The sequence below is a fragment of the Arachis hypogaea genome, chromosome 6 (assembly GCF_003086295.3).
Source record: "Arachis hypogaea cultivar Tifrunner chromosome 6, arahy.Tifrunner.gnm2.J5K5, whole genome shotgun sequence".
Lineage (NCBI taxonomy): Eukaryota > Viridiplantae > Streptophyta > Magnoliopsida > Fabales > Fabaceae > Arachis > Arachis hypogaea.
The window spans coordinates 94,427,126-94,499,214 of record NC_092041.1 but is presented as its reverse complement, the minus strand read 5'-3'; the positions used below and the strand labels follow the sequence as shown (position 1 = coordinate 94,499,214).

Sequence of the window (72,089 nt, the reverse complement as noted above, 5' to 3'; positions counted from 1 at the left end):
TGACCATCAGTTTTGCATCTGCTAGTAATGTGTAGTGTTTAGGCTATTTATTGTATGATGTTATCTTTGAGTTCAACGTTAGTTTCCGTTGTATGGTTTATTTTATCGTTATTGTTGATTGTGTTGTTTAATTTAAAGTCATCATGCCTTGTGTTTATACAATGTTAATAGTATTGTACCAGTGATGATTCTTGTTAATTTTGGTTTATTTGGGCATTTCGATTCACTGCTTATGGACTCGTATTTTACTAAGGATGCATCGTATAATGTGCAGTAAAGAACATCAAGAAAAATCTGTCGTAATAGACAACATAACATAACAAAGAACTGAAATATATAACTACTCGGCATACATAACTAAAAATGAAATACGCAACATGGAATACATAAAAGATAGAATACACAACATGGAATGCACATCTCCATGGATTCCATAATTAAACATGAAATACACAACATGATACTAAATACTCGCTGCTCAAACCTTAGAAGAGGTGCGATCCAGTGAAGCAGCATCGAGGACGCCTGACCCGCCTGACTCTCTGTGCCAAAGAGACCTCATCTTTATCACCATCACCGTCTCCGTCACTAGGGCACCTCATCTAGTGTGCCAGCCTGCGATATGCATAGACCGGACTGTGATGTAATAGGTCCTGCGAATGCCGAGAGGGGTGTCCCACCCAACGCGAATTTGTCATCCATAGGTCCAGAAGGAGGCTCATTTAGGTCCATATCAACCCGAGTCTGGGATCCAATTACCAGAGATCTGCGTCTAGCCAGCTCATCCTCCTGCATGATCATGTTGATCTCGTCAAAGAAAGTGTGACCCACCGAAACCATAAATACTCACATCCCCGGGATGGAGTAAATCTATACTAAGCCTCCAATGCACAACACGAGTCCTTTATCGTTCAACATCAGCTGATAACCTGACCATCTGAAAACCACAACATTTAATTAATTATAAAGTAAACTGATGAATTATTGAAAAGAGGATGCATAACTAAAGGGAGAGTACCTTGATGCCAACGGCCAATGGAAGACATCAAATCCATCTGGACGGAAACCACGGAACCTCTAGAAGATCCATGACTCGAGGAGCTGCAGTGGACCGACTAACTTGACGACATTTCTGTTCGCCACACGGCACCTGTATAGCCATGATAATGCAGCAGACCCCCAGCTATACTGACCTATGTCCCCTTGCCTAGCAACATAAGGTAACTCGTGGGCGAAATTGTGATCATCAATGGTGCCATCAACATGGTACGCACAATTGTAATCTCAACTCTTTATCACAACATCACACAACTAACCAGCAAGTGTACTGGGTCGTCCAAGTAATAAACCTTACGCGAGTAAGGGTCGATCCCACAGAGATTGTTGGTATAAAGCAAGCTATGGTCACCTTGTAAATCTTAGTCAGGCAAATTCAAATGGTTATGAATGATTTATGAATAAAGCATAAAATAAAGATAGAGATACTTATGCAATTCATTGGTGAGAATTTCAGATAAGCGTATGGAGATGCTTTGTCCCTTCCGTCTCTCTGCTTTCCTACTGTCTTCATCCAATCCTTCTTACTCCTTTCCATGGCAAGCTGTATGTAGGGTTTCACCGTTGTTAGTGGCTACCTCCCATCCTCTCAGTGAAAATGTTCAACGCACCCTGTCACGGCACGGCTATTCATCTGTCGGTTCTCAATCAGGTTGGAATAGAATCCAGTGATTCTTTTGCGTCTGTCACTAACGCCCAGCCTTCAGGAGTTTGAAGCTCGTCACAGTCATTCAATCATTGAATCCTACTTAGAATACCACAGACAAGGTTTAGACCTTCCGGATTCTCTTGAATGCAGTCATCAATTCTAGCTTATACCACGAAGATTCCGGTTAAAGAATCCAAGAGATATCCACCCAATCTAAGATAGAACGGAGGTGATTGACAGTCACACGTTCATAGGTGAGAATGATGATGAGTGTCACGGATCATCACATTCATCAAGTTGAAGAACAAGTGATATCTTAGAACAAGAACAAGCTGAATTGAATAGAAGAATAATAGTAATTGCATTAATACTCGAGGTACAGCAGAGCTCCACACCTTAATCTATGGTGTGTAGAAACTCCACCGTTGAAAATACATAAGAACAAGGTCTAGGCATGGCCGTGAGGCCAGCCTCATGAACGTGATGAAAAGATTCAAAGATCTCAAGATGAAAATACAATAGTAAAAGGTCCTACTTATAGAGAACTAGTAGCCTAGGGTTTACAGAGATGAGTAAATGACATAAAGATCCACTTCCGCGCCCACTTGGTGTGTGCTTGGGCTGAGAATTGAAGCATTTTCATGTAGAGACTCTTCTTGGAGTTAAACGCCAGCTTTTGTGCCAGTTTGGGCGTTTAACTCCCATTCTTGTGCCAGTTCCGGCGTTTAACGCCGGGCAGTTTTGAGCTGATTTGGAACGCCGGTTTGGGCCATCAAATCTCGAGCAAAGTATGGACTATTATATATTTCTGGAAATCCCAGAATGTCTACTTTCCAACGCCATTCAGAGCGCGCCAATTGGGCTTATGTAGCTCCAGAAAATCCACTTCGAGTGCAGAGAGGTCAGAATCCAACAGCATCTGCAGTCCTTTTTAGTCTCTGAATCAGATTTTTGCTCAGGTCCCTCAATTTTAGCCAGAAAATACCTAAAATCACAGAAAAACACACAAACTCATAGTAAAGTCCAGGAAAGTGAATTTTAACTAAAAACTAATAAAAATATACTAAAAACTAACTAAAACATACTAAAAACATACTAAAAACAATGCCAAAAAGCGTATAAATTATCCGCTCATCACAACACCAAACTTAAATTGTTGCTTGTCCTCAAGCAACTGAAAATAAAATAAGATAAAAAGAAGAGAATATGCAATGAATTCCAAAAATATCTATGAAGATCAGTATTAATTAGATGAGCGGGGCTTTTAGCTTTTTGCCTCTGAACAGTTTTGGCATCTCACTCTATCCTTTGAAATTTAGAATGATTGGCTTCTTTAGGAACTCAGAATCCAGATAGTGTCATTAATTCTCCTAGTTAAGTATGATGATTCTTGAACACAGCTACTTATTGAGTCTTCGCCGTGGCCCAAAGCACTTTGTCTTCCAGTATTACCACCGGATACATACATGCCACACACACATAATTGGGTGAACCTTTTCAGATTGTGACTCAGCTTTGCTAGAGTCCCCAATTAGAGGTGTCCAGGGTTCTTAAGCACACTCTTTTTGCCTTGGATCACAACTTTATTTCTTTCTTTTTCTCTCTTTTTTTTCGTTTTCTTTTCTCCCTTTTTTCGTTTTTCTCTTTCCTTTTCTTTTGTGTATTCACTGCTTTTTCTTGCTTCAAGAATCATTTTTATGATTTTTCAGATCCTCAGTAACATTTCTCCTTTTTCATCATTCTTTCAAGAGCCAACATTCATGAACCACAAATTCAAAAGACATATGCACTGTTTAAGCATACATTCAGAAAACAAAAGTATTGCCACCACATCAAAATAATTAATCTGTTATAAAATTAAAATTCATGCAATTCTTCTCTTTTTCAATTAAGAACATTTTTTCATTCAAGAAAGGTGATGGATTCATAGGACATTCATAACTTTAAGGCATAGACATTAAGACACTAATGATCAAAAGACACAAACATAGATAAATATAAGCATGATTTTTCGAAAAACAGGAAATAAAGAACAAGGAAATTAAAGAACGGGTCCACCTTAGTGATGGCGGCTTGTTCTTTCTCTTGAAGATCTTATGGAGTGCTTGAGCTCCTCAATGTCTCTTCCTTGTCTTTGTTGCTCCTCCCTCATGATTCTTTGATCTTCTCTAATTTCATGGAGGATGATGGAGTGTTCTTGGTGCTCCACCCTTAGTTGTCCCATGTTGGAACTCAATTCTCCTAGGGAGGTGTTTAGTTGCTCCCAATAGTTTTGTGGAGGAAAGTGCATCCCTTGAGGCATCTCAGGGATTTGATGATGAGAGGGGTCTCTTGTTTGCTCCATCCTCTTCTTAGTAATGGGCTTGTCCTCATCAATGGGGATGTCTCCCTCTATGTCAACTCCAACTGAATAACAGAGGTGACAAATGAGATGAGGAAAGGCTAACCTTGCCAAGGTAGAGGACTTGTCCGCCACCTTATAAAGTTCTTGGGATATAACCTCATGAACTTCTATTTCTTCTCCAATCATGATGCTATGAATCATGATAGCCCGGTCTATAGTAACTTCGGACCGGTTGCTAGTGGGAATGATTGAGCGTTGGATAAACTCCAACCATCCCCTAGCCACAGGCTTGAGGTCATGCCTTCTCAATTGAACCGGCTTTCCTCTTGAATCTCTCTTCCATTGGGCACCCTCTTCACAAATGACTGTGAGGACTTGGTCCAACCTTTGATCAAAGTTGACCCTTCTAGTGTAAGGGTGTTCATCTCCTTGCATCATGGGCAAGTTGAATGGCAACCTTACATTTTCCGGACTAAAATCCAAGTATTTCTCCCGAGCCATAGTAAGCCAATTCTTTGGGTCCGGGTTCACACTTTGATCATGGTTCTTGGTGATCCATGCATTGGCATAGAACTCTTGAACCATTAAGATTCCGACTTGTTGAATGGGGTTGGTAAGAACTTCCCAACCTCTTCTTCGGATCTTATGTCGGATCTCCGGATATTCACTCTTTTTGAGTTTGAAAGGGACCTCGGGGATCACCTTCTTTAAGGCCACAACTTCATAGAAGTGGTCTTGATGCACCCTTGAGATGAATCTCTCCATCTCCCATGACTTGGAGGTGAAAGCTTTTGCCTTCTCTTTCCTCTTTCTAGAGATTTCTCCGGCCTTGGATGCCATAAATGGTTATGGAAAAACAAAAAGCAATGCTTTTACCACACCAAACTTAAAAGGTTTGCTCGTCCTCGAGCAAAAGAGAAATGAAGAGAGTAGAAGAAGAAGAAATGAAAGAGAAGGAAATGGCTTTGTGGTTAGGCCAAAGGGGGAGAAGTAGTATTTTAGGTTGTGTGAAAATGAATGAGTGAAGATGGGTTTATATAGGGGTGGGGAAAGGGTTAGGGTTCGGTTATGGGAGGGTGGGTTTGGGAGGGAAAGTGGTTTAAATTTGAATGGTGAGGTAGGTGGGGTTTTATGAAGGATGGATGTGAGTGGTGAAGAGAAAGATGAGATTTGATAGGTGAAGGGTTTTTTAGGAAGAGGTGTTGAGGTGATTAGTGAATGGGTGAAGAAGAGAGAGAGTGGTGGGGTAAATGGGGATCCTGTGGGGTCCACAGATCCTGAGGTGTCAAGGAAAAGTCATCCCTGCACCAAGTGGCGAGCAAAATTGCTCCCCCATGCCAATTCTGGCGTTAAACGCCGGGCTGGTGCCCATTTCTGGCGTTTAACGCCAACTTCTTGCCCTTTCCTGGTGTTTAACGCCAGTCTGGTGCCCCTTTCTGGCGTTAAACGCCCAGAATGGTGCCAGACTGGGCGTTAAACGCCCATCTGCTAGCCTTACTGGCGTTTAAACGCCAACAAGTTCTCCTCCAGGGTGTGCTATTTTTCTTTCTGTTTTTCTTTCTGTTTTTGCTTTTTCAATTGATTTTGTGACTTCTCATGATCATCAACCTACAGAAAACATAGAATAACAAAAGAGAATAGATAAATATAATAAGATTGGGTTGCCTCCCAACAAGCGCTTCTTTAATGTCATTAGCTTGACAGTGGGCTCTCATAGAGCCTCACAGATACTCAGAGCAATGTTGGAACCTCCCAACACCAAACTTAGAGTTTGAATGTGGGGGTTCAACACCAAACTTAGAAGTTGGTTGTGGCCTCCCAACACCAAACTTAGAGTTTGACTGTGAGGGCTCTGTTTGACTCTATTTTGAGAGAAGCTCATCATGCTTCCTCTCCATGGTGACAAAGGGATATCCTTGAGCCTTAAACACAAAGGATTTTTCATTCACTTGAATGATCAATTCTCTTCTGTCCACATCAATCACAGCCTTTGCTGTGGCTAGGAAGGGTCTGCCAAGGATGATGGATTCATCCATGCACTTCCCAGTCTCTAGGACTATGAAATCAGCAGGGATGTAATGGTCTTCAACTTTTACCAGAACATCCTCTACAAGTCCATAAGCTTGTTTTCTTGAATTGTCTGCCATCTCTAGTGATATTTTTGCAGCTTGCACCTCAAAGATCCCTAGCTTCTCCATTACAGAGAGAGGCATGAGGTTTACACTTGACCCTAGGTCACACAAGGCCTTGTTGAAGGTCATGGTGCCTATGGCACAAGGTATTGAGAACTTCCCAGGATCTTGTTTCTTTTGAGGTAATTTCTGCCTAGACAAGTCATCCAATTCTTTGGTGAGCAAAGGGGGTTCATCCTCCCAAGTCTCATTACCAAATAACTTGTCATTTAGCTTCATGATTGCTCCAAGGTATTTAGCAACTTGCTCTTCAGTGACATCCTCATCCTCTTCAGAGGAAGAATACTCATCAGAGCTCATGAATGGCAGAAGTAAATTCAATGGAATCTCTATGGTCTCAGTGGGAGCCTCAGATTCCCATGGTTCTTCATTAGGGAACTCATTGGATGCCAGTGGACGTCCATTGAGGTCTTCCTCAGTGGCGTTCACTGCCTCTCCCTCCTCTCCAAATTTGGCCATGTTGATGGCCTTGCACTCTCCTTTTGGATTTTCTTCTGTATTGCTTGGAAGAACACTAGGAGGGAGTTCAGTAATTTTCTTGCTCAGCTGACCCACTTGTGCCTCCAAGTTTCTAATGGAGGACCTTGTTTCAGTCATGAAACTTTGAGTGGTTTTGATTAGATCAGAGACCATGGTTGCTAAGTCAGAGTTACTCTGCTTAGAATTCTCTGTCTGTTGCTGAGAAGATGATGGAAAAGGCTTGCCATTGCTAAACCTGTTTCTTCCACCATTATTATTGTTGAAACCTTGTTGAGGTCTCTGTTGATCTTTCCATGAAAGATTTGGATGATTTCTCCATGAAGGATTATAGGTGTTTCCATAGGGTTCTCCCATGTAATTCACCTCTTCCATTGAAGGGTTCTCAGGATCATAAGCTTCTTCTTCAGATGAAGCTTCCTTAGTACTGCTTGGTGCATTTTGCATTCCAAACAGACTTTGAGAAATCATATTGACTTGCTGGGTCAATATTTTGTTCTGAGCCAATATGGCATTCAGAGTATCAATCTCAAGAACTCCTTTCCTCTGATTTGTCCCATTGTTCACAGGATTCCTTTCAGAAGTGTACATGAATTGGTTATTTGCAACCATTTCAATTAGTTCTTGAGCTTCTGTAGGCGTCTTCTTCAGATGAAGAGATCCTCCAGCAGAGCTATCCAAAGACATCTTGGACAGTTCGGACAGACCATCATAGAAAATACCTATGATGCTCCATTCAGAAAGCATATCAGGGAGACACTTTCTGATTAATTGTTTGTATCTTTCCCAAGCTTCATAGAGGGATTCTCCTTCCTTCTGTCTGAAGGTTTGGACTTCCACTCTAAGCTTACTCAATTTTTGAGGTGGAAAGAACTTTGCCAAGAAGGCATTGACTAGCTTTTCCCAAGAGTTCAGGCTTTCTTTAGGTTGTGAGTCCAACCATATTCTAGCTCTGTCTCTTACAGCAAAAGGGAATAGCATAAGTCGGTAGACCTCAGGGTCAACCCCATTAGTCTTGACAGTGTCACAGATTTGCAAGAATTCAGCTAAAAACTGATGAGGATTTTCCAATGGTAGTCCATGGAACTTGCAATTCTGTTGCATTAGAGAAACTAATTGAGGCTTAAGCTCAAAGTTGTTTGCTCCAATGGCAGGGATAGAGATGCTTCTCCCATAGAAGTCGGGAGTAGGTACAGTAAAGTCACCCAACACCTTCCTTGCATTGTTGGCATTGTTGTTGTTTTCGGCTGCCATGGGTTCTTCTTCCTTGAAGATTTCTGTTAGGTCCTCTACAGAGAGTTGTGCCTTAGCTTCTCTTAGCTTTCGCTTCAAGGTCCTTTCAGGTTCAGGATCAGCCTCAACAAGAATGCTTTTGTCTTTGCTCCTGCTCATATGAAAGAGAAGAGAACAAGAAAATATGGAATCCTCTATGTCACAGTATAGAGATTCCTTGAGGTGTCAGAGGAAAAGAAAAATAGAAGGAAGAAGTATAGAATTCGAACTTATCAAGAAAGATGGAGTTCGAATTGTGCATTAAGGAATAGTGTTAGTCCATACATAGAAGGATGTGAGAAGAGAGGAAGAAATTTTCAAAAATTAAGTAAAAGATTTTAAAAAACATTTTGAAAAAAATAGTAATTGATTTTCGAAAACCAAGAGTGGAAAAGAAATCAAGTGATTTTTGAAAAAGATTTTGAAATTAGAAATCAAAAAGATTTGATTGAAAACTATTTTGAAAAAGATATGATTAAGAAGGTATGATGTGAAAAGCAATTTAAAAAGATTTGATTTTGAAAATTAATGACTTGGCTAACAAGAAAAGATATTATTCAAACATTAAACCTTTCTCAACAGAAACGGCAACATACTTGAAATGTTGAATCAAATCATTAACTGATAGCAAGTATTTTTGAAAATGGAAAGAAATTGATTTTGAAAAAGATTTGATTGAAAATATATGATTTGAAAAAGATTTGATTTTGAAAAGATTTTGAAAACTTGAAAAAAATTTGATTTGAAAACAAAATCTTCCCTCTTGTGCCATCCTGGCGTTAAATGCCCAGAATGGTGCACATTCTGGCGTTTAACGCCCAAAGCACTACCCTTTTGGGCGTTAAACGCCCAGCCAGGCACCCTGGCTGGCGTTTAAACGCCAGTTTGCCCTTCTTCACTGGGCGTTTTGAACGCCCAGCTTTTTCTGTATAATTCCTCTGTTGTATGTTCTGAATCTTCAATTCTCTGTATTATTGACTTGAAAAGACACAAATTAAAAATTTTTTGGATTTTTAATAATGCAACTAAAATCAAATAAATAATGCATGCAGACACCAAACTTAGCAGTTTGTATACTACTGACACTAACAAAATGAGAATGCATATGAGACACATAAACACTCAAGTCAAGAGAATTTAAAGATCAGAGTGAGAAAATCATCAAGAATAACTTGAAGATCCTTAAGACACATGGATGAATGCAAGAAGAACAGAAACATGCAATTGACACCAAACTTAACATGAGACTAGTGTCTCAATAAGAAACATAAAATATTTTTGGTTTTTATGATTTTGTAATTTTTTTTGGATTTTTCGAAAATTAAGTGAAGAGGAAAAATAAAAATATCAAAATTCTTAATGAGAATTCCAGGAATCATGCAATTTAGTCTAAAGCTTCAGTCTAAAGAAATTAGACATGGCTAGTCAAGCTTCAGTAGGACATTGCATTCAAGAGCTAAATTGATGAGAATCAATCAGCTTTGGTGATGATAAGAACATCACCTTGAAACACTAGAATTCATTCTTAAGAACTCTGAAGAAAAATACCTAATCTAAGCAACAAGATGAACCGTCAGTTGTCCAAACTCAAACAATCCCCGGCAACGGCGCCAAAAACTTGGTGCTGTTGCCGGATCAGAAATTTGGCACTGATGTTACCGGACCAAAAGCTTGCCGAAAACTCGAACAATCCCCGGTAACGGCGCCAAAAACTTGGTGGGCAAAATTGTGATCATCAATGGCGCCATCAACATGGTACCCACAATTGTAATCTCAACTCTTTATCACAACTTCGCACAACTAACCAGCAAGTGTACTGGGTCGTCCAAGTAATAAACCTTACGAGAGTAAGGGTCGATCTCACAGAGATTGTTGGTATGAAGCAAGCTATGGTCACCTTGTAAATCTTAGTCAGGCAAATTCAAATGGTTATGAATGATTTATGAATAAAGCATAAAATAAAGATAGAGATACTTATGCAATTCATTGGTGAGAATTTCAGATAAGCGTATGGAGATGCTTTGTCCCTTCCGTCTCTCTGCTTTCCTACTGTCTTCATCCAATCCTTCTTACTCCTTTCCATGGCAAGCTGTATGTAGGGTTTCACTGTTGTCAGTGGCTACCTCCCATCCTCTCAGTGAAAATATTCAATGCACCCTGTCACGTCACGGCTATTCATCTGTCGGTTCTCAATCAGGTTGGAATAGAATTCAGTGATTCTTTTGCGTTTGTCACTAACGCCCAGCCTTCAGGAGTTTGAAGCTCGTCACAGTCATTCAATCATTGAATCCTATTCAGAATACCACAGAAAAGGTTTAGACCTTCCGGATTCTCTTGAATGCAGTCATCAATTCTAGCTTATACCACGAAGATTCTGGTTAAAGAATCCAAGAGATATCCACCCAATCTAAGGTAGAACGGAGGTGATTGACAGTCACACGTTCATAGGTGAGAATGATGATGAGTGTCACGGATCATCACATTCATCAAGTTGAAGAACAAGTGATATCTTAGAACAAGAACAAGCTGAATTGAATAGAAGAATAATAGTAATTGCATTAATACTCGAGGTACAACAGAGCTCCACACCTTAATCTATGGTGTGTAGAAACTCCACCATTGAAAATACATAAGAACAAGGTCTAGGCATAGCCGTGAGGCCAGCCTCATGAACATGATCAAAAGATTCAAAGATCTCAAGATGAAAATACAATAGTAAAAGGTCCTACTTATAGAGAACTAGTAGCCTAGGATTTACAGAGATGAGTAAATGACATAAAGATCCACTTCCGGGCCCACTTGGTGTGTGCTTGGGCTGAGCGTTGAAGCATTTTCGTGTAGAGACTCTTCTTGGAGTTAAACGCCAGCCTTTGTGCCAGTTTGGGCGTTTAACTCCCATTCTTGTGCCAGTTCCGGCGTTTAACGCCGGGCAGTTTTGAGCTGATTTGGAATGCCGGTTTGGGCCATTAAATCTCGGGCAAAGTATAGATTATTATATATTGCTAGAAAGCCCAGGATGTCTACTTTCCAACGCCATTGAGAGCGCGCCAATTGGGCTTCTGTAGCTCCAGAAAATCCACTTCGAGTGTAGGGAGGTCAGAATCCAACAGCATCTGCAGTCCTTTTTAGTCTCTGAATCAGATTTTTGCTCAGGTCCCTCAATTTCAGCCAGAAAATACCTGAAATCACAGAAAAACACAAAAATTCATAGTAAAGTCCAAAAAAGTGAATTTTAACTAAAAACTAATAAAAATATACTAAAAACTAACTAAAACATACTAAAAACATACTAAAAACAATGCCAAAAAGCGTATAAATTATCCGCTCATCAGTAACCAACGGATGTGAAGCTGCATCGACAGAAGTATCATGATATATGCACAGGCATAACTACTAACTGTCTCATCGTCTTCCCCCTGCGGAAGCTCACTAAACGTCTCCCGAAACCATGTACACTTTACTGTGAACTTGTTGATGCAGTTCACAGGAGGCAATACACCTAACAACTCCTCAAACCATACCCACGCTTGGCAGCCACCCTCGATATGTCGCGCAAAGTCTATCAGGCATCTGCTGACATACTGACCATCGATCGAGAGCACGCTGGTACGCTATATCCTGGAGCGTGATCGTGCACTCCCCAAACAGCATGTGAAAAGTATGCGTCTCAGGCCGCCATCTCTCTACGAATGTGCTCACCAATGGCTCGTCCAATCAAAACTAAGTCTCGTTCAGTCTTGCAAGATGGTACAAACTGGCCATCTGCAAGTACGGAACGATCCTATCATCCAATTGCATACCGTGTTGCTGTCTCATACTGGTGATGCATTGATGGGGGTGGACAAAGATAGAAAATTTCTTATCACAATCATCACAAAACAGTGTTCAATGCATAAATTTCTGAAAACAATAAACATTGCATGTTCTAACTTTAAAAACTTGTTTACAATAATGTCCTACAAATTCTTCATAGGTACCAACACAAAATACTAAATAATTCATGACCTAATTCCAAAAACATAAAAAATATTATCAATGCATATAGTCCCACATGTTTACACAGAAAATACAAAATGCTAACGCAAAAATTGCTTAAGTGCATCACAAGTCCAAAAAATTTTTATATTTATTGTTCCAAAAAGCTCAAAATTTATAGTTAATCCTAATCATAAACCAAGTCTCGTTGAATATAGGACTAATAACTTCAAAAATATAACATATCCTACAATCCTAAGTAACCTTCTTAGGTACTATTTCAAGTTATCAAAGTCTAACTACCTAATAGCTTACTACTTCTAACATGCACTTATATTAAAAAAAATATGAATAACCCCTAATTAACGACTCTAAGCAACTACTACACGAACTATGCTAACATTACTAGAATGACTAATTTATGTTAAAAAAATTTCTTCACTAACCTCGAAGTGAACTGCGCCAGCGATATGCGCGACTCCATCTAGGCGATATAGACGATTCGGATCATCCTCCATGTGTACAGATTCGATGATTTCCAGGTTGTTTTCCAAGATTTTCAAATCTGGGTGGTGGGGTTGGATGTGGGATTTGTATGTTTTGTAGTTCAAATGAAATGAATTCAATTTATATATATAGCCACATTCACCATAAATCAAAGTCATTGAATTCGAAATAGTACAGACCATTGTTGCATTTAAATAGAATATATCAGTTTCGATTTACCATGGGCTTCTTTGCGTGACTAAATCGAATTTTATGCATTCAATTTACTATGATATGTAAATCGAAGCTATTTCGTTCGATTTACTAGGACATCCAGCATGCATGTAATTCAAATTGTATGGATTCGATTTACTACGTGTTTTCATAAATCGAATTTAATCAATTCGATTTATATAGAAATGCGAATTGGGACTTTGACGTAGCCTTTTATGATTTGGAGGATCCACGTAATTTTGGCAACCATTTGGATTATTAACGTGAATTGCCCCAATAATTATTTAAAACAATGATAAAATGATCATTTTAGTAAAAATCTAAGGTCAAAATAATAAAAATAAAACTAAAAATAGAAAATTAAGGGTAAAATGATCATTTACAAAAGCATATAAGGCTAAAAGAATGAAATCGAAGAAAAAAGAATTTAAAAGTCTCAAGAGAAAAGGAAAAAAGTATAAAAAAAAAAGGGTAAGACGATAATTATCAAAAAGACTAAGGACAAAAAAATAGTCCCTTAGAAAACAAAGAGAACTCCATTAACCTTATCTGCCCAAAGAATAATATGACGAATCCCCAAGATGTTTATGATCGTCTAACAGAGTGAAGAATTATTCCACCTGTCCAGTGCTGGATGTTATGGGGACGCGCACTTTATGATGATACTGTTCCTCAACTTGAGATGTATATAGTGGCTTCAAACTTTGCGATGATTGCTAGTGTCCTGATTGACATGGTTTCGACCATGATGAGCATATACCTGACTAACTTAGTTGAGGGACCATATCTGGTCTTAGTCCTAGGTAATGTCAGGTGCAGGTAGTCAACCGATGCATGAGTTTATGGCCTATACTAGGGCTAGACATGCATAATGCTTGTTTATTGCATATCCTTATGATTGTGATTGTATGTGATTGTGCTTCTGTTATTTTCTCTATTTTTTTATTACTCTGTATCTGTCTGTCTGATCCTAAAAAAATCCGATTATTATGATGCTTTGCTACGAGTAGCACATTTATATGGAAAGCACCTTGAACCCACCTGTACATACTACACGATTGACCTTTTGCATATCCTCTGCTTAGTCTAGGCTTTAACTCCGACATGCCATACGGGTTTCTTTTATCAGAGCTACATCCTGGCAGTGGCCAGTTTCCATTCCCACCTCAGTCCCTGAATAAGGTGGACCTGGAGCCTAAAATACCTCCACCCTTTGAGCCGGAGTTTTCTACTTGGGTCGATCCCGAGCCAGAACTTGAGATACCTCTAGACCCACAACCAGATCCTCAGCCTCTAGATCCCTTGGTCATGTAGTTTGGACCCTTGGGAGAAGTCCTAGCACCTGTCATGGCTAGCGGATCATCTTCACGTTCATTATTCGTATATTATCTATTTTCTATTTATATTTCGCCTTATTGATTTATATCTGCTTTATATTCTGTGTTTAATTATTACAACGATGATGCGATTTACGATGAATGTTATGCGCGATAGCCTTAATATTACTTATATAATACAGTGTCTAGAGTCTTAGGATTTGAACGAATATTAACTGTCTGGCTGTTAGCAATGGTCATGACGTGCTAAGAATTGTGTCATTACATTGAAAGACTTGAAATATGATTCTCCAAGTAAGTAAGACTTAATATACACTATATTTAGAGAGGATACTAAAATAGTTACATTAAACACTCAAAGCAAAACACTTAAAATTGGGATTGCTTCAAGTTCTTAAAGAAGAAGTCTCTAAGTAGTAATCATATATTGTGAAGTGTAAACCGGATACTTAGTTGTTGTAGTGATTTATCAAATATCCTTAAAGTTTAGTGATATAATGAAATAGCTATCACTTTGGTGGAAAGGATTGAACATAGGCAAAAAAGTTATGTTAAACCAAAATATATCGCCATTTGATTTCTCTCAACTTTGCTATCTCTTTTATGATTCGTTATTATTTAATCAACCAAGTGGTGTAAAATGTATAGCTCCTTGAAACTTGTAAGTGCTTGGAAATTGATTCAAGTCCTTAGAAAAAGTAAATATGAATCCATTTTGTTTATTTACTTCAATTCCTTTAACTCCCACGAAAAATTTTATCAAAATTTTTCGATACTTAATTCACCCCTTTTTAAGTATCGAGTGCTTAGTGATTAACATTCACCTCTGTTTATTGCATTAATGGAAAATACATTTTTTTATGATTGGATAATTTTGTCGCATTTTAAAATATTTTAGAATAATTTTGTTGCATCAAATTTGGAGGTTATTTTTGTCAACGATTTGATAATTTATGCACAATTTTGTTAGTTTATTCCTTTTTATTTTATTTTATTTCCATTATAAAAAAGGGTAAGAGTAAACCGCAAAAAATGTTTTTAAATTATTATATAGTAATAAATGTACTTTCTAAATTTGTTAATGACAAAATATTCTGAAATAATTAAAATATCACAAAAATATCCAATTGTTAAATATATCTTATAAAAAAAATTAGAGATCAAAATTTAACATAATTTTTTACGAGCATGATTTAAAAAATATTTTTTTATTTAAAATTTGGTAATTTTATTCTAAGTAATTTTACTCTAAGTAAATTTTTGTAATTTTTTTAATGATCTAAAATATTTTTAGAATTTAAAAAATCTAGAGATTGAATTTTAGGTTTTTTTCATGCACTTTTTAAATAGTTATTAAAATATTTTCACAAAATTTTAAATTAAATACGTAAGTGATTTATCAATTAAAAGTAATTTATTACTTAAAAAATATATTTTTTAACACATTTTAAAAATTTTGAGAATATATATATTTTTTTGAAAACAAACAGCTCAACATAATAGCAGTGGAGCACCACAAAGACACAAACAAAAAAAGAACTTAACAAGAACCACAACAACACGAATACGGTCCCCATGTCATCTCCGACATAGCCATCAATAACTCAAGGGATCCCCCACCGTTCCACTCGTTAACACTATTCGAAGACATGTTGATAATTTCTTCAACTCCTCTACTTGTGTCCTGGAAGATCCTCCTATTTCTTTCCAACCATAAGTTCCAGACTATCACACAGAAGCACCTCAACCGGTGATTACGCTCCTCCACCCTCCTCGGTTCTTCTGTCCAACTAAGAAAATGCTCTTTCATCGATCCCGGGTAAGCCCATCGTCGGCCAAAGGCTGAAATCCAAGCACTTCACACCTGCCAAGCAAATACACGTCCTAGAAACAAGTGATGCACATGTTCCACATCATTATTACAAAAAACATAAATAATATCTTCCTGACTGATGATTCCAAACCGGCTCAGCCTGTCCTTTGTATTCACTCTTTCTATCAGAACAAACCAGACAAACAACTCCACTCTAGGTGGAACCAGCCCTTTCCAAATAGTCCTGGAGAAGCTGTAGCTAGTTACCTCCTCTGGGATCAGTTTCTCCTGCCTCACCTGCACAAATGAGTTAGTTGTAAAAACACCTCGCCTATCATATTTCCACACCACTCTGTCCTCTCTGTTATGTACTAATCTCACAGGTCTCAAAGCCTCATGCAAATCACTCAGAAGTTCCAACTCCTATTGGAAGAACTCGCACCTCCATTAGAAGTTCCAAATCCACTCAAACCCATCCCAAAAACCGCATTCCCCTATAACAGATCCACATTGGTTTGAAATAGAAAAAAGTCTCGGGAAGCGATCCTTCAGAGATCCACCGAGCAACCATACATCCTCCAAAAATCAAGTCCGACACCCATCACCAACCTCCATGGACAGGCCTGCAACCATCTTATCCTTTAAATGTTGATTCATGATTTGTAACTGGAAACTATCCTTCCATGGTCCTTCTCTAGTAGGCAGCTCTTGAGTTGACAGTAACTCATTGGGATTCAGATTTTACAAGAACATACCACCTTTTTTCATAGTGGGCACTCTTCCTTTGCAAATCGACACCACCACTTAAACAACAGCGCTGTGTTACGAACTATAGCATCCCCGACTCCCAGCCTACCTAGTTTCTTCGGCGCCTGCACCACTTCCCACCTTACTAATGCCATACCAGTCCTACCCTCTTCTGTACTCCACAGGAATCTCCTCTGCAGCGAGATCAATTTCTCAGCAACAACTTTCGGCATCTTGAACAAGTTCAAATAGTATACTGGCAAACTGTTCAGCACTGATCTGATAAGCACCAACTTCCCAGCTTTGTTTAGCACCTTAGCTTTCCGCAAGTTGAGTTTCTCCTCCACCTTGTCTATTATAGGCTTCCATGTCTTCACCAACCTCGGATTAGCTCCTAAAGAGATTCCAAGGTATTTAACTGGAAGGGTATCCCCCTTATAATCCAGCAAGTTACACATACGCTCTACCCACTGCTCCTCACAGTTAATTAGAATCAAGCTAGACTTATCAAAATTTATACTCAGGCCTGATGGTGCACAAAATTGCAATCACACTTTTGCAATTCCGCACAACTAACCAGCAAGTGCACTGGGTCGTCTAAGTAATACCTTACGTGAGTAAGGGTCGATCCCACAGAGATTGTTGGCTTGAAGCAAGCTATGGTTATCTTGTAACTCTTAGTCAGGATATCAATAATTCTCAGGTTTAATTGTGAAAAGTAAAAGAACATGAAATAAATACTTGTTTTGCAGTAATGGAGAACAGGTTGAGGTTTTGGAGATGTTCTATCTTCTGAATCTCTGCTTTCCTACTGTCTTCTTCTTTATGCACACAAGGCTCCTTCCATGGCAAGCTGTATGTAGGGTTTCATCATTGTCAATGGCTACCTCCCATCCTCTCAGTGAAAATGTTCAACGCGCTCTGTCATAGCACGGCTAATCATCTGTCGGTTCTCAATCAGGTTGGAATAGAATCTAGTGATTCTTTTGCGTCTGTCACTAACGCCCAGCCCTAAGGAGTTTGAAGCTCGTCACCGTCATTCAATCCTTGAATCCTACTCAGAATACCACAGACAAGGTTTAGACCTTCCGGATTCTCTTGAATGCCGCCATCAATTCTAGCTTATACCACGAAGATTCTAATTAAGGAATCCAAGAGATATTCACTCAATCTAAAGTAGAACGGAGGTGGTTGTCAGGCACATGTTCATAGGTGAGAATGATGATGAGTGTCACGGATCATCACATTCATCAAGTTGAAGAACAAGTGATATCTTAGAATAGAAGCAAGCGTGATTGAATGAAAAACAGAAGTAATTGCATTAATCCATCAAGACACAGCAGAGCTCCTCACCCCCAACCATGGGGTTTAGAGACTCATGTCGTAGAAGATACAATAAGAAACGTGTAATGTGTCATGAGGTAAAGATACAATGTCAAAATATCCTATTTATAGTGAACTAGTAACCTAGGATATACAAAATTGAGTAAATGACGTAAAAATCCACTTCCGGGGTCCACTTGGTGTGTGCTTGGACTGAGCATTGAAGCTTTCATGTGTAGAGACTTTTTCTGGAGTTAAACGCCAGCTTTTGTGCCAGTTTGAGCGTTTAACTCCAATTTTTGTGCCAGTTCCGGCGTTAAACGCCGGGAATTCTGAAGCTGATTTGCAATGCCGATTTGGGCCATCAAATCTCGGGTAAAGTATGAACTATTATACATTGCTGGAAAGTCCAGGATTTCTACTTTCCAACACAATTGAGAGCGCGCTAATTGGACTTCTGTAGCTCCAGAAAATCCACTTCGAGTGCAGGGAGGTCAGAATCCAACAGCATCTGCAGTCCTTTTTCAGCCTCTGAATCAGATTTTTGCTCAGGTCCCTCAATTTCAGCCAGAAATTACCTGAAATCACAGAAAAACATACAAACTCATAGTAAAGCCCAGAAAAGTGAATTTTAAATAAAAACTAATAAAAACATACTAAAAACTAACAAAAATGTACTAAAAACATACTAAAAACAGTGCCAAAAAGCGTATAAATTATCCGCTCATCACAACACCAAACTTAAATTGTTGCTTGTCCCCAAGCAACTAAAAATCAAATAGGATAAAAAGAAGAGAATATACTATAGACTCCAAAATATAAATGAAACTTAGCTCCAATTAGATGAGCGGGACTAGTAGCTTTTTGCCTCTGAACAGTTTTGGCATCTCACTTTATCCTTTGAAGTTTAGAATGATTGGCATCTATAGGAACTCAGAATTTAGATAGTGTTATTGATTCTCCTAGTTAAGTATGATGATTCTTGAACACAGTTACTTTATGAGTCTTGGCTGTAGCCCAAAGCACTCTGTCTTCCAGTATTACCACCGGATACATACATGCCACAGACACATAACTGGGTAAACCTTTTCAGATTGTGACTCAGCTTTGCTAGAGTCCCCAATTAGAGGTGTCCAGGGTTCTTAAGCACACTCTTTTTGCCTTGGATCACTTTTTATTTTTACCCTTGCCTTTTTGTTTAAAGGGCTATTGGCTTTTTCTGCTTGCTCTCTCTCTCTCTCTCTCTCTCTCTCTCTCTTTCTCTCTCTCTCTCTCTCTCTCTCTCTCTCTTTTTAATTTCCTTTTTCACATATACTGCTTTTTCTTGCTTCAAAAATTAATCTGATGATTTTTCAGATCCTCAATAACATTTCTCCTTTACCATCATTCTTTCAAGAGCAAACAAGTTTAACATTCTTTAATCAACAAATTCAAAAGACATATGCACTGTTCAAGCATTCATTCAGAAAACAAAAAGTATTGTCACCACATCAAACTAATTCAACTAGTTTCAGAGATGAATTTGAAATCCTGTACTTCTTGTTCTTTTGTGATTAAAGCATTTTTCATTTAAGAAAGGTGATGGATTCATAGGACATTCATAGCTTTAAGGCATAGACACTAAGATACTAATGATCATGTAGTGAAGACATAAACATAGATAGAACATCAAGCATAGAAATCGAAAAACAGGATAATAAGAACAAGGAAATTAAGGAGCGGGTCCACCTTAGTGATGACAGCTAGTTCTCCTTCTTGAAGATCCTATGGAGTGCTTGAGCTCCTCAATGTCTCTTCCTTACCCTTGTTGCTCCTCTCTGATTTCATGGAGGATAATGGTTGCTTTTGTTGAGGTCCATGAGTGGGCTCTTTTGTTTGCTCCATCCTCTTTCTTAGTGATGGGCTTTTGAGATAAATCTATCCATCTCTCATGACTCGGAGTTGGAAGCAACTGCCTTCCCTTTCCTCTTCCTAGAGGTTTCTCCAGCCTTAGATGCCATAAATGGTTATGGAAAAATAAAAAGCAACGCTTTTACCACACCAAACTTAGAAGGTTTGCTCGTCCTCGAGCAAAAGAAGAAAGAAGGGATAGAAGAAGAGGAAATAGAGGAGATGGAGGGGGGCTTTGTGTTTCGGCCAAGGGGGAGAAGTAGTGTTTATGTTGTGTGAAAATGAGGGGGTGAAGATGGGTTTATATAGGGGTGGAGAGGTATTGAGGTGATTGGTGAGTGGGTGAAGAAGAGAGAGAGTGGTGGGGTAAGTGGGGATCCTGTGGGGTCCACAGATCCTGAGGTGTCAAGGATAGCTAATCCCTGCACCAAATGGCGTGCAAAACGCCCTTTTTCTGCCAATCCTGGCGTTAAACGCCAGGCTGCTGCCCATTTCTGGCGTTTAACACCAGCTTCTTACCCATTCCTGGCGTTAAATGCCAGTCTGGTGCCCCTTTCTGGCGTTAAACGCCCAGAATGGTGCCAGACTGGGCATTAAACGCCCATTTGCTACCCTTACTGGCGTTTAAACGCCAGCAGGTTTTTCCTCCAGGGTGTGCTATTTTTCTTTCTGTTTTCATTCTGTTTTTGCTTTTTCAATTGATTTTGTGACTTCACATGATCATCAACCTACAGAAAACATAAAATAACAATGGAAAATAGATAAATATAACATTGGGTTGCCTCCCAACAAGCGCTTCTTTAATGTCAGTAGCTTGACAGTGGGCTCTCTTGGAGCCTCACGGATACTCAGAGCAATGTTGGAACCTCCCAACACCAAACTTAGAGTTTGACTGTGGGGGTTCAATACCAAACTTAGAATTTGGTTGTGGCCTCCCAACACCAAACTTATAGATTGACTGTGGGGGCTCTGTTTGACTCTGTTTTGAGAGAAGCTTTTCATGCTTCTTCCCTTTCCTGTCTGCAAACCATGGTACTTCCTGAATGGCGAAGAGTTGCTCATCCGGAAAGGTTTCAGAGATCTCAGTAGGAGGGAAGGATGCTCCTGCTACTGGTTCTATCCGGGACAGGTGATCAGCTACTTGATTTTCTGTCCCTTTTCTGTCTCTTATTTCTATATCAAACTCTTGCAGAAGCAACACCCATCTTATGAGCTTGGGTTTTGAGTCCTGCTTTGTGAGTAGATATTTAAGAGCAGCATGGTCAGTGTACACAATCACTTTTGATCCTACTAAATAAGATCTGAACTTGTCAATGGCATAAACCACTGCAAGTAACTCCTTTTCTGTGGTTGTGTATTTCTTCTGTGCATCATTTAGAATATGGCTGCCATAATAAATGGTGTGCAAAAGCTTATCATGCCTTTGTTCCAATACTGCACCAATGGCATGGTCACTGGCATCACACATTAGTTCAAATGATAATGTCCAGTCTGGTGCAGAGATGACTGGTACTGTGACCAACTTAGCTTTCAAAGTCTCAAACGCCTGCAGACACTCCTTATCAAAGATAACTGGCATGTCAGTAGCTAGTAGATTACTCAGAGGTTTTGCAATTTTTGAAAAATCCTTTATAAACCTTATGTAGAATCCTGCATGCCCCAGAAAGCTTCTGATTGCCTTAACATTGGCAGGTGGTGGTAATTTTTCAATTACTTCAACTTTAGCTTGATCCACCTCTATTCCCTTGTTTGAAATTTTATGCCCAAGGACAATCCCTTCAGTCACCATAAAGTGACATTTTTCCTAGTTTAGAACTAGGTTGGTCTCTTAGCATCTTTTCAGAACAAGTGCTAGATGGTGAAGGCAGGAGCTGAATGAGTCTCCAAATACTGAAAAGTCATCCATGAAGACTTCTAGAAATTTCTCTACCATATCTGAGAAAATAGAGAGCATGCACCTCTGAAAGGTTGCAGGTGCATTACACCGACCAAAAGGCATCCTTCTGTAGGCAAACACTCCAGAAGGACATGTGAATGCTGTTTTCTCTTGGTCCTGAGGATCTACTGCAATTTGGTTGTAACCTGAATAGCCATCCAAAAAGCAGTAGTATTCATGACCTGCTAGTCTCTCTAGCATCTGGTCTATAAATGGTAAAGGAAAATGATCTTTTCTGGTGGCTGTATTGAGCCTTCTGTAGTCAATAAACATACGCCACCCTGTAACTGTTCTTGTAGGAACCAGTTCATTCTTTTCAATATGAACCACTGTCATGCTCCCTTTTTGGGGACAACATGGACAGGGCTCACCCAGGGGCTATCAGAAATAGGATAAATAATCCCAGTCTCTAGTAACTTAGTGACCTATTTCTGCACCACCTCCTTCATGGCTGGATTTAGCCGCCTCTGTGGTTGAACCACTGGCTTAGCATCATCCTCCAATAGGATCTTGTGCATGCATCTTGCTGGGCTAATGCCCTTAAGATCACTTATGGACCACCCAAGAGCTGTCTTGTGTGTCCTTAGCACTTGAATTAGTGCTTCCTCTTCCTGTGGATTTAAAGCAGAGCTTATGATCACTGGAAAAGTGTCACCTTCTCCCAGAAATGCATATTTCAGGGATGGTGGTAGTGGCTTGAGCTCGGGTTTAGGAGGCTTATCCTCTTCCTGAGGAATTTTCATAATTTCTTTTATTTTCTTTAGTTCCTTCAGATCAGGCTGAACATATTTAAAGATGTCCTCTAGCTCTGATTCGAGACTTTCAGTCATATTGACCTCCTCTACCAAAGAGTCAATAATATCAGTGCTCATGCAGTCATTTGATGTGTCTGGATGCTGCATAACTTTGACAACATTCAACTTGAACTCATCCTCAATGACTCTCAGGGTTAATTCCCCTTTTTGGATGTCAAGGAGGGTTCGTCCAGTTGCTAGGAAAGGTCTTCCTAGAATGAGAGTTGCACTCTTGTGCTCCTCCATTTCCAGCACTACAAAGTCAGTGGAAAAGGCAAATGGCCCAACTTTGACAATCATGTCCTCAATTATGCCTGATGGATATTTAATGGAGCCATCAGCAAGTTGGAGGCATAGTCGGGTTGGTTTGACTTCTTCAGTCAAGCCAAGCTTTCTGATAGTGGATGCAGGTATTAGGTTGATACTTGCCCCAAGATCACATAGAGCTTTCTTGGTACAAGTACCCTCTAATGTGCATGGTATCATAAAGCTTCCAGGATCTTTAAGCTTCTCTGGTAAGCTCTTTAAAATGACTGCATTGCATTCTTCAGTGAGAAAAACTTTTTCAGTTTCTCTCCAATCCTTCTTATGACTTAAGATCTCTTTCATGAACTTAGCATAAGAGGGTATTTGCTCAAGTGCCTCTGCAAACGGAATCTTTATTTCAAGAGTCCTGAGATAGTCTGCAAAGCGGGCAAATTACTTATCCTGTTCCGCTTAGCGGAGTTTCTGAGGATAAGGCATCTTGGCTTTATACTCTTCAACCTTAGTTGCTGCAGGTTTATTTCCTATAGAAGTGGTTGGAGAAGCCTGCTTAAGGGGGTTGTTATCAGCACTTGCAAGTGTCTGACCCCTTTGTGGCGTTTGAACGCCAGAATTGGCTACCCATTGGGCGTTTAACGCCACTTTCTTACCCTTTTCTGGTGTTTGAACGCCAGAATCATTCCTCTCTGGGCTCTTACTGTCCTCAGAGGGATTTTGGGTAGTTGGTTGGTCATCCTCTGTCAGTTGTTCCTTTCTTAGCTTTCTGCTGCTTTGAGTTGATACATTCAATGTCTTCCCACTCCTTAATTTAACAGCTTGGCATTCTTCTATTATCTGTTTAGATAGTTGCTGTCTTGTCTGATTCAATTGTGCTTCCATATTCTTGTTAGCATTTTTAGTGTCTTGGAGCATCTCTTTAAATTCTGCTAATTGTTTTGTCATAAGGAGTAATTGTTGGTTAAGCTCAATAATCTGTTCTTGAGGATTAGGATCAGTAATTACTGCCATGGCCTCTTCCTTTATGTAGGACTCACTGCTAGAGTACAAATGTTGATTTCTAGCAACAGTATCTATGAGTTCTTGAGCCTCTTCAATCGTCTTTCTCATGTGTATAGATCCACCAGCTGAGTTATCTAAAGACATCTGAGCTTTTTCTGTAAGCCCATAGTAGAAGATGTCTAACTGTACCCACTCTGAAAACATTTCAGAGGGGCATTTCCTTAGCATACCTCTGTACCTCTCCCAAGCATTATAAAGGGATTCATTATCCTCTTGTTTAAAGCCCTGGATGTCCAGCCTTAGCTGTGTCATCCTTTTTGGAGGGTAAAATTGATTCAAGAATTTGTCTGATAACTGTCTCCATGTTTTTATGCTTGCTGTGGGTTGGTTATTCAACCACCTCTTAGCTTGATCTTTTACAGCAAATGGAAACAGTAACAATCTGTAGACATCCTGATCCACTTCTTTATCATGTACTGTGTCAGTAATTTGTAAAAACTGTGCCAGAAACTCAGTTGGTTCTTCTTGTGGAAGACCGGAATACTGGCAATTTTGCTGCACCATGATAATGAGTTGAGGATTTAGCTCAAACCTGCTTGCTTTAATGGGAGGTATACAGATGCTACTCCCATATGCAGCTGTGATGGGGTTAGCATATGACCCCAGAGTCCTTCTGGACTGCTCAATTCCACTTAAGTCCATGATGGAAAAAGGGAGATGATGTGGATATTATATATATATTTATATTATTATTTTTTTTATTAAAAGTAACCGAAAATAATAAAATAAAATAAACGGAAAATAAAATAAAAATTAGAAAACCAGAAGAAAATAAAATCAAAGCAAATTGAAAACTAATTTAATTAATTATTTAAAAAGATTCTGGAATTAGCAATTAAGAAGATATGATTGAAAATTATTTTGAAAAATTTATGATTGAGAAGATATGATTGCAATAAAAAGATATGATTGAAGAAATTAAAAAGATTTGATTTTTGAAAAAGATTTGAAGAAGAATCAATTTTTTTAAAATTAGAATTTTGACTTGACTAAAAAAAGATATGATTTTGAAAATATTTGACTAATTTAAAGCAAAATTTTGAAATTATGAGTAAAATGAGGAAAGGATATTTTTTTATTTTTGAATTTTAGTGAGGAAAGAGAAAAACAACAAAATGACACTAAACTTAGAAACTTTAGATCAAAACAAAGGGAACATGCAAATTCGAAAAATTAAAAGAAAATAAAAGCATGCAATTGACACCAAACTTAAAATATGAAACTAAACTCAAATAAAAGACTCTAAACCAACAAAAATAAAATATTCCTAATCTAAGCAACAAGATAGACCGTCAGTTGTCCAAACTCGAACAATCCCCGGCAACGGCGCCAAAAACTTGGTGCACGAAATTGCAATCACACTTTTGCAATTTCGCACAACTAACCAGCAAGTGCACTGGGTCGTCCAAGTAATACCTTACGTGAGTAAGGGTCGATCCCACAGAGATTGTTGGCTTAAAGCAAGCTATGGTTATCTTGTAACTCTTAGTCAGGATATCAATAATTCTCAGGTTTAATTGTGAAAAGTAAAAGAACATGAAATAAATACTTGTTTTGCAGTAATGGAGAACAGGTTGAGGTTTTGGAGATGCTCTATCTTCTGAATCTCTACTTTCCTACTGTCTTCTTCTTCATGCACACAAGGCTCCTTCTATGGCAAGCTGTATGTAGGGTTTCACCGTTGTCAATGGCTACCTCCCATCCTCTCAGTGAAAATGTTCAACGCGCTCTGTCACAGCACGGCTAATCATCTGTCGATTCTCAATCAGGTTGGAATAGAATCCAGTGATTCTTTTGTGTCTGTCACTAACGCCCAGCCCTCAGGAGTTTGAAGCTCGTCACAGTCATTCAATTCTTGAATCCTACTCAGAATACCACAGACAAGGTTTAGACCTTCCGGATTCTCTTGAATGCCGCCATCAATTCTAGCTTATACCACGAAGATTCTGATTAAGGAATCCAAGAGATATTCACTCAATCTAAAGTAGAACAGAGGTGGTTGTCAGGCACACATTCATAGGTGAGAATGATGATGAGTGTCACGGATCATCACATTCATCAAGTTGAAGAACAAGTGATATCTTAGAATAGAAGCAAGCGTGATTGAATGAAAAACAGTAGTAATTGCATTGATCCATCAAGACACAGCAGAGCTCCTCACCCCCAACCATGGGGTTTAGAGACTCATGCCGTAGAAGATACAATAAGAAACGTGTAATGTGTCATGAGGTAAAGATACAATGTCAAAATATCCTATTTATAGTGAACTAGTAACCTAGGATATACAGAATTGAGTAAATGACGTAAAAATCCACTTCCGGGGTCCACTTGGTGTGTGCTTGGACTGAGCATTGAAGCTTTCATGTGTAGAGACTTTTTCTGGAGTTAAACGCCAGCTTTTGTGCCAGTTTGGGCGTTTAACTCCAATTTTTGTGCCAGTTCCGGCGTTAAACGCCGGGAATTCTAAAGTTGATTTGCAACGCCGGTTTGGGCCATCAAATCTCGGAAAAAGTATGGACTATTATATATTGCTGGAAATCCTAGGATGTCTACTTTCCAACGAAATTGAGAGCGCGCTAATTAGGCTTCTGTAGCTCCAGAAAATCCACTTCGAGTGCAGGGAGGTCAGAATCCAACAGCATCTGCAGTCCTTTTTCAGCCTCTGAATCAGATTTTTGCTCAGATCCCTCAATTTCAGCCAGAAATTACCTGAAATCACAGAAAAACACACAAACTCATAGTAAAGCCCAGAAAAGTGAATTTTAAATAAAAACTTATAAAAACATACTAAAAACTAACTACAATGTACTAAAAACATACTAAAAACAGTGCCAAAAAGCGTATAAATTATCCGCTCATCACCTGACATCAACTCGAAGCATCGTAGGAGCCCCTTGTAATTCTTAATAGTCTCCTCTTCTGGTGGGGAAAAGACGATAGTGTCATCAGCAAACTGAAGGTGTGACAACGCTACACTATCCCTACCGACCAGCAAAGGTGATATACATCCATTCCTCACTGCCTCTCCAATCATTCGATGCAGCATATCCACCACCAGTACAAACAAGAACGGAGATACTAGGTCACCTTGTCTCAAACCTCTTTCCATCTTGAAAGGCTTAGATGACGAGCCATTTATCAACACCAACATAGACGCAGTAGCTACACACTCCATAATCCACGCTCTCCATCTATGTCCGAATCCCATCTTCTGTAGCACGATATTCACAAAGCTCCACTTGACCGTGTCATATGCTTTTTGGAAGTCAAGCTTGAAAAGTGCATCCTCTTTTTTCCTTAGTTTAAGCCAGTTAACTGTTTTTCACGCAATAAACGCCCCGTCATGGATTTTCCTTCCCTGTACAAACGCACTCTGGATCTCTCCTACTAATGCTGGCATCACTGATCTCATCCTCCTAACTAGCACCTTTGAAATAACCTTATACACGCACCCCACTATACTAATAAGTCACAAGTCTTTAATCTCCTTCGCACCTGTGAATTTCGGTGCCAGCGCCACTCAAGTGATATTGACATCCGCTGGTAACCTGGTCGTCTGGAAAAACCCCATCACTGTAGCCGTGAACTTAGATCCAATCTCATCCCAACATCTCTTGATGAAGTTCATGTTGTATCTGTCACACCCTGGCGCCTTGGATGACTCACAATCCCACACAGCCTCTCTAATCTCCTCAGCCGACGGCAACACTTCTAGAGCCATAGCATCCTCCTCACCTATTTGAACCACCAGACCATCTCTGAAACCCATAATCGGAGAGTCTTCCTGATGATATAAATCCTTGTAAAAATCTATGATAGAAATCTTTATTCTAGCCTGATTCCTAACCAGCCTGCCGTTGATGACCAGAGTATCAATCCTATTGTTCCGCCTTCTTACTGAAGTTATATTGTGGAAGTATCTTGTATTTCTGTCCATATCATTCATGTTCCGAGACCGCGACATCTGCTTCCAAAGTACTTCTTTTCTCATATACCATCGCTCACAGCACTTAACCAACGCCTTTCTTCTAGCCTCTAGTGTTCCATCATATACTCCATTGCTAACCATATCATCAATCCTCTTGATCTCTTCCTCAAACTTGATAATCTTCTTATCCATTTCACTAAAATTGGCCTTGTGCCATCTTCCCAACGGTCCTGTCAGAGCCTTCAATTTATCTGTGAACTGTGGTTCCCCCAAATCTCTCCATTCCTCTTTAACCATCCTGAGAAAACCCTCATGCGTAAACCACGAATCAAGGCTCCGGAACAACCTCGGACCTCCTCTCAGCTTCCTACCCTCCACTATTAAAGGGCAATGATCTGACAACCCCCTTAGTCCACCTCGCAGATGTGTCTCTGAAAACTCTTCTAGCCACTCCAAACTAACCAGAACTCTATCTATGCGACTGCAAGAATGCCCACGAAACCATGTAAACTTCCGGTCAGTACGCGGAAAATCCACTAAGTTCATGTCCTGTATCCAAAACTTAAAATCTTTCGCAAATCATGCTAACCTAGTAGTTCCTCTCCGTTCCTCTACATGTACTATTTCATTAAAGTCTCCTATAAAACAGCAGGGAACCTGACATAACCCCGCAATATAGCTCAACTCCTCCTAGACATGAATCTTCTCATCTTTATCATGTGCACCATAGACCAAAACAAACACACAGTTGAAACTATTTTTTAATATCACTCTTTCAACACATAACCATCTCTCTCCCTTATAGCAATTATTTAGTTTAAACACCACCTCATCCCAAATTAACAATAGTCCACCAAACGCACCATCAGAGCCTACATATTCCCATCCTGGACTACATTGTCCCATATTCTTGCAACGTCAAATCTCGTCACTATCTGCCTTTTAGTTTCAATCAAACCTAATATTTGTAGCCTATGCTTATTCTTTAGGTCCTTTACCATTCTCAACTTCCTATCTCCCCTTAACCCAATAACATTTCATGAACTGAATATCATTTTAAAGTTATTTTACACACCTGTTTTGTACGTTTGGGTCTGCACCGTCTCATTTTTGCTCTCTGCTTTACCACCTTTCTTTTACGAGCTATTTCTTCGTTCTGTGCTTGAAGAATTGCCATAATATCATCTTCTTCGTTGTATAATATTACTTCTGACTCGTGTGCCAGCTCCCATGTCTTTCTATTTTCTAACAATTGCTCCTCCACATCGGTGTGCTGATTGTCACTGGCTTCCGCGTCATTCCCCCTTTCCTCATGCCCCGGTTCATCCCCTCCAATGCCATCCTCATTCTTACTGCAGACCATCCTACCTGTTTGCAAACAACACTGATCCCTACCAGGCATTCATTCTCTCAGGGTGTCGTTTTTTGCCCTGGCTCCCAGCTGCTCGTGCCTCCCCTCTGTGTTACCAGCCAAGATCGTGCCTCTACCCTTGCAAAACTCTGAAGATTTTCCGCTTTGATCTCCTCCCGTTACCTGTTGTTCTGATCCGCCACACAACCCAAGGTTGACCACAACTATAGGCTTCTCTTTCCCGCCGCCGACATCACTCCCAGCGTCGTCAACAGCATCAGTCACACCGGTTTGGAGGCGGACGTCTCCATCGCAAAGCACCTGGCTCCCCAGGTTCGCGCCGAGCCCATCCCCTCTGGGGTCTTCCCCGTCAACCGCACCCTCGTTATCATCGAAGAGCGTCGCATCCTTCTCCCATGCACACCAAGTCTGGAGATGCGCGACCCGCTTCCGCCAAAGGGATCCGACCCACGCAGCTCTAACCCACATCCGCTTTCTCCTTAATTGCTGGGCCCAACCCGTCTAGTCTGTCCGCATAATTTTTATTATTGCAGTTGGCCCAAATCTTTTTTAAGCAAGGGCTTTTTGTTTTGCATTGGTGGCCCCCCTTCCCAACCCAATAATGTCACATGTTACTGTTCTCTCCGAACCTTCCTCATAAAGCATAACGGCTCTTCCCCCCAAATCATGCATACCGTGATTATCATCAATTAATGCTTGATACGTTTCGATTTCTTTGCGATTACGATATGTACAGCCATTACTCCATTCATTTAAAATTGTGTCTGTAATTATAATTCTGCCCTTGTCTTCTTCCTCACCCCGTGGAACCATCAGCAGCCGTTCTTCATCCTGTATCTCTTCATGCACTGACCCTTCTTCATACTTCTGCCATATATCCATACCGGCACTGTTATTTTTGATATCGGAGTTCCCATGTACAGTTGTCCTTTCATCCTCAAATTTTTTGGTGCACAGCAGATTACATGCTTCATGTCCAACCTCCTTCACCAGAACGTCAAAGCCTCCCGTACCGACTGTGACGTGAACCCATTCTTGAATCACATCCATTACACAAGTGTCAATCTGTACATGACCTACAGTGAAAGAGCTACATACTTTCGTTTCTCTGGCACATCTAACTACTTCACCCCATTAGCCTCCTATCGTTTTAAAGTGTTAACTGACCAAGCGTGCAACGGAATTCCAAAGCATTCTAGCCACTCCCTTCAAGTTTCACTATGTTCCGACTCCTCCATCGCCACACTCTATGAAACAGCTGTAGAAGGCTATTCATGTTAAATCTGTAAGTATCGTCAGTATGTCGAACACTATCAAAAGTCAGCAGTGCTTTGTATGCGCCCATTTTCCGCACTTGAATAACATTAGGCACATTCTTCGTGATCATATCTTTTAGAGAAACAAAGTGAATTACTTTGGTCGTGCCCTTGACAAGGCACAAAAATCATAAAATAGAGAAGCAAAATTAATTAGAATTCTTGGAATTCTTGTTGGGTCTTATTTTTCTTATTATCTTTGGTATATTAGGTAAACTATCAAAAATCTTCTTTAATTATTGAATTGCTGATAGAATTATTTAATTACTAAATTTGTTAACGACCTAACAAAAATATCTTTAAAATATTTTAAGTCAATAAAGATAACTAAAAAATACAATTTTTTTATATAAAAGAAATCACTTAATCTAAAATTGTATAAAAATATTTCAATAATTATTAAAAAATACATGTAAAATTTGATCTCTTGATTCTTTTCATTTTTTTAAAATATTTTAGTTATTTATAAAAAAATTACATAAAAAGATTTTTATTGTAAAATTATTAAATTTTAAATATAAAAATATCTTATTTTTTAATATTATTTAAAAAATCATATCAAAATATAATTTTTAATTTTTTTTATAATATATACTTAACCGTTAGATATTTTTATTATATTTTTAAATTTTCTAAAAGCATTTTTATCATGAACGTATTTAAAGTGTATTTTTATCAGCAATTTAATAATTCAGGGTATTTTCGGTGGTTTGTATTGTTTATCATGTAGTTATTTTCAATTAAATAACAGAAATATGCCCGTAACTTTATGTAGCTTCTATTTATCTGGTTTGTAGCCATCTACCCCGTTTTAAGGGTGTTATGCATGCGTGAGCAATGACATTGCTTTGACAACACAAAATGGTATGCATTTGCACCCTAAGTCTATTTCTTTTTTCATATATATTTTTATTTATTTTTATAACTTGTGCTTAAAGTGTGCATGTACATGAAGAGACAGGTACGAACTTTCCCTCCTTTTGGCGGTTTAGACTTTAGACATTTTGCGCTACAAATAATCAAAGTCAACCCGTTTTGATTGCATTGCCATAATCCTCGTTTCATGACCAAAATAGGGAAATGAATAATCCCCATGCTGTTTTTATCATTTTAGGGTGTTAAGTTACTAAAAGTTAAATTACAGATATATATGATATTTGATCCGATCCGATTCGCAAATGTGCGGATCGAATCGCATCGGATCTAAACTTAAAATCTGCGGATATTGGATCTAATCCGATGATTTAGTGCAGATCGAATCGAAATTTTGGTTATATCTCATCCGCATTTATCGCTATTTTTATTTTTAAATTTAGTAGTTTTATACTAAGTGAATATTATTTTTTATTTTTTAAATTAAACAAAAATATTTTAAAAAAATAAAAAAATTTAGAGATTGAATCCTGATCCGTTTTTTGCCAAGTACTATATATAAATTAATGCATTGACAAACAATAGCTTTTTCTTAAAAAAAATTGTCAAAAAAAAAGAGAGTAAAGAATAAAATAATTGACTAGAGTTTGAAAACGACTAAGGTTATTGGAAATTAAGGTAAATAGATAAGAATATATTTAAAACATTGAAAAATAATATGATATATCTTAAAAATTATGTTTTACAAGTCAAAATTGTCATTCCAATTATATATAGACAGTAATGAATTCAAAGTTTTTGAATTATTATATAGCAATTGAATGATTGTAACTTTATGTTAGACTAACAAAAGAGTAAATAATGAAAAATAATTTTAACTTTTGAAAATAATCTTTAAAATATATTGAGTTATTTTTTAATTATTTAAGTATGTCTTTTATATTTTTTCATATTCTTTTTTATATATTTATATCCAATTATTCATTTACTTTAGAAATTGTTACATTTCGTAGATCTCTAGAGATATATTGGTAAAAAGTTTTATTTCTTTTAAGAAAAACAATCATTTGTAGCCAATAAATTTTATTTTTTTTTAGGAAAAACAATCATTTGTATCAGTGAACTTTAAGAACGTTGACAAAAATATTCATAAAAAAAATTAACATTGTATCTAAAAAAGATGGATTTCGTACGACAAAAATACCTAAATCCTAAATTTTTGTTGATTTTTTTAATAAAATTTTTAAATTACTCCACCTTTTATCTTCAACCTCAACTCCACTACTATCTCTTCTTCCCCATATATTATATTTTCACATTCCTCCATTACCACCACTTTAACCACCTTCTCTATTCTTTGCTACTCCACTATCGCCACTACCATCACCATCATCTTTTCACGATGACGATGACGAAGATAACGACAAGGCCTCCAGGCAATCCGCCTGTTTCCACGCAAAGCTGCCACCTCCGACGGCACCCCACCCCAAGTTCTGTGGGGCCTAGTGCCGCCTCAAGTTCGTGCATAAATTACCTATATCCCAGCGCGGTGACGAATTTAGAGTCACCAGATTCAAGCTCCAGCAGCACCATCGGAACTTTGATGGCACTATCCGAACTGAAACCACTGCCTCCCCTGCCCCGCCATAATTTCAGGCCATTACGAAGTGAAGAAGATAAGGACGAAAAGTATAAAAAGAATCAAGATGAAGAAGAAGAAGAATTCTTTTCTTCGAGAGGCTCTTTTAGTAACAGATAAGAGAGTCCTCTTTCCCTTGCAGCAGTTATTGGAACCAATAATTCGAGTTCTTGTTCATCGGAGGTTTTTTCTTTGGAGAAACTCGGATGCAGAAGCTTAACTTCAAGAACCCCATTTCATTCTCGTTCTTGTTTCCCTCTAATCCTCGAAGGCACCAAATTCCTGCCACCACACCACCAGAACCCAGTTTCTGAACTGCATTCGCCGTCTACTTTATGTTCTTTGTCTTCTTCTCCTAACACTATAGAGGAGTTGAGAATAGAGAAGGTGGTTAGGGTGGTAGTAATGGAAGAATGTGAAAATCAGAAATTTAGAAAAGAAAAGATAGTGGTGGAGTTGAGGTTGAAGATAAAGGGTGGGATAATTTGGTAATTTTATTAAAAAAATTTAGAGTTTGGGTACTTTTGTCGTATGGAACCCATCTTTGATAGGTATAACGTTAGTTTCCTTTTTTGACTGGTACTTTTATCGGACGTAAAGTTTATAGGTACAAATAGTTATTTTTCCTTCTTTCTAATTCAAACAATTGCGTATCATGAAGGAACCACAACTAATTAACTGCTTAATTAAATAATTAAATTGTCCAAAATAGGATCCAAAAATTTAGAATATTAATTAAAAAATTTAAATATGATTTTTGGACTCATTATGTTTTTCTGAGTTGGAAGATGTATTTTTCTGGGAAAAATTGCGTAAAAACGCGAACCGGTAAATTAACCGGCAGTACCGGCTTAAATCTGTCCGGTACTGTGTAAGAGCAGTAAAAACTGTAGAAAAATATAGGAAAATAATTAAAGTTGAAAACTGAGCACTAATTTTAAAGGTTTGCCCCCAAAATTAGGCCAAACGGGCCAAAAAGGCTAACGGTTGGACCGGACCCAAGTTGGACCTAAAGCCCAACATATATAAACACCCAATTGGACCCAATTCAGCCTCATAATACACTTGAATACAACCTTAGCAGCTGCATTGAGGAAGAGAGAATACACTATTCATCCTCTTCTTCAATTGCTTGTATCTCGAGTTACAACGCTCCGATTCACGTGCAGTTGGCGGCTACGCAAAGCTTTCGCCGAGTCGTTAGTTCTATCTAACTTGTGTAGGTAAGATTTTAAAATTTTCTCTCCTTTCCTCTGCCCTAAAAAATTTGAATTTTTGGATTTTGGTGTTGAGTGAAATTGTGTTTTGGTTATTAGGTACTAACCATTAGTAAGAAATTGTTGGGTTTTATCCTAAATTTCAGTAGATAAGGTAAGATTTCTCAAGAACCTTTGTAAATTGATATATTTTTAATATTAGATATTGATTTTTATGAAATATATTATGTTAGTTTGAAGATTAGAGCTTGTTGGAGTTGCCTTGGATATTTGGAAGCATTTGGATTGGAATTGGTGACTTAATTTTGGTTGGAAGCTTGGTTTGGACTCAATTTTGGGTTTTTGGCATATTGAAAATCGGACAAAATATGGTTTTGATTTTCTCTATGTAATATGTAATATTTCTGGACACTTAGGCCTGTGGACCATAGGATATGATTGAAATTTGATTGTTGATAATTGTGATGTATAATGAATTTGATAATTTTGATGATTATGGTGAATGATAATGTTGATGTATGATGTGGGATTTGAATAATGATGATTTTGAGGATTGTTAATGAATGATGAGGTTTGTTGATGTTGATAGAGAATGGTGGAATGATATTTTTGATGTAAATTATTGAGATTTGAGTTTACAAATAGAATTTGATGTATAGAATGGGTGATTTTATGTATTGCTAAGTTATGGAATGAATAAAAGGTGTACAAATATGATTTAGGTACATTAGGACTATTTTAAATATGGAATAATTGATTTTGGATTGAGAGTTTGGTAAAATTGAGGTTTAGAGATTTTTTGTAAAAATAGATTTTTGGTGAACTTTGATGGATCATATCTTGAGCTACAGTTTTTAAAATTGAATGATTTTTGTATTAATTTAAAGATAATTCAAAGAGCTTTAAAACGGTATATATTTCGTAGAAATCAAAATTTTTTAGAAAAAGATATGATCATTGGAAGTTGGTGTCAAAAATCTAAATTCTGTGATGTTGCAGAATTTGTGATTTCTTTGTGTGCACACGCACACTGCTGTGCGTGCGCTCTGAACAGTGGCTATATTTTGACTTGTGCGTACGCACAGTCTTGTGCACATACATACCCTGTAAGATTTTGAAAACGTGCGTAGGCACACACTGGTGCGCACACACACCCTGTGAAATTTGAAAGTTGTGCGTACGCACACGCTGGGAAGTGCCTTCTATTAGGGGCGTTCGCACGTTTCTGTGTGTGCACTCAATAAGGAAAATTTTGCCTTCTATGCGTACGCACACATCTATGCGTACGCACACTTTGAAAAACTCTTCTGGGAGTGCGTAAGCACAACCCTATGCGTATGCACACTACCCTATTTTTCAACGAAAACCTTGTTTTTAATTGTCTTACCTTCCCGACAAGCTTGTAAACTTCCATAACACTTTTTTAAGATTCTTTAACTTGATTTTATGCTTTGAAGCATAGAGAATACCCTAAGTAGGTTAACTAGACAATTTTCGGTAAAAAGTTTAGAAGACGGAGCCTTAGGATTCTGAAGTACTAAGGGTGGATTAGCTGAGTGAAGTGGTAGAGTACTGTAAAGATGGTTAGTATGATGAAATTGTAGAGTTGTGGACTTGATGAGACTTGAGATGAGTCTAGGACTCGGAGTGGACTGAATACTGAAAATAATTTCTAAAAACCACTTAATTACTGTTTTATACTGTGATTAACGAGACGCTATGCACCTGGCAAGGACGGTTGGTTAAACCCGCTTGTAGAGAGTCGCGGCGGCGGCGTAAGGACGGTTGGTTTATCCTACTTACGTTGAGATGTGAGGTCCGTGGCAAGAGTATCCTGCTCGCATTCTTTCAGAATCACAAGAGTGTGCAGGCACTATATCCTGGACCGTGTTCCGGACACAATATCTCGGGGGTTCCCATTCTGAGACCGAAAGGTGACATCTCTATGGAGATGTGTCGGGTTGGCAGTTAAATCGACAATGTGATATCACAGCCAAATAGAACAGGCATTCATCATGTGCATTTTCTATCTTTTTGCTTGTTTGTCGACTTGAATTGCTTGCCTAATTGTATTAGATGATTATTTGCTTCTTGAAATTCTTGATATACATACTATACTTGTGCTTTACTTGCATTGTTATTACTTGTGTTTTCTATTGGGATTGAGGAGGTTCGGAAGGCGGTGGCGATGGGATCGCATGGCAGTTAGGCTGGTGAAGGCTGTGGGACAGCGGAGAATTGCTAGATTAGAAATCCACTAAGTTAGATTCCCCTATTTTCATTATGGTTTTTAAAGCTATGGTTTTAATTTTTGTATGCTTTAAGTTGAATCTCATGATTGATATAAAGTTCTAGGATTATCTCTGGCATTCCGAAGTCTTATATCTTACATTACTGGGCACTGTTATCATATTGAGAACCTCCGATTCTCATTCTATAATTTGTTGTTGTTTTTCAGATGCAGGTCGCAACCCACCTCAGTGAGTTACTTGATGGTGATAGAGCGGAGGACCTTATTCCATTTTGTTGTCATTTTGGTTATTTTGGATTTGTTCTCTCACTTTTGTATTTATATTTGCCTTAGAGGCTTACTTTGAGAGAGATATTCTTTATAAGCTATTTTACTTTCAAAACTCTGTATGTTTGTATAACACTAGTCGGCCTAAACTCTGCAGGCTGAGGCTTCTTCCTTATGACTATTATACTCTCTTATATACTTATATTTTGTTATCTTGTATCTATATCTTTTGCCTCGATTAGTGTAGCTTCGTGTGAATATTTCGCGCTTTTGAAACTCTGTTTTTTGAGCTTATTCATTCATCGGACTTCTAGAATTATTATTTCTTTCTATATATATTTATGTATAAGACTTAGAATTGTTGTGACCTCTTATTAACCTTCGCTTTACGCCATGAGGTAAGGTTTAGGGTAATTAGGGTGTTACATTTAGTGGTATTAGAGCGGTTCGTCCTCGTGAGCCTAAGGGATGGATCGATTGTTATTTATTTTTACTAACACTATTTTCCATAGATACAAAATTAATTCTATTAATTTATGAGAAAAAATGTTAATTTTAAAATTTTTATTGATAGAAATAATAATGTACTCTTAAACAAACATTTAACGTTATAGTATATTTTTTTTCTAAAATTTTTCATAAAATTTTAGAAATATCCTTAATATTTAATTTGTTTCAATTTCTTTCCTAATGTTTTAAAAATATTTCAACTTTACTATTGTTATTTATTTTTAAATAGTCAAAACTTGTTCTTTCAATTTTGTCCTCCTCTAATAGGTCATCATCATCATCATCTCCAAACCATCCTTCTTTTTGTTTCTCCCAAACCTAACCAAACTCCATACTTAACATCACCACCATCATTATCTCCTCATCCTTCATACATCATTGGTGTTATCATCGTCATTGCTACCACCACTTCATATTTCACTGCCTTTACGTCCTTCACATCATCATCATCATTATCATCATCATCATTTTTCTCTTCCTTTCTCCAAATCACCACCATTACTCTCTCCTTCACCCATTTCTTTTTATCTCCTCAAGTCACCTTAGTGTATAACTCATCCTCATTGACATTATCATTGTCATATCATATCTTCCTTCACCCTTATTTTCACTATCACATCTCCCTTCACCTAACACTCATTGTTTTTTCGCTCTACCTATATAGTAACAACAGCAACAACAACACAATAATTAATTTTTTTATCGACATAAATCGACAAGAGAGAAAAAGAGGATGGAAACGAGGCCAAGTGAAGCTAAGCCATTTTCAATTGAGATAGGTTTAATCCATAGCTAGTTCATTCCCTTCCTGCAAGAATCCCATTACATATTCTTTTGCTTAATGATGGCAAATCTATAACGAAGAAGGGGCAGTTGTTGATAGTGCAATGTTAGCAATGAAAGTATGGTAGAGACGACATCATAGAAGAAGAGGAAGGTGAGGGCAAGGTATAGAGCGGAGGAGGAAAGACGATGCTAAGGTGGAGAAAAGAGGCAGACAAAGAAGATAGGGCAAATTGACAATAGCGGTTGAAGGATGATTGTACTTAGATTTGGTTTGGTAAAATTTTTTGAAGACGTGCTTATACTTTTTAAAACACTACAAGAAAAATGTCAAGTACCATCATAAACACCGTCGAAAATTTTAATAAAATCCAATGGTACAATGTTTACCAAATTTTGTGTCGGTATTTATCCGACGGAATAAACCTCGCTGGTAACAAAATTACCATCGAATTCATACATTCGATGGTAATTTGCGACAAATTTAGTGGCAGAATATGGTTATCAAGAAAATGAAATCTGTTGAATGTTACCATCAGAAATTTTCCGATAGTAACATTGGCGCCATCATATACGGCTTCATGCCATCTTACCGACGGATGAATCCGACAGTAATGCCGATGAAAATATCTTTTTAACATTTTTTTTGGAAAATTGGCTGGGCTATTACCATCGGTAATTTTGACGGTAGTTTTTTATTTTTTTAATAATCTTTTTCTATCCATCTATAATGTACCCTAATAATTAATAATTGAAATAGTGCTTTAAATCTGATGTGAAATATCAGATATACAAATTAAAAATACAGAATGATGGTAATTGAAATATCTGAAACAATGCTAATATATACTACATTCTTCTCAAAGTTTGGAAAAAAAATAAATATGGTAGAACTATATTTATATTAACCCTATTTAAATTCATCATTTTCTTCCACTTGTTCACCATCATCCTCTTCGAATGTAGTTTCCTAATTATCGAACTTGTCTTTCTCTTCTTCGTTGCCATCGACCCCATCTTCTTGTTGAAGATCATTGTCCTCTAGTGGTAGTGCATCGTCATCTATACCAAGGTCAACGATGTCATCATCCATATCACCGGTATCAAGCACCACTTTCGAAGGAGTTAGGTCGTCAATCTGGTAAGGCTCTTGACCCTCTGTCTCATCATTAGACTCAATGCAGCCTCTTAGCTTAGTTTTAACCACAACCACCCAACTAGACTTACATGAACCTGGATAAAACAAATAGTATACCTGTCGTGCATTTTGAGATAAACTAAAAGGATCGCAGTACCTATATTTTCTGGTTATAGTAACTTCAGTGATATTGGATATCGTAGTTCTTGTGCTTTCGTGTTCCTTGTCGCGAACTTGAATCTTACCATTCACATTTAAACACGCATACCTTATACGTAGTGCGATAGAAACACTCTAATTGAATTATGTTGCGCAATACACCAAACCAATTAGAATGACCACCATTTGAATCCACACGAACTCAAACTCTAGTGTTATCTATTTTCTTTTCAGTCGACCACTGTAAAGAATGGAACTGATATCCATTAACATTGTATATCAGGTAGTTAGTACCCTCATTCATTTTGCTCAAACTAAGTGCAACTAGTTTTTAATCTGTTATGTCAGCTAGATGCAAGCTAACGTATTTTCTGAACCAATATGAAAAATTGGTTAATGAAGTATTTGGATTTGTCTCTTGGAATAACCTATATGATAGAATAGGATAAACAGATTTTGATTAGATTAAGAAGTTAGTATCTTTCTGATTGTAATATGTATGAAGACTTAAAAAAGTCATATGAGGTAGGGTAAAATCTGGTCACAGTTAAGCAACACATATAAATGTGTGGCATCGATTTTCTTACCAATAGTCACTGCTCGCACCCATTGCAACTCCTTTCAGAGCAAAGATTGGATATATTGTTTTACAGTACGAGGATTCTTCCCTCTCATCATTCCTTCCAACCCTTATTCTATGTGACTCAACATAGCAGAAAATAGAATGAGTAAAATGCGGATGTTTTCTTAAGTAAGAATGCTTCGCAAGTGCTGCCCTCAATCTGAGCTTTGTTCTTCACAGTGTGTTTGAATGAACCAATCATCCTCTCGAATGGGTACATCCACTTAAATTAGACCGGCCCACATGGTATTACTTCGTATAGTAGGTGGATTGTTAAGTGTTCCATAATGTCAAAAGAGAATAGAAAGAATATCCTCTCTAACTTACAAAGTATGATGAGAATATTGTTGTCCATGATTGTGAGATCATTAATGCTAAGTTTCGTGATATATAACTCCTTAAAGAACTCACTTATTTCTATAAGGGATTTCCAGATGTTGGTTGTAAGTTCTCTGAACGCGACAGGAAGCAAAGACTTCATGAAAACGTGACAATCATGACTCTTCAATCCAACAAGCCTACCCTATGAGACATTTGCACACGTGCTCAAGTTAGAGACGTAACCATCAAGAAATTTCAATCCTCTTATCCATTTACAAATATTTTGTCTCTGGTTTTTCATTAGAGCAAATCCCATTTTCTCACATTTATCCTCTCAATAATTCTAAATTCTATTTTTCGACTCAAACTTCTTTTAAAAAATTAATAGTGTAAAAGAAAGAGGAAGAAAGAAATAGATGAATAGAATTTGAGATGGTTGAGAAGGTGAAAATAGGAGAAAAGAGACTGAACAAGTATATTTTTAATAAAAATATTATTAGTAATATATAATACATTAATTCTGTTAATTGTTAATGAGAAATTTAATAGTAGAATAATATTAATGTCATTTTAAATATTTTAAGATAAAAATAGAATAATTAAAATATTAAAAAAATAAAAAACACACCCCACGCGCGCGCACATATATATATATATATATATATATATATATATATATATATATATATATATATATAATACACGTTATATAAGTAAAAAAAAAACACGTTAAATAAAAAGATCTTATCCAAATATACTTGCATTAATTTTTATGACCATGCTTTATAAAATATTAGTCATTAAACCAATTATTTTATAAAATATACATAAAAAATATATTAAATAATGATGTATATAAATATATAAAGATTAATTTTTTTATATACATATATTTTTGTAATTTTGTAAGATTTTATTCTTTTGGATCAACAATTCAACGTTAATAAAAAGAAAAATCTTCTAGATCAACAGTTACAAATCACATAGGGACGATTGTAACTATATATTCATTCACAATTATGTATAAGAAATACATGGATAAATAAAAAAGAAATAAGATGTCAGATATAGGACATACAACAATACACACCCACAACACAAACAAACAACAAACAACAAGCAACAAACTTCACTAGCCAATCGCCATTGCCACATTCTCCATCCCAAAACCATCTTTTATAAGTAATTAATTAATATTAATATAATATTAAAGTATTTTTTTTTTTGGTGACTATATTAAAGTATTAATATTAATATTTTTCTAGGCACCAAAAAAGAGAAAAAAAAAAAAAGAAAAGAAGGAAGAAGCAGGAACAATACATCAACAACAAAAACCAAAGAGGGGTAACCCCATATCTTCTCTATCTATCATCTTCCACCTAATAATAATACCATACTCTCTAACCTCTCTTCTTCTTCTTCTTCTCTTGCGAACCCTAAACAAATTCATCTTCGATTTTGGTGACGATGATTGTTATGTTAATACAATAGCTTCTTCTTATTGTTGTTGTCCTTTGCCTTTTTCACTGCCTTGCATTCCGCATTCCTCGCGTTTCCTTCACTGATTCTTTCGCGATCCCACTTCGATCGCTCTCTTCTCCCTTTTGTTCGTGAATCGCCACCCGATCCTCTTCTTTTTGCAGCTTACCGGATCGATCTGTGAGTTTTTTAGTTTTTAGTTTTTCAATTTTTTTTAAACGTTTGGATTGTTCATTTAACATTTATTTATTTTATGGAAAAATTCTTCTTTGATCGTTTCGTGACTGGTGATAGTGTTGAGCAAACTTGATGGTCGGTTTTGTGATTTTGTTTAACTTTTTTCTTTTTTTGCGTGTGGATATTTTTTTGAAAAATATTGTTTTCATGATCGGTTCACGATTGGTTTTCTTCATGGAGTACTCAATCTGTTTTTGAAAGGAAAAAAAAAAGGAACTTTTTATTTTTATTTGTTTTAGGTTCGTTTTTGTGTTGTTTGGTTTAGTCGAAGCAATCGGCGAAAATTTGTAGGTTTGGAGTTGTGTGTAATCTGTTTAGATGGTGAAACTTGAAGCTAATAACTTGTTTGGCTTCTGTTTATGTATGTATTTTATTCTGGTTTTGTGTAATATAGTTTAAATTATTGACCGACAAATGGTGATATAAGAAGTACTGTGTGTTAAATTTGGAATGCTGAAAGCGACTGGTTGCATTTTATGCTTTTAGAGACATTCCTTTTCTTGTTGGATTGTGGAGTATATTTTGCTGAAAGTAGAACCTTTTTCTTGGTATCTACTGCCTTTTCAGTATGCTACTTTCTTTATGCTGTTATCTGCGGGCAAGGTGTGGCAAGCTCCATAGATATTTTCCACCCTACTTTTTCAAATTATGCTGCAGATATAGATAGATATTTTCAGTTCATCTTCCATGCTCTCTTCTTGCTACTGAAAAGGTTACTGAGTGAATGCTTGGAACTCATTTTTCTACTGATTTTATTTATTTATTTATTTTTTAATTGCAGAGGACTTTTGCAGAATTGGGGCGAATGAAGTGTTCTATGATTTGAATGGGGAGACGATGCCAGAGTTGAGAAGTGGAGCTAGAAGGTCGAAACGGCTTGGTGATCTTCAGCCTGGTCCACTACCCGTTGATCAAGGAGAAAATTGGGTACAACCTGCTCAGAACAGAACTAGGAGGAGAGTTGGAGGTGGAAGAGGAAGAGGGGGTAATGCTACAGCTGTAGGCAAAGGGCCATCACCAGCTGTACCCACAAGGCGAACTGCAGCTGGTAGAGGCCGTGGAGCAAGATTGATTGATCTAGACCCTGAACCTTGTGAAGCCCTTCCAGAACCTGTTGGTTTAAGGGCTCCCGAACCTGTTTACAATCAGGTAGAGGTAGTGGCCAATAATAATATTGTGATGGAGGGTGGAAGTGCAGACAAGGTGGCTGGAGGAGCTGAGGAAGAAGCAAGCACCACCCCTGTCCCTGAGAGGGTATCTCCCATTTTGGATATTGTCTCTTTTAATACTGATTTACTAAATTTCCAAATATATTTAGTTTATTTTGGATGATTTTATGATGCAGTTATCTGGTAATGATGGCTTATTTTGTTAGCTTCTTAGATTTGCTGAATATAATAATTGTTTATTTAATGCATTTATTACAGGCTTTTCTGTTTTTGTTAATGTCTTAAACTGATGTTTATTGTTTTGTTTCGGAAATATGAGATAGTTGTAGAATTTTGATATTTTTAGAACAAAATTTATTATATATTTTTATACTGGTCCTTGTCATGCTTATTCAAGCATGCAGTGAAGGTTTGTTCTTAATTTCTTGTTACCTCATGAGTTGGTTATTCTTTTGGTGATACAGGTACAAGTTGGTAACTCTCCTGTTTACAAGATAGAAAGGAAATTGGGTAAGGGTGGTTTTGGCCAAGTTTATGTTGGCAGAAGGATGAGTGGTGGTTCTGATCGAACTGGTCCTGATGCAATTGAGGTGATGTTAAAAATTCAATCTCTTTTTAAGGATTTACTGAAATACTAATAAATCCTACATGGGATGATACATTGGCATGTTTTCATTATATAACTATTTAACTCTGTTTACAGGTTGCATTAAAGTTTGAGCACAGAAACAGTAAAGGCTGCAATTATGGGCCTCCTTATGAATGGCAAGTCTACAGGTAAGTTATCTGTCCTCTTTTCTAAACACGCTTATGAAGGGACATTTCTCAAGACACTAGCTAATTCTCTCGGTATTTTTGGTATTGAGCAGTACTCTGAATGGTTGTTATGGCATTCCCTGGGTTCATTACAAGGGTAGACAAGGAGATTTTTATATTCTGGTGAGACATGGTTCAAAACGTCACATCAGCATATGTTGATTTTCTATCTGTTGTCTAAAGGGAAATAAAATATTTCAGGTCATGGACATGCTTGGGCCCAGTCTTTGGGATGTATGGAACTCTCTTGGCCAATCGTGAGATTTGAATTCTCCCTTAGTTACCTTATTAGGTTAATTTATTAACACTTTCCATTTCCATTTTGGTCCCACTAACCCTTCAGCATCTGGACAGGATGTCACCAAGTATGGTTGCTTGCATTGCAGTGGAGGCAATATCAATCCTTGAGAAGCTCCATTTAAAAGGGTAAAAGTTGGTTTTTTAAGTCTTATCAAGCCTAAATTGATTTTTTTTAAACGAGTCTCATTTATTTGAATCAGCTTTGTGCATGGAGATGTAACCAGAAAACTTTTTGCTTGGTCAACCGGGAACGGCTGATGATAAGAAGTTATATCTCATTGATCTTGGTTTGGGTATGTCTTCCTTCAAAATCAGATGGCTTCAGTTTTACTTTATGCTGGAACATTTTTCCTAGCTTTTATTTACATTGGCTATATGGTATTTATAATAATGTTTGTATCTTGTAATGTCTTCAGCATCGAGATGGAAGGATGCATCGTCTGGTCTACATGTTGATTATGATCAGAGACCTGATATATTTAGGTTCGTCAATGTTTGAATGTTGTGAATTTCGCATGATTATATTATTCTTCTCAGTGTTGATAATATCCTATTCCTTCAGGGGAACAATAAGGTATGCAAGTGTACATGCACATTTAGGTAGGACTGGAAGCCGAAGGGATGATCTTGAGTCCCTTGCATACACGTTAATATTTCTCATAAAAGGGAGACTACCATGGCAGGGTTATCAGGTGCATTTTTTCGCTCTATCTTTATTTCTTGTTTCCTGTTTAGAAGTTTTACATGATATATAATCTATTTATCTTTCCCCTTAATTTGCAGGGTGACAATAAAAGCTTTCTTGTTTGTAAGAAAAAGATGGCCACTTCTCCCGAGTTGATGTGCTGCTTTTGTCCTCCTCCATTTAAACAGTTCCTTGAGGCTGTTACGAACATGAGATTCGATGAGGAGCCAAATTATTCCAAGCTTATATCACTTTTTGATAGCTTAATTGAACCATGCACTCCATTGAGACCTATCCGAATTGATGGTGCTCTTAAGGTTGTCTTTTGATAGTTTCTATTCTTTTACTTTGCTAAATTATTATATATATATATATATTTTATTTTGTTTACTAATTTCTGTGCCTAAACGCCAAACCCTTAATATAAATAGGTCGGTCAAAAACGAGGAAGGATGCTTATAAATCTGGAAGAAGATGAGCAGCCTAAGAAGAAAGTACGACTAGGTAGTCCTGCAACGCAGTGGATATCAGTGTATAATGCACGCCGTCCCATGAAGCAGAGGTAATCAATATACCCTCCTCAGTCTTGCAAATTGTTGATAATACGTTCTATATCATTTGCTGAACATGATTCTTTTTCCCCACAAATGGTGGAGCAGATGAGTGCTTTTGCTCAATAATTGAGTTGCTCCTTCTTTTAACACGGAAAAGTATATGTTTGTTGCTCATAGTATTTCTAGCTTTCCTGACTATTGGCTGCAGTCTTCTCCCAAATGTTGATGTATATTGTAACTGATATGCAAAGCCACAGCAAGTCAGCCTTATATTGAGCATGTTGAGGCTCAAATTCCTTTGTGAATCTTGCTAAATGTCCTGCTTTACCTGATAATGGGAAGCAGTGGCATTGCTAATGTTCACCTCCTCCAAAACAAAAATAAAACAGAAGGATAGGAAAAGTAAGGACATACCAAGTTATCATTTCTTAAGACAGCATAGAAGTCTAACCTAATATGGTTATCAGAAAATTCTATAAGCCTCTTGTTTAACAATAATAATCGTAAGCAAATTTTATAAAAATAGATTCAAAAGTCCCCCCTGCTCGGGATTCTCATAATCATAAGTTAATATGATTTTATAAAAAAAAACGATTAAATCTTCTTTGTACTTGTAAAAGCTGTTTTTGATTTATGTGATTGCGAATTTGTAATGGCACTTGCAATCTTTCTCAAATCCTTTTGATGCAATTGTAGTTATCATATGTAATGGTCATTCAAACAAAGTAAGAATTCTTTGTAATTTCTAGTGCTTGATGCACTGTCTTGAAAGGACTATGCATGCATAAACTTGATTGCTTATTATATGCATTAAGCATTTCGGCCTTTTCTTAAATAACATCTTTGGTCGCAGATATCACTATAATGTAGCAGACACTAGGCTCCGGCAGCATGTGGACAAGGGTATTGAGGATGGGTTGTATATAAGCTGTGTTGCCTCTTCAGCGAATCTGTGGGCCCTAATTATGGATGCAGGAACGGGTTTTTCTTCTCAGGTATATGAGTTGTCACCAGCCTTCCTCCATAAGGTATATTTCTTTCTTCTCAGGTTTATAACTTTCATTCTGTTTAGCAAATATGTATTAGTGCAATGATTGATGTTTTGATGATCTCTCAGGATTGGATTATGGAGCAATGGGAGAAAAATTACTATATCAGTTCAATAGCTGGTGCAGTTAATGGAAGTTCTTTGGTTGTCATGTCCAAAGGTTTTAGTCTTACATTTTATATGATGTTTTAATTTGAGCTACTCCACTACTCAATTCTTTTACACTTTTTATTAACTTGTATAGAAAAGACACGGGGTTGAATTATAGAGACCATTATTATTTTTTGATCAAGTTATCACTGATTCATCATTTTCCACCCTCCTTTTTACCTTTTTTCCTTACTGATTTTATGTAATTTATGTCCTTTTTCTGTACCTTTTAAGTATTGGTCTTTTATCTAGATTCTAATTAGTTTGTTAGCATATTATTGTTGCAATGCTATTTAATTTGCGTCTGAGAAAGCATGTCAAATTTCCAAGTGCACAACATAAAATGCTGACCTTGGTCATTTTCAGAACCGGTTTAAACTTCAGCTTGTATATGCGATCTTGGATTCTAACAATATTTCCTTTGAAACAACTTATTTTGTTATAGAAGTTAACAAAAGAACATATCAGAATATTTTATCAGCAAAATTGCTTTTCTTTTGCCTTATTTAGCTTCTGAGTTGAGATAGTTGTTGATATTGAAGTAGATGATGAGTTATTTTAATATCTCATAGTTGATCGTTGCTTTGCAGGGACTCCCTACACACAGCAGTCATATAAAGTTAGCGAATCATTTCCTTTTAAATGGATAAACAAGAAGTGGAAAGAAGGATTCCATGTTACCTCTATGACTACTGCTGGCAATCGCTGGGGTGTTGTCATGTCCAGGAATGCGGGATATTCTGATCAGGTATCTAAACCGTTTTTGACCTTTGATACTTTATTATGTATGAATACTTTAACCCACCTTGATAATTGTTATTACTTTTCATTTAATGATGAAAGGTTGTGGAGCTCGACTTTTTGTATCCGAGCGAGGGAATACATCGTCGATGGGAGAGTGGTTACCGGATTACATCCATGGCTGCTACTGCTGATCAGGCTGCTTTCATACTTAGCATTCCAAAGCGAAAATTGCTTGATGAAACTCAAGAGACTTTGCGTACCTCTGCCTTCCCTAGCACGCATGTAAAGGTACGAGTTTCTTGTGTTGTATTAGGCTGTTATTATATCATGGTTGGCATTTATTCCATTCTAGGATGGCTAAATTCATTTATAGTCTTTTGTGGTTTGCCACTGCTGCTATTTCTCAATTGTTTTTTCCGCACAGGATACTAATAGTTTGATGTTTTTTGCAGGAAAAATGGTCCAAGAATCTGTACATTGCTTCAATCTGTTACGGGCGGACAGTTTGCTAGCTTCAGGATTGAAAGTTTGCCACCATTTGAAAAATGAGGCAAAATTTTAATGATGAAGCATTTCAATGATTATTAGGTTGGAACGGGTTGGTTTGCCTTTTTGCCCCCATGCCTGTTTCTTAAATGCAATATGCCTTCCACTTAATATTTTCATTATAATTGTAAAACAAATGGTAAGCGAGAAACAGAAACCGGTTATTCTGTGGAGCAAGTTCCCAATCAACCCGAGCCAACGGATAGCAACGATTTGTTGAAAGAAGTATTAACTTGTGTAATACAAGGGCTGATGCCTATTTTGGCCATGTTTTCATGGTTGTGTTTTTAAACAAATTGCGATTTTGTATGTAATGATATAAATTTTTACGAAGATCATCATCATAAGCATTTAAACAAGGGAGTTCTACGGTACAATGATGGTTGTTAGCATCCACTATACCCGATACTAATTATCTATAATCAGATGGGTTCACATGGTTAAGACTTAAGAGAATAAGAAGCACGCATTATTAGTCGTAGACCACCCAAGAAAGAGACAACTTCCCACTTTCCTCCCTTGCTATCCAACTCCCTGCTCATTTACCTCAACCTCCAACCAAACTTTGGCAACATGGTTGACAAGGGCAAAATATTTTATATTTTTTCAGTAAGATATAAACAAGTAACGTTTTAAATGAATTTTTTATTTACATAGAATAGACATATTTTGGGAAAAAAATTTCATTTTCTAATTAATCATATAATTTTTTTATTAAAATATCATACTTATACATTACAAAAATTATCGATATTAAATTGCAAAAAAAATTTGTGAACAAAAAAAAAATTTAAAACATTTATAAAAGCATTTGAAATATTGAGAATTTTGAATTTATAAAGCAAAAGATAAAAAAAAAACAAATTTAAGGATGAATTTGTTCACAACATTCAATGTTAAGAACTAAAATAATTCATTTAATGCAAAGTCGGGGACTAATATGTTCACTTACAATGTTGTTATAGTGGATGACATATTGAAAAATTATGTTACGATACGTAGAAAAATAATATTGTGATGCATGACACTATCGTCCATATCAACATGTCACTATCAACATGTTACGACTCTTTTATCAACATATCATCAATCCATTACATATAGCCAAATCATAGTGTAATACTTGATACTAGTTGTCCTCTTTTATCAACATATCATCAATCCATTACATATAGCCAAATCATAGTATAATACTTGATACTAGTTGTCCTTATCATCAGGATGAATTCGTGAGCCCAAACTTGAGATTAGAATTGAGCTCATGAATTATGTGAGTGGAGCTTGAGTTTGGATAAACTCAACTCATTAATTCGTGAGTTGGTGTATATATATATATATATATATATATTAAGTATAAATTAAATGTTATAATTTTAATATTATATGTATGTATTTGTGTGTGTGTATATATAAAATAATAATATGTAATTTTATATATATATTAATGTTTTTAATTATTTAAAATTTTATAGTAATTTTTTATATATAATTTTGATGTAGGAGATAAATAAAAAAATTTATAACTAATAGATAAATAATATATAAAATTATTTTTTTAACATATATATATATATTATATATATATATATATTTATAGTTTATTGATATAGAATTATAAATTATGTTCCTGTAATTTGAGCTAACTCGTGAGTTTTTGCAATTGTTAATGAGTTGAATTGTGATGTAAGCTCAATTTTTGTGAGTTGAGCTTGAGTTTGGTTTAGCTCAACTCACTTCGACTCAATTCTGTTCTAATTCTAATGACATTAAACAAGTCTTGATTAAGCTGGGTCACATTGTGCAATTTCAGAAAACTATTTAAAGTACATGACTCATTTTAAACATTTTAAGGATAATTTTTTTGGATATGGAAGAAATTTTGGTGTAACACTCATTTATTAGATTTTATGATGTTTTTTAAATTATGAGAGAAGGACAATATGCCTTTTGCGTATTGACAATACGCCTTATGCAAATGACATATTGTCCCATTCTAAAATCTTAAAAATATCATAAAATCTAATAACTGAATGTTATACTAAAGTTTTATCAATATTTATAAAAATAAACGTTTTTTTAAAGTCCATTTTAAAACTTTATTCTATTATCTTGATTACAAAAGAGTTTTATCACTTAGCATTATTTATTTATATAGAGAAATTCTATCATTTTCTATGGAAGAGAATATTTATAAGTAGACACTAAATGCTATTAAAAAGAAAACCGTCACAAGGATAAGTTTACGAATATGAATCAGTGATCACTCTGATAAAGACATTAGAAATGTCTTTTTTTAAAGACATTACGTGTGTCACGTTGCTATTGGATGGGTTATTAAACCAGTTAATAATTTATTTTTTAATAAATTAGAACAAAATCGGTTTATTATAACAACAATAAATGTTATTGTCCATATTATAATTATCAGACTTAAATACAATCGGTTTACATAATCTGAACCGAATTATACTTAAATTTTTTAAACAAAAAATATATCTTTTTAACTTTTTTATTTCGCAAACATTTAAATTTACGAAAATTTAAAAATACAATTAAATTTTTGAAAAAAAAAAACCCTAATCCTAGGCCTAGACCCTAGTTCAAGTCCTAGCCCAAGCTCAATAACATAAAAAAATTTTAAAGGGATCAAACCTTTAACATAAAAAAATACACAATAACATTTATATAAAAATAAAATTTATTAATATAATTTTGTTTAGAGTTTGTCATTCAGATGATAATAAATAAATAATTTTATGGATAAATATTTTAAAATAATATTATTTAAATCTTAAATAATTTAAAATATTCAATAATTAAATAAAAAACTAAACCTTTTATACTTAAAATGATAGATATTAAAAGTGATAATATTTAATGAATATTGAATATATATTTTTTAAAAGAATTGATTAGAAATCTAACAAATCATAAAATAATACCAAATTAATTAGATATATTCAATTTCTTAAAATGATATGGAAAAATATAATTACTTAGACTTTACTTTAAAAGATTGAAATTTCAAAAATTGTAAATTGTAAAATTTTTTTATTAGTCTACACCAATATTTAAAAAATATCTTAATATTTTTCTGTAAAAAAAAACAAAATAAAACCAATAACACATAAAATAGCATTAAAAAGATAAATTAATTATTATAATGTTTAGGATGATGAATTTTATTGTATCGATTACTTTACAAAAGTTCCATTTTAGTTAGTGCATTAGTCTAATTAATTTGAAAAAAAAAAAGAGTTAAGGCTTGAATATATTACACTTTATACCTAGTATCATATATATAACTTTAGCCGACTGAATTCTAATCATATTTTGTATAATCTTATTATTAAAGCTTTTATAAAATTTTTGGGGCCATGTTGTCCACACTAAACTCCGCCGTTGTGTATAGGAGGGTCACTCTGTTATACTAAAGACCCCTTTATTTCCCTAGTTGGGTTTTGCTATGACTTCCCTTATCAAGATAAGTCCATAATTGGCTACAACCATAAAAATATGTTTCCATTGAGCTGAACATAAACAAAATAATTTTACATAGGATACATAAAGTAACACGGTGATATCCATTATCCTTACAAATTATATATCTAACTCTACAGTTTGGAGACTAATTTATTATAAAAATTTATTGTTAACTAATAAATTACTATATATATAAAATAAAATTTTAATTTTTGATATTTTTTTAAATATATGAGTGAATTAATTATTTAAACAAATAAAAATAATTTTTTAATAAAATAGATTAGACAGTCTCTAATCTTAAGTATTATAATCTATGATGTATAGACACTAACATAAATACGAGACACATGACATGAGATACTACAAATTTAAAATTTTTGTAAGACACGGAAACACGACATATATATAAGATATAAAATATTTTTTAAATAAATTATAATGATATTTTAATATTTTATTAATATTAAATATAAATTATTTTTTTAATTATTTTTAATATTTTTTTAATTATATAAAATATTTAAAACATTTTTTGTTTTAATAATTAATAATATATACTATTTTTAAACTTATTTTAAGAATATTTGTTAAGAATAATGTTAGATATGCTGATATATGATGGCATTTAGGTATGTCTCGATATGTTCAAAGAAATTCTTTTTATTTTTTTAAGATATAGTTGGATATAAAAGATATATGTGAGATGAATATCGATAAATATTGTGTTCAAAATGTATCGGACACACAAACACGACAAATAAAAAAAAGTGTGCGTGGTTAAATAGATTATAACGATAACAAACACACACAATCTACAACAGTAAACCGGTGAAATTTGTTATCCAACTAGAGAAATGTGGCCCATTGGTTTTAAATATCATGCAGGTTATTGGCCCAAGACCCATGGTTGTGACCTTGTACCCAAATTTATAAATTGAGAAGAATTGACCGAACCTCTACTTTTAATTGGGTCCACTGTTGCAATAGTCATAATCCAAACACTGGCCCAAACTCGTTGGTAATAGTTGGTCCCAAACACGGCACTCGTCAAAACCCTAATTATGGGTCCTGCAAACTCTAAAACCCTAAACGCTGCATTTATCAGTCATTGTTGGAGCTTGGGAGCTACAACCACATTCTCCTACATTCCAAGACAATGAGACCCCCGAGAGGTGGCGGGAGAGGAGGCGGTTTTCGAGGTGGCCGTGACGGAGGAGGACGAGGCAGAGGCGGAGGCGGAAGAGGTTTTGGCGGCCGTGGTGGCGGCGGGTTTCGTGACGAAGGTCCTCCCACTGAAGTCGTAGGTCTGTTCGTGACTTCATGAAACATTTTAATTTAATTTAATTTAATTTATCCTTTAAATAAATTCTAGGATCTCTGTTGAGTTTATTTAGAAATGGCGTTTGAAGATGGAAAAACTTCTCGTGCTGTGTGGGTTTCAAGAATCTGTTGGGATAGAACACAACTTTATCTATAATTGATAACTGATATAATTTCTTTTTTTCTTTATCATGTTTCTAGAATCTGTTAAGGTCGACTATGTGGCTTTTGAACGAGTTTCTTTTGATATGTTTGAGTGCAGAGGTTTCAACATTTATGCATGCTTGTGAGGGTGATGCAGTGACAAAACTAACGAACGAGAAGATTCCCTTTTTTAATGCTCCTATATACTTGCAAAACATGACTCAGATTGGGAAAGTTGATGAAATATTTGGCCCCATTAATGAATCTGTGAGTTTCTCTCTCATTTTCTAAAGCTGTCGTATGTTGATGCCTTTTTTGTGTCTGTTATGTGATTGGTTTTGATGTGCTTTTTCTTGCTTTGCTTGTGAATTTGCAGTACTTTTCAATCAAAATGATGGAAGGGATTGTTGCTACTTCGTATGCAGCTGGTGACAAGTTTTACATTGACCCGAGGAAACTTTTGCCTCTTGCAAGATTTCTCCCACAGCCAAAGTATGTTCTTGCTGCTGCTCATTGCTCAAAATTTTAACCTTTAAATATGATTGTGGATTGCTTCAACATTTTTCTGCTATAACTTTGTGAATAGTGTTGTGAATTTCTTCTTATGTTATTCTTATGTGCATCAATACTCCTCCGAGTATGCATTTTCATTGTAAATTGGAAAAGCTATTATTATAGGAACTTTTTATTGTGCTTATACCTTGTATATTTGTTGTGTAAAGGATTCCCAAGAGTTGTTACATGCTTTAAAACATTTTCTATCAAAATGTTTTGTTAAAGAATTATCAAACCATCATTGTACATTGTTTTCGGGTGAGATCATCATTGTACCTTTGGTTGGCATATATTAACTGTAGTGTTGCTTTTGACAACTGAGCTCCCAGAGTGGTTCCTTATAGCCAAATACAAGGGTGCTTTCAAGGAAGTCTGTAGTTGTTATTGATGAATGCCGAACTTTATTTGTTGGCCTTTGCTTTAGCCCTAACATTTTCTCCCTTTTTATCCGTCCTGCAATTGGATCGTTGTGGTCGGCTTTCTTATACTAGGTCACCAAATAAAAACTATCCATTGTTGGCTGTTTTGTTAATATCAGGACATTAAATCATATATTCCAGCTTTTTCTATGATGTTGACTTTTAAGGGTATTGACATGATTGGCTGATTATTGTTGCAGGGGGCAATCACAGGGTGGTAGAGGTGGAGGTGGAGGAGGTCGTGGTGGAGGCAGAGGCGGTGGCTTTCGTGGAGGTGGTGGCTTTCGTGGAAGGGGTGGCCCAAGGGGTGGTGGTAGAGGTGGACCTCCTAGGGGAAGAGGTGGTTTCAGGGGAAGGGGAGGTAGATTTTAGACGAATATTGTATTATGTTACTAATTTTGTATTATGTTTTTATTCTTGTGCTTCAATCATTTTGCTCTGGAGAAACATTAAATTGACCAAATGTTTTGTTATGGATTAAGTGGTTCCATTGCATTCTGATTTTCAAAATTTATATCCTAATTGCTAGCTGAATATATGTTATTTGAAGCTTTCAGTCGATAGTAGTTGTACATAATAAAGTCCAAAAGTAAAAAGATGTTTAGAGCCATTTTGGGTTGTATTATTTGGATGAATAGATTTTGGGTATGAGTTAACACTAGGATTGGTTTCTACTGTATGAAAAGTGGATGAGGCAATAACTTATAGTCCTATGGGGATCCTTTGGCTTGTTTTTTGGAGAAAATAAGTATTTTTCAATTAAAAAAAATCCTTTATATAATTATCAAAAAGTTTTGATTTGATTTTTTTGAAAGTTTTTTTTTATTTATTTTATGTTTTTTAAGAATGTCTCTAAATTCAATAAATTTTTAAAATGATGTTTCTATTAAAAGAATTAATTTTTGGATAAATATAATTCTATAAAAATAATTGCTAAAGTTTGCTCTTTTAAGAAATCAAAATCAAATTAGATTCGATCGGTTTATATTTTATCTAAATTTTATATTTTTATTGAAATCACAATAGTTTAAATTAGAATAGTTTTAAAAATAAATCAGATAGATACAATATAAATTGCAACTGTTTGGATTAGATTAAAAAATAAAATCGATGGAAGTCAATCTAAATTACAATATATTATATTGATTTTTTTTTAAATCGATTCAAACAATATTGTACACACACTGATAATTAATTCATTTTTTTTATTTTATTTAAAAATTATTTACATATAAAATTAATAATTAAAAATATTGTTTTTGAGGATTATCTGAAATTGGGTTACTTTTGGGCCTGAATATGAGGTTTAGACGATTGGGTTACTTTTGGGCCTGAATATGAGGTTTAGACGATTTCTGTACTTAAATTAGCAAAGTTTTTAGTAGATAGGGTCCTGAATAAATCTGAGGATGTCAGTGTATTTATAGTAGAATAGATAACAACCTTTTAGTATAGTTCCATCGTGGATAATCATTCTCTTTTTTTAGGGAATTTGTTGAGATTTTTCTTCTAAACCAATGAGATTTAGGAGTTAGTTATTTATTTAGATAAGTAGGGTTGAACTATTGTCGTCGCGTCCGACCTCTATGAGGTTGGGTAGATGTGGTGAAAGTAGCATATCTTAATTGGACCATTATTCGTTTTGGGCCTGGCTATATTTTTGGGTCAGGATATGAATAGTGTCCCTGCTTGAGCCCAAGTTTTATGAGGTTAGACTTGAGTATTTGTAGATCAGACTGGTTTCTTGTGAGTTAGCACATCGGGTCAGACACACCGTCTTTTTTGGGCCAAGTCGGGTACTCGACGTGTTTTAAAATTATAGGCGTTATGTCTTTTCGTAGTCCTACACACGTTATTCTATGGTTACCTTGGTAACCATGCACATCATAAATGAAGGACATGAAATTACTCCTTTGTCCCTAGTATGTTATAAATACCCAAACTCTTCCTCTTTCTTCTTTTTTCGCTTTTTCTTCTGTATTGTTGCCTTCTTCATTCTCTCTAAAAAATTCTTCATAACTTCTTTTACATTTCAAGGTTTCTCTTCTTTAAATTTCAGTTTGAGAATTTTTTCACGCTTGTTGGAGGTTCTTGGATCGCCCGTGTTTTATTATTCAAGTGCCATTTCTCTGCTTCGCACTCTATCAAAGTTGGCGTTTTAACCTTTGAATTTCTTTTTGTGTTTTGGGTGATATGCTTCTGCTTTGAATTTATTTTTGTTAGTTTGGCGATGATTCTTTGTTTGTTTGATGATTTTGCGTCATGTTCAAAAATCAAATTTAAAAATTTTGCTTCTTTCTTGAATTTTAATTGTTGTTGTTGCTGTGAATCTAAGTGTAGGGTTTTACTTTGTGTTTCTCCCAAATGGTGCCATTTTATCTATTGAAGGTGGTGCCATTTTCATATTTGATAATGTGGTGTGTTTGTTTTGCATACGAGAGGTTGTAAGAACTATAACGTTCTTTTGTATTGTTGAAGACGACCCGACCTCTTGTGACTTTATCTAAATGTTTATGTTGTTTTGCTTGACTTGTCGACTTGTAGTGATGATTTTTCTTTTGTTATATTGTATGTATAACTTTTATGTCTCGTTCAGTAATCCTTAACATGTCATCTGAAATCCCGTCCGACCTGATCTAAGTAGATATATCCGTTCTTTCTTCCGTTCCTGTTATGGATAACGAGTATGCTGACACCTTTTGTAGGCATCATAGGTTGTGTATGAGTCAGAAAGATGAGAAGAAGTATGAAATTGTAGTTGCCAATCCTAAAGAGAGGGTTTGTTTTTCATGACTTGACATGTTGGAACACCATTTTATACACATGTATGAGTGCTTTTTCACAAGGTTGGGAACTAGTATTCCTTTTACCGACTTTGAATCTGAGATCCTTAGGCTCTGTAAAGTTTCCCTTTCCCAGCTTCACCCAAACTTTTGGGATTTTCTGAAAATTTATCAACTCCTCTGCCGTGAACTTGACGTCCCTCCTTCTTTTATAGTTTTCTTTTACTTTTTTGTACTTATCAAGCCTTTTATCTCTAAGAAGTAGGGATGGGTTTCCTTCTGAGCTGTTCAAGGGAGGAAAGTCTTTGCCATTTTTGATAATTCTTTCAACGACTTCAAAAGTTACTTTTTTAAAATTCGATCTGTTGAGGGTGCCCGACCTTTCTTTTTGGATGAGAGAGATGAGCCTCTTTTTAGATTGTATTGGGAGGAGAATCCTGTAGTTGTTAAATATAGCTCGGATGACTTTGATGAGGTTGAAGAGGGTGTAGTCGCCTTATTTTAGGAGTGTTGGGGCCAAGCTCTTAATCTGGACACCAAAAAATATTTAGAAAATCGAAGCCAAATCCAATCCAAGCTAGGTAGCATTCATTTTCATTTTGTAGATATGATTTTATTGATTATTTTGTTGGCTAATGTATTCCGACTTTGATGTTGTGTAGAAAAGATAACTGGTAAGTCAGTTGCTCTAAAAACTCTTTGCACAACAAAGAAGAATGCTATTGCCCAAGTTATTCAATTGAAATCAACTGAAAGGGTCGGCCAATATGGTGACTTTTTTCCCACTAAGTCAGACTCGGGTGCCTCCGGCTCTGTTAAGGTTATTTCTGATCCTTCTTCTCCTCCTCCTACTCCTCCTGTTGGCTCCAATTACTAAAAAATTCCCCTGTTGCCTCCTTTTCCTGAGCCGAAGCCTAAAAAATGTAAAAATTTTGAGTTTGGAAGTGTTTATGAACCGGGCTTTGTTGGTATAGAGTTTTGTGAGAAACACATCCTTCCACATAGCTTTATTAGTATAGATGATGTTTCCATTAAGAACCACCTTCAAGTACTTGCCCGAGGTGGAATTCGGACGGCCGGGGTGTGTTCTGCTTTGTTGAGGGAATTGGAGAAGACCCCCCTTGGCACGACTTGATGCATTTTGGCTGACCTTTAAGCTGAAGTGGCGTCTTTGAGGGACTCCAAAAAGGAGGGGGAGGGTGAAAGGGAGGCGCTTGTTTTCGACCTCTCAAAAACTTGGGAAAGGGTAAAACAGTCCGAGGCCACCTATGCCCTGGAGGAAGGTTTAAAAAAGAAGGCTGAAGAAATTTATACTAGGATTTTTTGTGAAAAGTTAGATTTGGTGGATGAGGTCGCCAAGTAAAGGGAAAAATATGCAAATCTATAGGAGACTATAACTGAGGAGATGGACGAGTTAGTCGAGAACTTGAAAGCCCAGTTCCGAGTTGTAGCTCCCGTGGTAGACCTCTCCCTTGTTAATCCCGACATGGTCGTGGTTGATGGGAAGATCGTCCCTCCTCCTAAAGACGAGGAAGACACTCTCATGCCTGATCCAGAGACTTTGGGGGTCCGAGTTGAGGGAGCCTCTCAGAGCTTTCCAACTCAGTTGGATGACGGGCCCTTTTCTTAGCCTGAAACTCTTTTCACCTCTTCAGTGCAACCCGAAAATACCTCCAACATGACTTCCAATGAACAAATCCTTCCTCCTCAATTTCAATTTCAAAATATTGGATGACCTAGCCCATGGGTCTTTATGAACAATTCACTTTGTAATAGCTGTAGTTTGAACAATTTTCCTTTTGCCACTTTAAAAACTTTTCGCCACTATTTTGATATGTGGAAGTTTTTATTATATAAATGAATATTTTTTAAATCATCCTTTTTTGGATTGCCTTATTTAACGTAGCTGTTTCTGTAGTTTTTCAATTTAGTTGAATTTTTTATAAATCACTCAATGATTTTCTTTTGATACCAATGGTCGAGTTATTTTTTGAGAGCATTTTCCCAAGTCTCAAAGGATGTCAGTTAGTGTAGGTCGGACTTAGCTATTTGTCCTTCCTTTTGTAAGATCGAGATTGTATTTTCCTTAATTAATTGTGCTCTGACTTTAAATAGTCAGTTTTAACAAGTTACTTTTGCGATTCATTTTGGGCTCACCTCTTTTTAAGTTTTAATGAGGTGAACCATGATCTGCTTAGATAACTTCTTACACTAATTTGAACATCGTCGTTTCATCTTGCCGACTACCTGGGTCAGACAATAATTTTTGTAACACCTTTACTACCAGAATGTCATGCTTTCGGTTGCTCCACTCTAATAATGAGGACATTATGATAACATACATATATTTATTAATGAAATAAGAGCCTTTAAACTAAAAACATATCGACTTTTTTTTAAATCCAGAAATATTTTTTCTTGAAAATGTACGTACATACAAAACAAATCACAACACTTCACACACACAAAAAATAACAATAACAATAATAATGACAATAAGAATGTTTTCAATCATAGTGATCGTCGCCCGTCTTATGAATCTTTTTGAAAATCAACTATTAATTATCCGAAATCCAAATTCATATTTTTCTTGTAAATACCTTAAAAGTTAGTTAAATTATATGAATGACTAATTTGTTCTAAGCATAGGTTCATTAATTCTATGCTGAACCAGTTTGATTTTTCATATTTTACTAAACCTCAAACACAACTCAATCACGGCCTCTGGCCCATCACATAATCAATTACGGCCTCTGGCCCAAGCAACTCAATCAACACTCAATCACCATAATCCAATTAACCAGTCACAATCACAATTCACAAGTAATGAAGTTGAAACACAATCAAGAGCAATTATAGCAAGTATGGCGATTAGCAGTTAAACAGAAATATTCACATAGGGAAACCCAAATACAATATGCACACCCAAACAATGCCACATAGATATCCATGATGCATGTCTGTGCTACTGGCCATGAACTCACGCATCGGTTATCTTGCTAGAACCTGACACATCTGGTAGCTAACCCATATATCGTCTCTCCCTCTCTCTCTCTCTCTCTCTCTCTCTCTCTCTCTCTCTCTCTGTTGTGCATCCACACTCTTGGGATATAGTACCTGCCACACTCTTGGGGTATAGGACCTGCCATACTCTCGGGATATAGTGTCCATCACACTCTTGGGATATAGTATCCAATATCTTTTCTGGGACATAGTGCTCCTACACTCTTAGGATATAGTAGCCGCCACACTCTTGGGCTATAATGCCCGACACACTTTCCAGTATATAATGCTCCTACACTCTTAGGATATAGTGCCTGTCATACTCTTGGGATATAGTACCCGCCACACTCTTGGGATATGGTGTCTGACACACTTCACAAACAGATATAGTATAATGCAACAAAGAAAAACAGACCATACACAACCAAGATCACAACTTAATATAATCATTTCTCAATTAGACCTCATCATAATCACAATCACCATCCATCAGTGATATAGTGCTCAGCACACTCTTGGGATATAGTGCCCGACACACTTTTCAATCATAATCATTATCATCATCAAACTCATTTTTAACATAATCAAAATAAAGCATAATCAAATTTAATCATAATCATAATCAAACACCTTTTCTGTTTAAGGATCATACTTGGCCCATTTACTTTCAAGAACGATACATATTTAGTTTACATCACGCCAAGAATCACTTCTGTATCTCATATGATAAAAAAAGTCATAGTTATGTTTACAAACCATTTAGAAACCCATTTTAATCATAATCAGAATCAGAATCACAATTCTTTATAATCATAATCATAACTAGAAATCGAGCAGAAAACTTAATTCGAATACGTTAAAATCCAACCCCAATATATATAAAGCCATAAAATAGTTTATTAGAGTTCACATGGGATTCACAGGGTTTTACAAACTGGTTGGATAGTGAAGGTTCTTGATGGCCTAGAGAACGGGGGTTGAATCTATGGCCTTCTTTAACTTTGATTAATAAAGCCTTAACCCAGTAATTGTAATTTGGCTTCTTAGTCTGTGCAGCGGATTATGTAGGAGACAAACTTATTTTGTCTCAGAAAACTAGAAAAATAGAATTAAAGCTGAAAGGAAGAAGGTGACACAGCCATATATCCTAATTCAGTTTTCTTGTGCAATGCAACCTACATCCAGTCTCCACCATAACATTGGTAGAATTTTCACTATCCTTTAAGTATTACATACACCAATTCCCCAGGACTCGACATAATGCTATCTGAGACACATCAAGCTTCAACATAAACTTGATTTGGTTACGTAACTACCTAAACTTGAAACACTAAGTGATTACCCAACTTAGTAAGGGATATCTCTCAGGTACATGACACAAAACAGAAATACAACAAAAAAAATATGAAATCACTCTTGGCTTTTCTCTCAAATGTTTCTCTTAGTCTTTTCTCTCAATAGCTTTTATCAATGTGCCTCTTTCATTTGCCTTTTACCACTTAATGAATACAAAGAAAATATAACATTGAAATAGAAATACAAACAGTAAACAATGAAAGAGATTATGATTTATAGCCTTTACGCTATCAGTTGAACTGGATTCAGCTCTCTCTGATGAAGCTCTCCATCTTGGCGGAATATTTTTTTGATGTAGAAACACTATCCAAAATGTTGAACTCACACAGGAAAGCTCTCAATGAAACTCTAATTCTGGTTCTCTCTCCTTGAGCTCTAATGAGAATCATTTTCTTTTTTATAACTTACTCTGAGCCACGGTTAAGGTTTCTTCCACAAAAGTTAACTTCTTGGTCCTTGAACCAGCTGAAAATCCCTTTTTACCTTTTCTTCAACCAAACCACAAAATTAGGGATTTGAACTCTGACTATTGGCTTGACCAAGAAGGGAAGAACAACAGAAACTTGTTTGCTCAGTGATAATCCCAAATCCAAACCTTTGAAATTGTGCTTTGACTCCAAGAAACAATGTAAGCAATTGATTCATAGCAGAAAAAAATTCAACCACCACTTTCTTCTTATTATTCGAAATGGTGGTGCAGGGAAGGAGAAAATGTGAAGTAATTAACTTGTATGCAAATGGAAACAAATTACTTTTAACCTCTGAATTTGTTTAGCATGCTTTTGATTTGCTTGATTTGACATTAGCTTCCTTGATTATCTATCCCTTTCTTCCTCTTTGGTGTTTGAACTCAAAAGTGAAGCTCTCTTTCTCTTCTGACCAACACTCGAAGTGAACACAAGGTGAGACTTAGCTTAGGGTTCCTTTTCTTTTGCTTGAAAACTAGTGGGCTTGATTAATAAATCATTTTTCATTTAGTTGCTTCAGTTCATTGGGTTCCAAGGTTTGGACTACAGCAAAAGTAATTTGGACCTACACAGTTGAATCACATCATCAAAAACTCACTTGGGTTATTAACCCAAATCAATCATGTTTGTCATGATTAATATATTAATTATTTTTTTTAACTCAATAGATAGGTTAAACAATTCAAAAGCAGCATCCATCTCTCATTTCGAGTTTTGAAGCCAACATAATTTCCATCCTAATCATCATGTCAATTTTTTTTTACTTAAAACACCCTAGTTTCACACTTTTTTACTCCCTTTCACTTTAACAAAAAATCCTCGAACTAACTTCAAAACCATTTCAAGTTTAAACATTTTTTGAAAGACTCAAAACCTCGTTTTATTCTTAAATACCCATTTTTATTACTTTATTTTTCATTAAAATCCTCAAAACGTTGCTCTTTAATTTGAATCAATCCAATAAAACCCGTTTTCTTTCAATCAAGTACCCAAAGCATATTTTCTCTCAAAATTAACCAAACCAAAATAAGTCAAATATCCAATTCACTTTTATTACTTTAGTTTCCTCTAAACTCTTCAAAAACATAGTCTTTCAACCAAAATTAATCAAACAAAACTCATTTCTGTTTCACCAATCAAATTCAAATGATTTAAATTCACTTAAATATGTATAAAAATTTTGGCAGCATCTCCTCTAAAACCCGGACTTTACCACTCTTAATTGGTTCCTTCCAAACTACATTTCTCAATTCTTTTCAATAGTTTCAAAACCAAACCATTCCTCAATATAAACGTATAAATCAGATTTTCAATACAAAACTATTTTTTCAATATAAATATATAAGTTAGTCCAACATAAAACTATTTCTTAATATAAATATATAACTCAAACTTCCAACATAAAACTATTTCTTAATATAAATATATAGAAATCAGATTTTCAAATCAACTTTTAGTAACTACACATGCCAACTCAATCAATCAATAATCTAATCAAGTAAAACAGTTGTATTCATTCAAAATAAATCAAACAATCCATAAGGCTCACATAATTACCAAAAATGTATTTCTCATATCAATATCAATTTATAATAATTTCATAATATAAAGATATATTTTAAGAAAAGCCCCTACCTCGAATAGTTGAAACCCAAAAGCCATAAAACACGTCAAAACTCTTTTTCTTCTGGCCTGCAACAGCGACAATCGTAATCATGACTCCATTCTACTTTCGCACCAACAATAGCAACTTTAATCGCGACATACAATAACCATAACTAGACCCTATGACAATAACAGTGCAAAAACCTTAGCAACTTATAACGGAACAGTGATGAAAAGGATTTTCGGATCAAAACAACTTACTGTATTTAGAGAAGAACCAAGGAACGGAGCAGCTGCATCTCCGGTTATGAGTTCCAGCGAGCCGAACGACGGCTAAGAGCTCCGGCAGCGACGCCGCAGCTTGTTGCCACATGCAGCAGCTCCACTATCCTCCATCCCCACCTACTCCCTTCCGGCCAGATCCAAACGGCGACGGCGACGGCTCCTGGCGACTTCACGGCGGTTTGGCAATGATGGCGGCGTGGGCGTCCTCCCTTCCATCGTATTTTGGTCCTCCGGCAACGGCGTGCACGGTGACAGCTTCTCCAATAGCAGCATCCAGGCGCGGCGACGGCGTCTCCTTTGACATCGATGCTTCTGATGGCGAGCACAAACAGCAGTGATGGATGGCGATGATTTTCCAAATGGTGGCAACCCTTCTCGCGAGCACTCTCTCTCTTCCTTCAGTTCGACAGTGACGACGGGGTTGGCTTCATGGATGACAACGACGAGCAGGCAGCAGCTTGACAGCAACTACGAGGTTGGCTTCACGCTGGCTGAAGAGAGGATTTTTACGTGGTCTAGAATTCAGAATAAATTTCCATTGCAAGTATAGCTTCTAAACCAGAAAAAGTCCTTTCTTACAAATGTTTTGGTTGTCACAAGTAACAAATCCCTAAATAAATTGATAACCGAAGTATTTAAACCTCGGATCGTCTTTTCAAGGAATTGCAGGGAGATATGTTCTTATTATTAGTTATAAGTTTTGTAAATTGGGGGTTTTGGAGTTTGGGCAATGGCCACAGATATAAAGGAAAATAAATTAATAATTATAAAATCTCTTGGCAAGGTATGAGAATTGGAAGTCCTATCCCAGTTATCCTTATCAATTGTGATGAGAATTTGATTTTTCTCCCACTAAGTCAACCTCTAACTATGAAGGTAAGTTAAGTGGATGAATTAATTTTAATTCCTCAAGTCCTAGTCTTTCCTTAGGAAAGGCTAGAGTTAGTGAAACTCGATTTAATTATTGAAGAATTCCAATTTTCGGTCAACAATGAGTTTGATAACTCAAGAGTCACCAATTAATCAACCAGAGCCAAAAGGTAGAAAAATCTAAATTATATCATAAATAAAAGAAATAAATCATAGATCTGAAAATACCTCAAATTATATTAACCAAAGAAAATCATAACATGAATGGTCATTAAACAAATAAAAGAGAAAATAAATAAATAAGAACATTGAACCTGAGATGAAGAAGAAATATTCCTAATTTCTAAAAATCCTAATCCTAATCCTAAGAGAAAGGAGAGAGCCTCCCTCTCTCTGAATTCTGAGTCTGATCTCCACTCTTCAATGAATGGCTGCATTCCTCCACTTTATAGCCTCTAATCTGTGTTTTCTGGGTCGAGAACTGGGTCAGAAACAGCCCAGAAATCGCTGTTTACGAATTTAGTCACGCTGATTTTCGTAGATGCGATGCATCTGCGTGAATCACGCGTTCGCGTCGTCTAGCGTTATGGCCACTATGACAAATTATATATCAAATCGAAGCCCGGATGTTAGCTTTCCAATGCAAGTAGAACCGCATCGTTTGGACCTCTGTAACTCAAGTTATGATCGTTTGAGTGCGAGAGGGTCAGGCTGACAGCTTTGCAGTTTCTTCAAGTTCTTGTATTCTTTCCACTTTTGCATGCTTCCTTTCTATCCTCTGAGCCATTCCTACCCTGTAATCTTAGAAATCACTTAACACACACATCAAGGCATCTAATGGTAATAAGAGAGGATTAAATAAAAGAAAATAAAAGTCAAAGAAGCATGTTTTCAATCATAGAACAAATTCTGGGAAGGAATTGTAAAACATGCAAATCATATGAATAAGTGGGCAAAAGTTTGATAAAAACCACTCAATTGAGCACAAGATAAACCATAAAATAGTGATTTATCAACCTCCCCACACTTAAACATTAGCATGTCCACATGCTAAACTCAAGAGAAGCTATAAAGAAGTGAAGAGGAATGATAGAGAGTATGCAATGTAACCCATTTATGTGAATGCAACTACATGCAAAATGTTTCTACCTACTTGGTTAAAAGTAAATAAGTTCTTCAAGACAAATATGAATCAAATTCTACTAATTCAAATTATACAATAAAAAGCAAGTAAACTTGTAAGAAGATAGCTCATGAAAGCAGGGAACATAGAATCAAGCACTGAACCCTTATTGGTAGTGTATATCACTCTAATCGCTCAAGTGTCTAGGGTCAATCACTCTACTCTTCCCTAATCATGCTTTCTAAACTTTGTTCTTCATCTAACCAATCAACAAATATTTAGTATACCAATGCAAACATCATGAGGTCTTTTCAAGGTTGTAATGTGGCTGAGGTAAAGGTAAGGATGTATATATAAGGTTAAGTGAGCTAATAAAGTGAATCCTTGATTGGTCTAAGATCTCACCTGACATATACATACTTTATACAATTTAAAATGATTTACCTAGCTACCCAAAATTTTCCCACTTTTGTATTACATGCTCATGTATCAAACTTATTTTTGAATTTTTGTCCCATGTGCATTGATTCTTTTTATTTTGCATTTGGGGTAATATATATTTTTTTTGTATCCCCTTATTTAATTACTTCATTTTTTATTATTTTTTTCCTTTTTTTATCAATGCACATGGTAATTTAATTATTTTGATTTCACATTAGCATGCTTCCCAAATTTTTAAATAACTCATTCAATTTAATTCCCTACTTTTTTTCTATCATCCCATTTTCCCATAAAATTTCCCACACTTAAATTATACACAATATCTATCTTAAGCTAACCAAGGATTCAACTTGGGATTTTTATTTTATTTTTTTGCTTAAGGCTAGTAATGTGGTTTATAGAACAAGAGGGGATTAAAAAGCTCAAGGAGGCTAACAAGGGTGATGCAAAAGGTAGGCTAATTTGGGGTAAGTGAGGAAAATTTCAAATGATGGCCTCAATCATATGCAAGCATGTAAATACACTAAATATTGGACATATAGATTAGAATAAAATAAAGATTACAATCATAGAGAAGAAAACACACAAAAATAAAAATTTATGGTTAAATAATGTAACCATATAAATAAGCTCAAAATCTTGCAGGTTGTGTGTTCTTTAGCTCAAAAACCATGTTCCAAATACAACTTCAAACAAATTTAACACATGAAAACTTTTAGTTTTTAATTTAAATTAGTAAAATTATTCAAAAATAGGGTCTTAAAAAGAAACTTATTATGTTTCAACCAAGTAGTATTTAAATGCAAACAATCAACTACACATACAATCTATTATGCAATGCAACAATGAACAAACAAAGAGAATAGAATATTGGTGTTGAGAAGAGAATAACTAACCCGTGGAGATCGGTATCGACCTCCCCACACTTAAAGATTGCACCGTCCTCGATGTATGCTAAGCTGTGCAGGTGGATGGGTGGCTCCGCAGCTAGTGCTCTTTTTGTTCCTTTCCTTGCCGGTGGTGTGGGAGTAGCTTTCTCTTTGCCTTTCTTGGTGGCCATCCTGAAAAGAGAAAAAGAAAGTAACTTTTAAAGCTAAGGATTGGAGCAAGGAAGAGAATGGGAAAGGTGGTAATCAATGCACAGTAATGAAGAATGACGTTAACACATGGTCATGGCTACATGTGAGAAGTTCATCAATGGAAATATAGCAAGTGCATGTAATGACAGTTAAATGCAAGGTAGTTATTGGCATGCTGGCAAAGGCATGAGTAGCATAGATCAAGCATTCAATGTCCAAGTTAGATTACCAAGTTTTTCAAACTAAAAGTCTGTTTATAATAACAAATATATTAAATTAATAAAATATAAAATGGGTTTTGTGAAAAACAGGCATTAAAGTATGATAACATAAAAAGTAGTGCATAATGCCATATGGGTGTTTTCACAAACACATAGCATGCATGGTGAAAATATGATGAAAAGTAATAACTTGAACATGCAAGCAATCCCATGAAAAAGTGATATAATTGTCCCAACAGATCCTCAATAATCCACAAACAAAAGATAGAGAATAATGACCCAAATAAATTTTCAACACCAATTAAAAGAAAAAGAAAGAAAAAAGAAAGGAAGGAAGAAAGAAATAAGAAGGGAAAGAAAAGATTTAGATTTGGGGAAGAAAAATATAAGATATTTGGCTGATTTGGATAAGCTGTGCGGCGCTTGTGACGCGGACGCGTGAGTGACGCGTTCGCGCGGATAGCGCTTCTATGAAATGACGTGGACGCGTCATCCACGCGGTTGCGTAGATCGATTTGTGCCATTAGCGCGAGGGCAGCCTCGCGGTCGCGAAACTCTCTGTGTGAAATTCATATTGCCAAATCTTTGGGTGACGCGGTCGCGTGGTTGACGCGATTGCGTGGATGGCCTAAATTTGAAAAGCGATGCGGACGCGTGGGGTACGCGTTCGCGTGAGGGGGCTTGTGCTTCCAGCATGGATCCAGCCTCATTCCAGCCCAACTTAATGCCATACACCCATTTACGTCGTTTCCATAGAGCCACGCGTTTGCGTGGGTGACGCAGACGCGTGGGATGCGTTTTTCCCACATGACGCGGATGCGTCAGCGACCCGGTCACGTGGACCAATTTGTGCCAAAGGCACACCTCCAGCCACGCTTTCACGTGACTCTCTGTTCAATTTGTTTTCTTATCAACGCACCTATGACGCGGACGCATCGGCGACGCTGTCGCGTCGTGTACGATTTTTTTATGCAGTATGTAGAATGAAAAATGCAATGAATGTTATGCAAAAATTCCAGGTTCAATCAAAATTCAAAAATAGACAAAAATTCAAACTAAAGAAGAAACGATCATACCATAGTGGGTTGTCTCCCACCTAGCACTTTTAGTTAAAGTCCTTAAGTTGGACATTCTGGTGAGCTCCTTGTTATGGTGGCTTGTGCTTGTATTCATCCAAGAATCTCCACCAGTGTTTGGAGTTCCAATAGCCTCCGGGATCCCAAACAAGGCATGTAAAGCAGTTTCAAACATGTTCTCAGGCTTCCGGGGTGTTGAATGTCAGAGCGGATTCCAGGATCCCAAACCTTGCTTTTGCACCTGTCTTCTTGTTGAGCAATATTGTTCTATCCGGGTAGCAAGCGATCTGAATTCTCACTAAAGTAGCCAGACAACTTTCTAGACCCATTCAGTTGAGCTTTACACCAACCTTTGCGTTTAAATTTTGAGCACACAACCATGTTGAACCTTGCAGGACAACTCTTACCACTAACCATCTTCCTCTTACTCTTGATGCCATAGAGAGCTCTAAGTTGACCATCCGTCTCCAGTAGCCCATATTCAAGTAGAATTAGAAAGCTAAGGGATATGAATTTTACCCACTTGAATGTTGTGAAGGGTGATGGCAACTTAGGGGGAGGGGTTTCTAATGAACTTGTAAGCTCCACTCCTCTGTGTTCTTCTTTGACAACTTCCACTTCTTTGTAAGCTTCTTCAATTTCAACATTTTCCTCTTGGTAGCTCTCTTCCAATTCAATCTCTTCTTCATTGCTCACCAAGGGTATGGGAGGTTGTGCTTTTTCTTCTTGAATCTCCATCTATTGATCAACCTCTTCCAAGTCTTCAACCATGATATGCCTTGGAGGTTGTACACCCTCTTCAACATCAATTTCAATCGCCTTGGAAGGAGGCTCTATAACTTGACTTTCCCATGGAGGTTCCGCATCTCCTAAGTCTGCAACCACTTCTTCCTCTGCAACTATTATGGCTTCCTCCACTTGTTCCAGTACAAAGTCATGCTCTTTATTGTCCACTGGAATCTCTAGTGTCTCCCTCATGCTACGTTCTTCATTAGATTCTCCACATGGGGCCATGGGAGTCTGTTGGATGTCTGAACGTTTGGAAGATAATTGATTTATTGCTTGCTCCAGTTGATGAAGGGTTGCATGAAATTGATCTACTGTTTCCTTGAAATGATCCCTTAACTCTTGTTCCTCCTTGATGATTACCTTTCCATGAAAACTCCCTTCAATTACTCCTTCACCTTCAAGGGTCTCTTCTACCTTCACCTTTAGTGCCTCCTCTAGCTCCTTATGAAGTATGGATTCGCAAAGACGATCCTCTCTCTCTTGTTCCATATCAATAGCATAATTGGGATCATCTTGTTCTTGAATTGATAGATATGGGTGCTCTTCCATGGATGGTGGTAATAGGATGGGTGGATTATTACGCGGTCGAGATGGAAATGCATTGGAGCTTGAGGGTTGAATATTGAAGGTATTCAGTGGTCCGATTTGGGCGGCGAGGGCTTGTATAGTAGAGTTTAGATCGGTAAATGCTTTCTCCAAGGAGGTTTGGGGTGGATAGGAGGGTTCATTTGTTGGGAGAAAGGGTTCATGGTAGGAAGGTGGTTTTATATATGGTTCATAAGGTGGATAAGGTGGTTGGTATGGTGGATACGGATTAGGGTCATATGGAGGTGAGTGGTGGTAAGGGGCTTGTGAGTATGGTGGTCCAAAGTCATGTTGAAGAGGGGTTCATAGGCATATGGTGGTGGTTGTTGATAATCAAAAGAGCTTTCACCATGGCCATTGCCTTGATATGCATCACAAAATGGTTGTTGATAGTCCATTGGAGGTGGTTGTTGCCATGAGGGTTGATCAAATCCTTGTGGCTCCTCCCATCTTTGATTGTTCCAATCTTGATGCCTGTTCTCATTATAGTTCCCATTCCTAACAACAACATTGGAATCAAACTTGAAGCCAGAGGGGTGAGAGTTCATATTAGTAGGAGAAAATAAAAATAAAAATTAATAAAAAGAAAATATTTTAAAAAAGATATGATTTTTTTGAAAAAGATTTGAAATTTGAAATTTGATTTTGAAATAAGATAAGATAAGATAAAAATTTTAAAATAAAAATCTGAACTTTTTTTAAATATTTATAATAACCAATAATAAGGCACACGTTTGCAATTCCCCAGCAACGGCGCCATTTTGAAGAGAGGATTTTTGCGTGGTCTAGAATTTAGAATAAATTCCCATTGCAAGTATAGCTTCTAAACCAATAAAAGTCCTTTCTTACAAATATTTTGGTTGTCACAAGTAACAAACCTCTAAATAAATTGATAACCGAAGTATTTAAACCTCGGGTCATCTTCTCAAGGAATTGCAGGAAAGTATGTTCTTATTATTGGTTATGAGTTTTGTAAATTGGGGGTTTTGGAGTTTGGGCAATGGGCACAAATATAAAGGAAAATAAATTAATAATTATAAGATCTCTTGGCAAGGTATGAGAATTGGAAGTCCTATCCCAGTTATCCTTATCAATTAGGATGAGAATTTTATTTTTCTCCCACTAAGTCAACCTCTAACTATGAAGGTAAGTTAAGTGGATGAATTAATTTTAATTCCTCAAGTCCTAGTCTTTCCTTGGGAAAGGCTAGAGTTAGTGGAACTTGATTTAATTCTTGAAGAATTCTAATTTTTGGTCAACAATGAGTTTGATAACTCAAGAGTCACCAATTAATCAACCAGAGCCAAAAGGTAGAAAAATCTAAATTATTTACATCATAAATAAAAGAAACAAATCATAGATCTGAAAATACCTCAAATTATATTAACCAAAGAAAATCATAACATGAACGGTCATTAAACAAATAAAAGAGAAAATAAATAAATAAGAACATTGAACATGAGATTAAGAAGAAATATTCCTAATTTCTAAAAATCCTAATCCTAATCCTAAGAGAGAGGAGAGAGCCTCTCTCTCTCTAAAACTACATCTAAAATTATGAAAAGTGAATTCTGAGTCTGATCTCCACTCTTCAATGAATAGCTGCATTCCCCCACTTTATAGCCTCTAATATGTGTTTTCTGGGTCGAGAACTGGGTCAGAAACAGCCCAGAAATCGCTGTTTACGAATTTAGCCACGCTGATTTTCGCAGATGCGATGCGTCCGCGTGGATCAGGCGTTCGCGTCGCCTAGCGGTACGGCCACTATGGCAAATTATATATCAAATCGAAGCTCCTGACATTAGCTTTCCAATGCAAGTGGAACTGCATTGTTTGGACCTCTATAACTCAAGTTATGACTGTTTGAGTGCGAGAGGGTTAGGCTGACAGTTTTGCAGTTTCTTCAAGTTCTTGTATTCCTTCCACTTTTGCATGCATCCTTTCCATCCTCTGAGCCATTCCTGCCCTGTAATCTCTGAAATCACTTAACACACACATCAAGGCATCTAATGGTAATAAGAGAGGATTAAATAAAAGAAAATAAAAGCTAAAGAAGCATGTTTTCAATCATAGAACAAATTCTCGGAAGGAATTGTAAAACATGCAAATCATATGAATAAGTGGGCAAAGGCTTGATAAAAACCACTCAATTGAGCACAAGATAAACCATAAAATAGTGGTTTATCACCGGTGCCGTCCTCCCTTCCCCCTTCTCTTCTTCGTTCTCCCTCTTCTCTCCTTCCCTATCTTTTCTTTCTTCCTTTCTTATTCTTTCTGTGTGGGTGTGTTTGTGTGTGTGGTGTGTTGAGTGAAAGATGAGAGTGAGGGGGTGACGGTGACTATGCATGAGGGAGTGAGAGTTAGGATTTTGTGTGTGTAAGAAAATTAGGGTTATGTTAGGTTTGTTCTGGAGATTTTTGGATTAAGGTAGTGTTGTAGTAATTTTAATAAATATAAAAGGGTAGAGTAATAATTTAAAACTAAATTAAATATAAAATAGTTATCTTCGA

General features: G+C 36.4%; 1 protein-coding gene, 1 non-coding gene and 1 pseudogene across 2 annotated transcripts; all 3 read left to right on the top strand.

The window, feature by feature from the left end:
* Window positions 1-7,459: 7,459 nt before the first annotated feature.
* LOC112700123 (small nucleolar RNA R71) lies at window positions 7,460-7,567 on the top strand. The gene has a single exon (XR_003153042.1). It is a non-coding gene; the product is annotated as a small nucleolar RNA R71 (small nucleolar RNA).
* A 33,940-nt stretch (window positions 7,568-41,507) lies between these two features.
* LOC112697001 (casein kinase 1-like protein HD16) lies at window positions 41,508-48,331 on the top strand (annotated as a pseudogene).
* Window positions 48,332-52,450: 4,119 nt separating this feature from the next.
* Window positions 52,451-54,410, top strand: LOC112696999 (H/ACA ribonucleoprotein complex subunit 1-like protein 2). Its single transcript, XM_025749969.3, has 4 exons — window positions 52,451-52,762; window positions 53,041-53,189; window positions 53,299-53,414; window positions 54,097-54,410. Exons 1-4 carry the CDS (start codon window positions 52,615-52,617, stop codon window positions 54,266-54,268), a joined length of 585 nt encoding a protein of 194 aa, XP_025605754.1. The 5' UTR covers window positions 52,451-52,614; the 3' UTR covers window positions 54,269-54,410.
* The last annotated feature ends 17,679 nt before the right edge of the window (window positions 54,411-72,089 follow it).

Coding starts and splice junctions, on each gene's coding strand:
- LOC112696999 (XM_025749969.3), top strand. CDS start 52,615: ATGAGACCCCCGAGAGGTGGCGGGAGAGGAGGCGGTTTTCGAGGTGGC. Junction 53,190..53,298: donor TTGGCCCCATTAATGAATCT/GTGAGTTTCTCT, acceptor GTGAATTTGCAG/TACTTTTCAATCAAAATGAT. Junction 53,415..54,096: donor AGATTTCTCCCACAGCCAAA/GTATGTTCTTGC, acceptor TTATTGTTGCAG/GGGGCAATCACAGGGTGGTA.